This window comes from Neodiprion virginianus, chromosome 3 (assembly GCF_021901495.1).
Source record: "Neodiprion virginianus isolate iyNeoVirg1 chromosome 3, iyNeoVirg1.1, whole genome shotgun sequence".
Taxonomy (NCBI): domain Eukaryota; kingdom Metazoa; phylum Arthropoda; class Insecta; order Hymenoptera; family Diprionidae; genus Neodiprion; species Neodiprion virginianus.
The window spans coordinates 15,107,098-15,171,357 of record NC_060879.1 but is presented as its reverse complement, the minus strand read 5'-3'; the positions used below and the strand labels follow the sequence as shown (position 1 = coordinate 15,171,357).

Below are 64,260 nucleotides of genomic sequence, written 5' to 3'. Positions count from 1 at the left end.
GATGACCTCATACGAACCATCGACGACGACGTATGGGGGAAGCCGTACAGAATCGTTACGGGGAAACTGAGTAACGCCAACGCGGGACCTTCGAGTATGGAGGAAGCGATGGAGGTATACGCCACGCTGTTCCCAGCGGGTCCGACTCTGGCGCCGAGCGGCGAGGACGAAGGACGACACGAAGACCAGCGAGAATCAGACACAGCCGACGGTGGACCTCTAGGGTATGCCGAAATAGACAGGGCAGTAAGGAGAACCAGGACGGGTAAGGCGCCGGGACCCGATGGCATCTACCCCGAAGTGGTAAAAAGGATTTACAGGGTGAACCCGACCCCATTGGGTGAAACGATAAAGAGGTGTCTCGAGCGAAGATACTTTCCGAAGATCTGGAAAGAAGCAGAGCTGATCCTTATACCGAAGGGTACGAGTAAAACCGACGGCGAAGGAGGAGAAAAGAAAAAGCAGGGATACAGGCCGATCAGCCTCCTGAGTGTCCTGGGCAAAACGCTGGAAAGAGTGGTGGATGCTAAAATAAAAGACCACCTGAAAAATAGAGGCTTCCTCAGCAAGAATCAATACGGCTTCCGCGAAGGCCTCTCGACGATTGACGCAGTGGACCGTGTGACGACGGCCATCAAACAAAAAACTGAGAGGAAAGGCTGGGTAGCTGGGGTATGCATAGATATTAAAAATGCGTTTGGATCCATCCCCTGGCCGGAGATAATGGAGGCAGCGGCAACGGCTGAGCTCCCAAATGACCTAACAGGGATCCTCAGATCATACCTACAAGATAGACACATCCAGATTAGGGCTGGGGGGAAGAGCGTCAAGGCGCAATTGACAAGAGGCATCCCCCAAGGCTCGATACTGGGGCCAACCCTCTGGAACCTGGCTTACAATAAAGTGCTATCACAAACGTATAACACGGAAATGGAGATCACCTGTTACGCGGACGATACCTTGATCCTGGTAGAGGGACGGACAGGAGAGGAGACCGCAGAGAGGGCTCCCCGCGCAGCAGCTGAGGTCATTGAACAGATTGAAACGCTAGGACTTCAGATCGCGGTTGAAAAAACAGAGGTGGTCTTCTTTACGAAGAAAAGAGCTCCACCACCAGAAACAGTGCAAATTAGAGGAAAGGAGATCCATGCTGCCAAAAGCATGAAATACCTAGGTATTATCCTAGACCGAAAACTGAACTACTCGGAGCACCTGGACATGGCGTCGGCCAAGGCCATAAGAGTGATGAATAGCATCGGGAGGCTTATGCCCAATATCGGGGGACCGAAACAGGCGAGACGAAAGCTACTCGCACGCGTCGGCGAGTCCATTATAATGTATGGGGCTCAAATCTGGGGCGACGAGGCCAGAAAGGAGACGCGAGCCAGGAAGCTCAGGGTAGTCCAAAGGGCATGCGCACTGAGGGTTGCGTCGGCGTACCGAACGGCACCCAATGAGGCTCTTACAGTCATCGCAGGTATACAACCTCCGGAGATAACGGCGCAGAAATGGAGGCGGCAGTGGACCAAGGGAGGAGCAAGACGGGAGATGGGAACCTACCAAACCCCGAAGCAGAGGAAAGAGGCGATGAGAAGAGAGGCGGAGGAGGCGACGTCCTGGGCGAGACAGGAGTGGTGCACCAGGTGGAGGGACCACCGCAACACTAGTAACTGGGCCAGGCGACTGATCAAAGACCCGAATAAATGGTTGGACAGGACGCATGGGGAAATAAACTACCATCTGACGCAGATGCTCACCGGACATGGGACGTTCAACGAATACCTGCACAGATTCCGGAAACGGACAGTGGCAGGATGCGGCTACTGTACTGCGACCTCAGACAGCGTCGAGCACACAATATTTAGGTGCCAAAAATGGAACGCAGTGAGAGGTCAATCCTGGAAGAGGAGGACTGGAGAACCACTAAGCCCGGACAACATCGTCGAGGAGTTGCTCTCCAGCGAGAAAAGGTGGAAGGAGATCGCGGCAATAGTCTACGAAATCATTTCAACGAAAGATAAGGACGACAGAAACAATGGCTTCTGACAAAAGAAGACCATCTGGTAAGCCTCGAGAGATTCATACTCGCTTATATCAGGCATCGTAGTTATTGGACGCGTGTTATCATCGTCACTTACTTCCATCCCTATTTCAAACTACTGACTATTTATCTATCTATTTACTCTACTTATCTGTCCTATTTATTCTATCTATCTATTCTGACTATCTATTTATTTATCTACACTTACACCTTGTCTACTGACAAGTTTTAAACATAGTAACGTCCTTCCATGTTTATTTTAAACTATATACTAATTTACCTATTTTACTTTTTACACACTGACTATCCTTCTACTCTATTTATTTACTTATCTATTTATTTATCTACATCCACACCTTGTCTATTGACAAGTTTTAAACATCGTAACGTCCTTTCATGTCTATTTTAAACTATATACTAATTTACCTATCTTACTTTTTACCCTTTTACTTTATTTATCTATTTATTTATCTACTTTTACACCTTGTCTATTGACAAGTTTTAAACATCGTAACGGCCTTCCATGTCTATTTTAAACTATATACTAATTTTCCTATCTTACTTTTTACACACTGACTACCCTTTTACTTTATTTATCTATTTATTTATCTACATTTATTTTAAACTATATACTAATTTACCTATTTTACTTTTTACACACTGACTATCCTTCTACTCTATTTATCTATTTATTTATCTACTTTTACACCTTGTCTATTGACAAGTTTTAAACATCGTAACGGCCTTCCATGTCTATTTTAAAACTATATATTAATTTACCTATTCTACTTTTTACACACTAACTATCTATTTACTCTATTTATTTATTCTATTCTTTCTATCCAAGCTACTTCTTCCATTTACTCTATTTATTTATCCTTGTACATGGAAGTAATGACGGTTTCCTATCTGAAAACCGCAGAGAGTTAAGATAAGAGGGTGCTCAAATAGTGGGACCTTCGCCCACACAGAAGTTGTATAAGAACCAAGAGTGCCTAACATCCCTTGGAAGGGGGCTACCCCGCGTCCCCACGGGGAGGGGCTCGCGACCAGGGGCGACTGCCATAGCCGGTCCGAAGCCCGGTTGAGAAAAGTAGACGGGCCTAACTGAGCCTAACTTTGTCCCCAGCTGGCTACCCCCGGTGGGCGAGATGAGGGCACCTGGGCTGGCCTCCTCAGGGGGGCACGCTACGGTGCCACACCACGCCGCCTGGATCGGGTGTAAGATGTAATGCCGTAAGGCGGTTCCTTGCCCCCGAGCTGAGGAACTCCAACTCGGCGGTAGATCTTCGGCAAAAAAAAAAAAAAAAAAAAAAAAAAGGTTACATTAGGTTGGGTTGTAGTGTCTTGGGTCAAGTTAGGTTACGTTTGGTCAAGTCCTACGGTCTTAGGTCAGGTTAGCTTTGACTCTGCTGGGTTAGGTCGGGTTAGAGCTACGGATGATATAGGCAGGGAAGACTATCTTCGCGTACAGAAAGTGTCCGTGAAGCCGAGGCAAAGAAACTAAGATCGCGTTGCTGCGTGAAAAATCGTATCCATTTTTCAAGCTTCACTGAGTTGACGAGTTATAAAAGTACATAGTTAGAAAAGAAGAAGAAAATGTTTCTCGAATTAGAGAAGATTTCCGTAAGTCCCAAGTTTCATCATCTTGCTCATTATGAATGTTTTTTCGTAACATGTTTAGGAGTTCTCAAATCGTTTAATTATTTGTGTTCATATGTGCAATGAAAAAGTATTCAAGTTTTAGGAATTCTTCATTTTGATTTACTGTTCATTGTTTATGATAGAGTTCTGCGGCGCATGGTTTTTGCTCTTTTTATTCGAAGTGATTGTGTAGCATTTTGATTCAAATTTTGTTGTTTATTCTTGTTTACAGTATCTGCTGAGGACTCTAGAGTCCCCAGGGTGGGTCAGTATGAAGGATTTCAAGAAACGCCGCCAAGGTGGGGCGGAAATTCGAAGCGAAATTATATATTTTCGAGGGCTAGTTGACGACTTCTGATGGCAGGGTGACGATTTCATAGACTTCTTCGGCATCAGATGGTTGATCGATGGGTGGTAGGGCAACGCTGCCCTTTCGAGGATTGGGATCACCCGGTGTGGCACGTGCCGGAGGCATTGTGGGCGGTTTACCACCCGAATTACTAAACATCTCCTCCAATGCCTCTTTTTTGAAATGTCTCAAAATAAAAACAAAGGGTTACATATCGACCCGTTATGTATCATTTTTGCTTGTGTCTACGAATCAAAACTCATTTCCTCTCCAAATAACTTGTAAGTTAGTTATAGATTATTTTCAGGTTCAGCTGTGAATTTTTCCAAGTATAGCGTCGTATATCTTGGTTACATAACGTTGGTAAAACTTGGTTCGATGTTGTGTCGTGATCTTCTTGTTTGGGGATTCTTCTGAGGAATTTTCAATGGTGTTTTGATTTTCTAAAACGTTTGTGCTATCCGTAATACCGTTTGTTGTTCGCATTTCCACGTCTTGATTTTTATTTTGTGCTCGTCTTGTATTATTCGATTGACTCGGTATTTTTGCCAGATCGTTATCTATGCGTGTACGGAGATTTAATTATTACTATTGTTGTTGTTGTTGTTGTTGTTGTTGTCGTTGTTGTTATTATTATTATCACTGTTATTATTATTATTTATGATGATATGTTACACCTGTATGCATAAGGGAATAGAATGTGGAGATATTTTGTATAATCGACTATCTTATTGTAATTCTTACACGATTCACAGTTTCCGTGTAAAAAATGTGCATGCATCGGGTTGCAAGCCGGTGTGTTTACCGATCCAGGATTGTGAGTGGGAAGAGGTTGTGAAATTGATCAATATGGCTGTTCATGTGGCCAAGCAAAAATCAAAAACTTGCACACCCCCAATCACCGTTGGGTCATGTGATGGGGAAAAAAATCGGTCAACGAAAAAGCAAGTAGTGGGGGCAGCGCGCAGTGGTGACTGGGTGGAGGTCTGCAGTGGTGGACCACCGCAGCCATCAAAGAATGAAAAAATTTCACGACGAACAAGTCTGAGCGTGCACACCCCAACCCTAATAAGCGTGGGGCATGTGATGGGAAAAATCGGTCAACGAAAAGCAGGTAGCGAGCAGTGTTTGGCGTAAGAAAAATCTTGTCTTGTCGACTCTTGACCGGATGCTTTGTGCACATACAGTTTTGGGGTTTATGACTCTTCATAGCGAACAAGTACGAGCTTGCACACCGCCAACCATATGAGCGTGGAGCATCTGATGGGAAAAAATTGATCATCAAAAAAGCAGGTAGCGATCTCTTGAGAAAATAGCTGTTTGAAACTTCTCCATCATTTTGAAAAATCTCTCGTGCAGCAACAAGTGTTTGACAAAGTGAGTGGTGAAAAAAGGTGTTCATTCGCAAACCCGAAGACTTCAACGAGTTTCTGCCTTTGTGTGTTTTATAGATCATATATAGTACTACACCAATCCTCTTAGGATACTGCGAATGCCGATTTAATTTCCGTAATGATTATCACATTTGATTAGTATGATAATGAAGTTTTCCGATTTGTCCCAATTTTTCAGTATTCAGCATCATTGCCTTCCTTTCCCTCTCTCCCTCTTTCTGTCTATTCATGTATTTGTTTCATTCCTTTCATTCATTTCATTCATCATATTTATTTTATTTATTTTGCTTATTTCAATCATATTATTTATCTTATTTATTTTATTCATTTCATGCATTCTAATAATTTCACTTTTCAATTTTATCCATTTCATTCTTTTTACTAATTTTATTCATTTTATTTATTTCATTCATTCGACTCATTCTATTTATTCTATTTATTTTGTTTATTTATTTTATATATTTTGTTTATCTGATTTATTAAATTCATTTGATTTATTTCATCTATTTTATTTATTCAATTCATTTTATTTATTTTATTTATTCCATTTATTTTTTTTTCTTTCGTATTTGTGTGTGTGTGTGTGTGTGTGTGTGGGCCGATGGTCGAGGGGTGAGCTAGGGGGGATCTAGGGTGGAGCGCGCCATTGTATGATCCAGAACTGTCATATAGCAACTACTCTCATTATACACTTTCACGTAACTCTCATGCGTAATCATTTTGTTATTTTTCGTAATTTTTGACATGCTTAGTAAATTTTCTTTTATATCTCTTACATAGAATACGTTCTTTAATTCATTATTACCACTCTCTTGTACAGTTTAAACATTAATTTCATATTACCAAATTTCGTTGCTTTGAGCATTTTACTATCTGGGAGACCAACATCAATAGGGTTTTTTAAATTTACTCAGTTTACAAACAAATTTGGATCGTTAACAACATGATCCGTGCAACCACTATCGAGTAACCACTGAACTTCATCACTCTCATTTTCTCCACTATTTTCATTCTCACTCGCGTTATTTACTTTCACTTTCACAGAACAGGAACTGTGCGCTGAATCCTGCTGCTCGTTGCTCGAAGATTGTTGTCCTTGTCGACCTCCTCGATACTGACCTCTGCCACGACCTCGTTGTCCTCTCCTGGGATTGCGTCCTTTCGATGATCCTTGGCGCTCCTTTGGATAATCTCGTTGATTTTGGTGTTGATCACTCCAACACTTCTTCGAAAAATGGCCGGGCTTTTCACATTTATAGCATTTTGCATTAGTTTTCGCACTAAAAGCGTTTGTGCTGCTCCTCTCCTCGCTTTTGTGTGTGGTCATACTTTTTTCCATAATCTTTGACTTGACAAGTTCAACAGTTTTTTGTGCTTGTGGAACTAAGTCAATAAAATCGCCAATATACGCATAACTGGTTGGCAGTGCTTTTAAGATATATCTAATTTTTCTATATCTGATAGAGTACCACCCGCCTTTTTAAATTCATTGCAAGCTTTCTCGAACTCGATAAAAAACTCTTCCACATTGTTGTAATTCTTTAGACGCATGTCGTCTAATGCGTTTCTTCTTAATATCTGTAACTGTGTTGATTGACTAGAGTACAGGCTATCTAACCTATTCATCATCTCTAGTGCTGTAGTGCATTCACTTAGATATTCCAACTGCTTGTTCGAAACGGAACTAACTAAAATTGTTCTACTTTTCAAATCAAGCTTTTTCCAGTCATCTTCTTTCTCTTTCGTGTTGTCTCTCTCACGTATTGCTGGATTCTTGCATTCTTTGTACTCTAGTAAAAGTAACAGCCTAAATTTCCATGCACTATAGTCGCAACCGTTAAAAATCGGAATCCGAAAATCGTCTAACTTCATGTTTTCAGACATTACTTTTGTCTCGTTTAGTTCACTTTTTACTTTAACACTAGTGTTACTGTCCGTACTCGTGCTTGCTTTAACTTGTTCTTTGTTTTCTATATTTCCGCTTGTGTTTTGTTATTTTACATCACTGTGTATATTTTCACTTTTAGTATCAACTTTTCTAGTATCTGTACTCATCGAATATTCTTCTTCGTCGTTTATATCACTTTTATTGGCCCATTTTAGTGTATTTATAATTCTGGCCATTTATACCGTACATGCTATCTGTGTTTAACCTCAAAGTTTTTCACCACGTGCTCTCTATGCACTTTACTCCGAAAGCATGTGACTTTTTTTCAAAATCCGTATGCATCACGTTAATTTCAACCTAATTTCAATCAATTTTTCGTTAACTGACTCTTTTTAGTAACTTATTTTCTGTTATTCATCGATTTTTTCTACTTTTACTTAATTTAGCGATGATACTCTACAACGTGCTCTAGCACCAACAAACATGGGACTCACTTAATCCACTCGCATCGAGCACAAAAACACATTGATTCTTCACTTTTCTTTATTTTTCCGCATTGTCACTATTTACTTTTTCAGATTTTTCCAGTATTTTTACCTTACTTTCAACTTTGAACTTTTTGCGCTCTAAAGTTTTTCCCATACCCTCACTTACCTACCCACGTGTTTTCTTCGACGAAAACTTTCTTTCGGATAAAAACCGAAACGCTCTGCTACCATGTTGATGTAAAGGGTAGTAAGTGGGTGAAGATTTGTTTTATTGTTCAATAAACTTTATTTAATGAAAAGCATGCCTTACATGCCTCTTATGTTCTTGTTAGAGAGCGTGGTTTAACAAGTAACCGCGCTATACACGAGAACACAGACAACTGATAGAGAGACATGCGCACTCGTTACACATGACCTATACACAGCATGGCAGCAGCTCACGACTCACACACATGCACTCATACATACCTACTTATATGTATAAGTGCGTTCTCTATGGATGTGGAATGAAGGTATATTCTCAACTTATACAAAACTATTCAATGTTAGCGAAACCATTAATAAGGTTGACAAGGAAGGACACCCCATGGGATTGGTCAGCAGCCTGCCAAGAAGCCTCCAAAACCCTGAAAGAAAAGTTGATTACGCCACCGATACTTGTAAGATTAGACCCAGCTAAACAATACGTCGTAACCATCGACGCGTCGAACGATGGAATTGGAGCTGTACTATCTCAAGACGGCCACCCTAAATATTTCTTATCTCGATCCTTAAATGATGCGGAAAAGAATTACAGCACGACAGAGAAGGAGATGCTTGCTGTTGTATGGGCCGTCAAGAGACTAAGAGTATGTTTGCTCAATATACCGGATAAACCTTTCATCATCCGCACTGATCATCGTGCACTCTTATGGCTGAAAAATTGCGTAGACCCCAGTCAACGCCTGTTGCGTTGGAGATTAAGATTGTAGGAATACTTATTCCTGAAAGAACATGTTTCGGGAAAAAGTAACGTAGTAGCGGATGAGTTATCTAGAGTCTTTTACACAAAGGAAGAGATGTTTGGAAAACTCACCGATTTGGAAAAGGGACTATACGAAATTACACCCATTGATAGGAATCCCAAGTGGGTCCACCATATTGCCGCACGCCACATTGACATCGAGAGATTGTCACTCACAACAGGCAGAACAAAATCTCACATCAAACTCGTTCCCAACCGAAATCGAAAAGGGGAGGACGGCAAATGGGTAAAGATTACCTTTGAAGAAAAGGATGCCTCTGACAACACCCTGATTATACCAAAGAATCAGACTGTTAGACATTAGAAGATCAGAAACTACATTCACCTGAAAAGGTACGAAAAGATATACTTCTGGATTGACCCTAAGAAAATCATCAGAGAAGAAACTAATTCTATCATCGAAGATCTCAAGAGGATACGTCAGGACTCAGGTGCAGACACATCATTTTGCTTGACAGGAAAAGATGTGCCTAACAAACAGCAACAGAGAGAAATCATAGCCAGCGCTCACAACGACATCAATGGACACTTCGGCCAAGAAAAAACGATTGACCGAGTAAAAGAAATGGCTGTATGGTCACGTCTGGAGAATGATATCAATACCTTTATCTAGGCATGCCTCACGTGGCAGATGTATAAGAAAGAAAGGATCCAAATGAAATCACCCGCTATTCTTTATGAAACTTTTACTGAAAAACCTAATGATCAAATTTCAATAGATATCGTTGGACCTCTGGTCGAATCTTGGAATAAACACCGATATAGCCATATCAAGCTAGAACCGCCACATTCGAAAATCGGAAAATCTCCTCTGGAATAATTGAAGGCTAATTAAAGGCTAATTAAATGCTCTATTTTCGAATTAAATGCTCCGCGTTTTTGAAAATAAACCTGTGGCGGTGCCAGCTCGACATAAACCTGGAACCGCCATACCGAAAAAACGGAAAACAGGTGAAATTTCGGAAAAGTGTTAGGGTCATAATTAAAGGCTAATTGAAGACTCTTGGAATTCCTCATCTTTAAATTAATTGCTCGGCGTTTTTTAAAAAAAATCTGTGGCCGTGCCAGCTCGAGATAAACCAGACTTTAAAAAAAAACGGGAACAAGGTCAAATTTCAAAAAAGTGTAAAGGTCATAATTAAAGGCTAATTAAAGGCTCCCGGAATATGATCCGCTCGAATTAACTGCTCCACCCCCGAAGGGTGGAAACCACCACAAAACTCAAAAACTCGGTGTAACTCTCAGACGTAACAACTTACAGAGTTCTTACTGGCACCGAAATTACTCTAAAATTGAAGGCTCCTGAGAAACCACCCCCTCGAATCAACTGCTCCACCCCCGAGGGGTGGAAACCACCATAAATCTCGAAAAATCGGAGTAACTCTTGGACGCAACAACTCACAGAGTTCGTACTGGCCTCAAAATGACTATAGAATCAAAGGCTCCTGGAAACCACCCGCTCGAATCAACGGCTCCACCCCTGAGGGGTGGAAACCACCCCAAAGCTCTAAAAATCGGTGTAACTCTTGGACGCAACAACTTACAGAGTTCGTACTGGCGCCAAAATTACTCTAGAGTTAAAGGCTCCCGGAAAAGCATCCGCTCGAATCAACTGCTCCACCCGCGAAGGGTTGAAATCACCACAAAACTCGGTGTAACTCTTGAACGCAATAACTTACAGAGTTCTCACTGGCACCGAAATTACTCAAGAATTGAAGGCTCCTGCAAAACCACCCGCTCGAATCAACTGCTCCACCCCCGAGGGGTGGAAACCACCCCAAAACTCTAAAAATCAGTGTAACTCTTGGACGCAATAACTTACAGAGTTCCTACTGGCGCCCAGATCACTCTAGAATCAAAGCTCTCGGAAAATCACCCGCTTGAATTAACTGCTCCACCCCCGAGAGGTGGAAACCACCTCAAAACTCGAAAAATCGGTGTAACTCTTTGACGCAACAACTTACAGAGTTTGTACGGGCGCTAAAATTACTCTAGAATCAAAGGCTTCCGGAATATCACCCGCTTGAATTGACTGCTCCACCCCCGAGGGGTGGAAACCACCCCAAAACTCGAAAAATCGGTGTAACTCTTCGACGCAACAACTTACAGAGTTCGTACGGGCGCCAAAATTACTCTAGAATCAAAGGCTCCCCGAATATCATCCGCTCAAATCAACTGCTACACCCCGGAGGGGTGGAAACCACCTCAAAACTAGAAAAATCGGTGTAACTCTTGGACGCAACAACTTGCAGGGTCTCCAGAGGCACCAAAGTCACTCCAGAGTCAACGGCTTTCGATACACTGTTCTTACGAATCGAATTCTTTACAGTCCACCCACAAAGGCGTGATTGACACACGAATTTCACGAATCAACGGAGCAGTTTTATGGAACAGGAACCAGAAATTTCAATGCGAAAAAATGTTCGTGTCGCGTGAATTCGTTACGCAATTTTTGTGTCTTGTACTTTGATTTCAGCATCGTCACGAACGAACGTCATCCTAACGCAAATGAAGCATTGTTCTTGCAGTTATTGATTTCACTTTTCGGAATTGCAGGTGAGTGATGAAAATTATTTACTGTGTACCTTTGTTCACACTATAAAAAGTATTCGTCACCGCCACCGTCGTCACCATAACAGGAACTCAGCCCTTCCTTCTCTTTTTAGACACTATGTAGGAATATAGACACAATGGTCTAAATTGTGCTTCAAGCTTGAGAAAGTGATTGTGTGATATAAAGAAAATTTCTACTCCAAATTTCAAATTTTCAGAAGCTGCCAATTTTTTTTATGGCTTGGAAGTCAACGACAGCCGGGTCGTCTTGGCACAATCGATTTATTTAATGAATCACCCGTGCAACACATAATAGGAATATGAACATCCTTCAATGCACCGCCATAATGAGGGCTTACGGAAGAGCTTCATTCACGATAAAAAATTAACAAAAAAAATTCATAGACACATATGCGAAAGTTTTTGTGCACATTGATTGGAACATAAGAATTTCACAAAATATCCTCTTCTGCCAGAATTTCACGATAGAACTCGGCCCCCACACATATAAGCAGCCGTAAAAAATCTAAAAAAATTTGTAGTTTCAAGGATGAAATTAATTGCGATGCTTTTTTTAGAATAACAAACGCGAAAAGAATAGTGTTTCACCTATAAAATACAACGACGGTCATCCAGAACTGTGAAACTGCGCTGGGCATGTGGCACGAGAGCGACGAGGCTACAACGCTGCATCTCTACCTGCCTTAAAGACGATCGTTGTTGTTCTGAATTATTGGAAGACTATCATGAAGTTGTTTTTTTTCATGTTACTAGGGGCTTCGCCCCTGCGCGCTTCGCGCGCCAACCCCATCTCGGCGCTACGCGCCTCGGGCACTCGGCGCTGCGCGCCTCGTTGTTCGGCGCTTCGCGCCTCACTATTTCCTTACGTATTGTCTAGTCGGTTGTTTCCGATCAACCCGACATTGCTATTGGCTCCCTATGTAGGTCTGCTCAGATTATTTTCGTAAACGAATCCACTCACATGTACAAAACTCCCGATGCCATGCAACCCCAATTGCATCCGGTGACTTATTTTGCTATAGTTATTATTTTCAGATTTTTTTACGTATATCTACGTATAGAGATATAGAGTCTACTGCGTCTGGTTTATAAGTACAAATAATTGATATCAATTCTTTGTTTTTTTAAATAAATTTATTTAACATTTTTCACTTTAAATTTTTTGCTTCTTTTTATTAGCTACGGTGTTTCATTTCAACTGTCAAATGTCGGAATATAATTATTTGTAATTAATTTTGTTGTTGCATGTATAGGTATAATAGATATGTACTTATATATTTCTTTTATTTATCTAGAAATTTAATATGGTATGAATATCGTAGAAATATTTGCAATTTTACATCAACAAATTTGTACTTTTATCATTTTTTTATTTCTGATAATTTACATTTTTTTCTCACCTTCAACTCAGTCAATACATCTTTATATCTTTTTTCTAATCTTACTATTTGTTTCCTAATTTCATAGGCTAACTTTTATTTTTTCACAAGTTTCTATTTCATTGTATGCGTTTCGGCTTTTCACCAAATGACCGACACGTGTGAATTTACATCTGAATAATCACAAAATAAGAAAATACTCAGTGGAAATGATTTATGTATTTGAACATCCAATTACAAATCGCGATTGTTTAAATTTCCATACGTTGTGCTTTATTTCCTCTTTATCGTTTTATGCTGCTACCTATTTTTGCATCTTCTTGCTCCTCTTGGCTTTTCTTTCTCTTTTCTCTGTTGTCCATTTTTTCAGTGATTTTTATATTCTTGTTGGTTTTCCTTTCGTTGCTGATTCTGTATTCCTTTCATTTGTATTCTCTTCTCCTTTTTCTTTCACTTTCGCTTCTTTTCTCCTCTATACAGTACTTTTTTTTCCTTCTTCGTATGAGGTCCCGGTGGAGTTAGTAGAGGGGGTCAACCCCTCGGCCTCTCGAACTCCTATCACCTCCTGTGCATTTCTCTTTTAAGTTCATCCATGTTTATTTGTTCGTTTGTGGCCTTGATGAATATACATTATGCAGTATTTATTCAATAATTTCCTTGTACACAATGTTCTTTATTGCATTTTCATTTTTTTTCAGTTGAATTTTTATACCTTTCTTCGACCTGCATCGTGACAATGCAACGTAGAGTTGACCATGTCCAAAGATTGGTCGGTCAATGAATATTCCCACGTGGTCAAAACTTTGTCCTTGTGATTTATTTATAGTTATTGCAAATGCCAACCTGACTGGAAACTGTCGCCTATGGAGGATAAATGGCATATCTGTGTCTCCCCGCGTATCTAATTTAATTCTTGGTATTTCTACTATTTGCCCTTTTCGCTCTCCGATTAGAAGTTCACCAATCAAAATTCTAGAGTGAATTTCTCTTACAACTAACCGTGTTCCATTGCATAAACCATCTGATATTGATAAATTTCGCAATGACATCACAATTGCTCCGACTTTCAGCTGTAGATTGTGTGGTGGTAAACCTGATGGCGTTAATCCATTTAAATACTCTATCGGATATCGCAGAGTAGCTTCTTCGTCAAGTGCTGCATCTGCAGTATCAATTCCTTGTAATATTGCGTAATCTATGCTTTTTGATTCGAATATATTGCCATCCATTCTGCGTAGTATCTCTGTATTTAACTGATTAACTTCGACATTCAATGGAGCTAAGATGGCTCTGTTTGTTAATTCATCAAGTGGCAAATTTCTTGGATATAAATCGTCTATTAAATTGTTGCTTTGTATTTCTTTCTCTGGTACAAACAACTCCACTTCTCCATTACCTATATTAAGTAACCACTCTGAAAACTTTGCGGCATCCTCCTTTGCTCGCATATTTTTTTTCAAGCTTAATTTTTCAAATATACTCCAAAGTGTAGAGTATTTAATTGTTTCCTCTATTATTTGTTGTTTACCTCCTCGTTTCACAATGGGTAAAACTTGTCTGAAGTCTCCACCTAGTATTATAGTCTTCCCACCAAACGGTGATGCGTCTTCCATTATATCTTTTAACGTTCTGTCGATCAATTCTAAAGCAATTTTCGGTATCATCGAACATTCATCCCATATAAATACATCTATACTTTGTATTTTTTTCTTCATCGTTGCATTTGTGAAAATTGTTCCTTCCTTTTGCAGTGTCAATGGTAATCCAAATGTTTTGTGCGCGGTTGTGCCATATGGTAGTAAGATGGCTGCTATACCTGTCCAAGCAACACATGCAACATTTTTTTTTCAGATTTCAACATGTAGTACAACGCGTTGTATAAAAAATTTTTTCCTGTTCCTCCTGATCCATCGATGTAAAAGCATTTTTCTTGTTTTCTATCAGTACTTTTGTCTTACATAATATTATCAAAAATTTGTGTATAAATTATTTTCTGATCGTTGTTTAATTGCTCCACCAGTTCATTGCCTTTCTTTGCGAAGGTTTCTATATTTTCCACTGTTATTTCTTCCGCTTCATTTTCGAAAATTATCTCCGGTATTGGTAAGTAAAAATCTGCACATGATCTTGCCTCAGCTCTGAGAAGATGCTCAATTGCACATAGTGCTCTATTTTCATGCTGATCCACGAAGTCTTCAGATAGTGCTTTCTTGTAAGTATTCCATAAATCTATCGCGTTCGATGGCATTTCACCGATTAAATACCACACAAAAAAATGACGTAACCGTTTCGGCATAAGTATTGAAACAGCTTCGTCGAATATTTTGAAAGCTTCGTCATTTGTCGCAGTTAAACCCATATCCACTGCAGCCTCTCTAAATGTATTCCATTCCTTCCCGTTTACAGTGCGTAAATCTATAAAACTCCTTGCATTTGTCGCATGTCCAAGGATTAGTTTGAGGTGAAATCTTTCGGAATCCCTTGGTGAAACATTTGTCATTATCTACTAACTACTTGACATGCATATTTTCTTTTTTTCCACGTTTTTGTTGCTTCTTGAAACGAATAGTAATCTGGCGTGTTCGCGTAAGTTATATTTCTTGCCATTTCATCTATGCTGTTCAATTCAAACCATGCAATAAGATGGGTTCTCCACTTTTTTTCATTTGTAGCGGCTTCGACTTCTCTACCTTCCTCAAACGTTGCGTATTGCTGCCCCGGTAGGTGTACAGGTAAGCGTGTGACGGCATGACTTCGTCCATGCATTGGCAGTTCTAGTATACGCCAAGATGCTTCCATCGGTCCTACGTAACGCGAATCTACATAATCCTGTATTTCGTTGATTATTGGCTGACCATCACTCTCGCTGTTTGAATCAGTTATCTGTACTCTTGCACGATCATGTCCCTTGTGGATGTACTTGAAGACATATTTAATAGCCATTATTGACGCACAATATTCTACGTTCATGTGGCAGTCGTACTTTGCAAGTAGGTATGGATTGTGAGGCACAACCATGCTGTTGTCTACTTGGATATTTCTTCCTTCCACGCGGTTGCGGTAATAATTTATGTCTGTATTTTTTCGTCTGCGATACTTTGGAAAACCGCCACCGCTTATATCAGTATTTTCCACTAAGTCTTTCGGAAATTTCTTTGAGCATGACTTCGTTACCGAATTCCAGCATGGTATTTTGGATGTGTGGGGGCCGTGTAGCATGTGTGATGTGACAGATTGATATAGTTGTGATGTATTCGTTTGTCTGGTATTTCTGCAGATATAAAACTGTCAATTGCTTCTGGAGTCAAAAGTTTGTCATTGTTATTTAAGATAAATAGTATGTGAGCATGCGGTAAGCCTCTTTTCTGAAATTCAACTGTGTATACGTATCCTTCAATCTTTCCAAACACTGAACCGCTTTCGATTTCCTTTAGTGCCAGTTGTAGCCGCATGTTGAATATTCGACAAGCTATTGTTGGAATGTCATTTACAGTGGTACCTGTAGGAAAATCTTTCAATACCGTACATATTTCCGGCCACTTAGGATTACATGTCATTGTAATAAATAAATCCGATCGTCCAACTTTCCTTGTTATTGCCATTGCATCTTGGTAATGCTGTTGCATATGTCGCATGCTGCCGGAAAATGATGATGGTAAAATCATTTGGTTCCCAAGTCTTGTTCGATCCGACGTATTCGCTTCACTATTTGATATGTGATCAGTCATTTCTTTGTAACATTCTACACGCAATTGCTTCTGATTATTTCTTAAAAACAATAAACGCTGCGATTCAATTGTGAGATATGCGTGAATCACATAGTGTTGTGTCAATCGTCCGCTCCGCAACAACTCATTCTGTGCTTCGCCTCGACGTAAGGCCAATCGATGTCCATAATATTGAACAGGAGAGATTTTCTTGTTTGTTCCTACGTGTTTCATATTATAGCTCCATCATGAATCACCGCTCGGAAATAGTAATGGAAAAGTCATTGGATCAACGTGATGCGAATATCTCGGCACATATCCAATTGCACGGTCTTGTTTTGGAAATACTTGTACTTCTATATTTTCAGATACTGCCCCGTCATCTGAAACGATCAGAGCTGCTAGCTCACCACAAGTTGGCGCATTGTACCGCCGTCTATCGTCTTCCTTGAGTGCTATAAAGTTTAATCTCACCAGGCTTTCTCCCTTAACAAATCGCTCGTACGTTGTTTTAAAATTTGCTGCATAAGGATTGATATCTATTATCAGTCTACCAATAATTTCTAACAGATTTGCTCTTCTTGCATCATTTTCTCTCAGCGCTAGCTGAGTTTGTACGTCGTAGATGTAAATTTGTCCATATCTCGGTCGGTTATTGTTTGCGGTCTCTAAACTTGTAGATATTTTGTAACTCACATCCCCGATTATTTTCATCACATATGGTCCTGAATTCCCCATATCTGCCACAGTACAATTAAATGATGCAAACGCAAACGCGTCATTATATGATCGTATATGTTGTCTGAAGTGTCTTGATGCTTCGTCATTCCCTTCTCGCAGACGTTGAAGTACATCAGGATATTCCGTTAATGGTGGTAATGTTATTTTTCCTCCATGACAGCAATTATTTGCCACCATTCCTGTTTCATATTTGAACCTTTCTGCATTGCAATGTTTACATTTTACGTTCATTTCACCCATGTGTAGTTGTTCTACAGTTTTAAAAGTGCCTTTTTCAATATCCCCGTTGTAACGATGCTCAGCAATGATTGATTCACTGTTCATTGCTTCCACTCGTTCTCTGTTTCTGTCTAATTCCAACCTGTCTCTGTTATCTTCTATTGTTTGGCTGAATACACACAGTTCCTTCTCCATCGATTTCAACGTATCACTGTCACTTAATATTTCATCACAAACATGAATTTCCGACACGTTATTCTTGCTTATAAGTCGTCGACACACGTTTCCGTCTGTCGTTTTATCTCGTTGTCTCTTGCTATCCACTTCAATTCCTTCTATGCTTGCTTTTCTTTTTTTCATCAATCTAAGCTTCCATTCGTTGGTTGAAAATTGGTGTTCCTTCTCTATTGGTATCGATCTATCTCCTTGACTTGCTGAATTATTTTTGCTACCGCTCTGCCCGTTATTCTCCAAAATCACCTTCTTTATATTATTTTTTTCTCTATATTTGCGTTGCTGTTCACTCCGCAAAACACGTCTTTCTTTTGTGGTTAACATAGATCCTGGTCGTCCTCTTGCCTGGTTATAGAAATATTTGTTCATTATTCTTCTCTGGCTTATTTGGTTATTCGCACTTACAATTTTATTTTCCTTTTTCTTTTGTGATACGTCCGACCATCCACCGTCTCCATCGCCTTGTCTGCTGGTTGAAACTCCTTCTTTCTGTTCGTTGGTTGAAAAGCCAGTATGATATTTATTGTTCGCTTCCCTATATTTTCGCTGCTGTTCTCGTCGTCTAATTTTTCGCTCTTCTATGTCCATCACATTGGTTGGTCGTCCTCTTGATTTATTTTCCAAATCAATCATCACAATCGATTCTTCCAATTCTTCTACACCCTTCGTTGAATTATTTTTACTACCGCTCTGCCGGTTATTCTCCAAAATCACCTTCTTTGTATTATTTTTTTCTCTATATTTGCGTTGCTGTTCATTCCGCAAAACACCTCCTTCTCTTGTGGTCAATATCGATCCTGGTTGTCCTCTTACCTAGTTATACGAATATTTGATGGATATTATTCTATGGCTTATTTGGTTCTTCGCACTTACAATTTTATTTTCCTCTTTCTTTTGTGATACTTCCGACCATCCACCATCTTCATCGCCTTGTCTGCTGCTTGAAACTCCTTCTTTCTCCATTGTCATCGTAAATCCGGGCTGTCCTTTTGACTGTTTGGTGATATATTTAGATTTACTATTATTTGATTGTTACTTTTCATACTTATTACTTACTATCTGAATTTTATTTTGGTTCTGCAAGACATCAAAGTGTCCACTGTCTCCGTCGCCGGTAAAGAGTAGTGAGAATTGTATTTCATTTTGTGATCCGATCCGGTGCGGATGAATTTGTTCTTCGCGATACACGATTAAACATATTTTAAAAATGTCCGCAGCTGCAGCTAATTCTGCTTCTCCCCCATATATTCCATTTTTCTTCATGTGTGATTTGTAATCACCAGGTGACCTAATCACAGCACCGTTTGACTCATTACCTGTAATAAAACCCGCAAATGTAGACCAATTATCCACTATATTTGAAACGATACTCAGTCTCACCTCTGCGTGTCGATCTTGAGTCCCGTATACACAATACGCCAACGCGCGAAAAAGACAATTCCCGTCGGGAATCATCTTGATAATTTTCATTTGCATTGTCATTTTTTGCGCGTCAGAAACAGATACCTATGAAGATATTTGTCATAAACAGCCGATGACAGCTGTCAAAGGGTTTCCTAGATGCTTTTTGTTTTGTTTTCGGGATCTCGGCCCACCGCCAACTTCATGCGTATACTATTGTTATTATAATCTTTTTTTTTACTATTGTTATTATAATCTTTTTTTTACTATTGTTATTATAATCTTTTTCTACGTTCATTTGTTCGAAACTTTTTTATTAGATAGAGAGATACATTTATTCAGTCAATAAATTCAAATTCTGGCGGATAGTTGTAATAGATCTTTTACTGTAAGAATCGAGACTCAAATATACGGGTGAAATTCGCAAAATTCCATCACGTATGTGGGTGGAAGACGAGTATTGTCGTGGAATTCAGGCGGAAGATATTTTCTAAGTTTCTTATGTTCGAATTAATGCGTACAATAAGTTTCGCGTATACGGCCATAAATATTGTTCGTCAATTATTTTGCTGTAATCGCAACCCTCCCGTAACTCCCCGTCGTGGGGGTGCGTTGGAGGTTGTTCATATTAGTATCAGGGTAGAGCCCTTACGCGGATCTCGGGGTGTGCATGAGGCATTTATCCAGCTCTAAAAAAACAAAATAAAATAAAAAGAGGTAGCGACAGACCGAGAAAACCGGAAATAGTCAAGGAATATCATCTATCAGGAAAAGTCAGATAATTATGATAAACCATAGAGAAAAACGTACTTTTTTCGTGAATCCTTTTGCAAACTTTTGCAGCAAGGCTTCGTAATTTCAGTTCAGCTAACTTTTGGAAATGGTATCGTTAAATTTATAATCAGCTGTGTGAAGCAGAGAATTACTTTTTGTTTTTAGATCCAAATTTATATATTCAAGGTACACAACTTAGAGAGCTTTTGGTGGTAAAAACTGCTCACCATTATCTAAGTTTTGTGTTAAAAAGTTTGGAAATTCTGCATCTTTTGACGGGAAAAGTCAAGGATTTTCATCTGAGCAAAATTGTCGCCACCCTAGCTGTTATATGTCACACGGATAACTCATACAAAAAAAAAATTAAGCTTGCGAAAATGGTGTAATGAAATCCATTGTCAACTCCCGGGCTTCTAGTGCGCTACTATGCAGCGAGAAAAGTACGTAGAGTAGATATCGAGCCTGCGTACTCTTGAAAAAAACGGGCCTGCGAGTAGGTTTGCCAGGCGTCCGGCTTTAGCCGGATATATTTGGCTTTTCACGATCATATCCGGCCAAATATTCACGTGTCCGGCCTGTCCGGCTTCTGTTAGACTTTTTGTCAGTTTTACTTATCGCATGCATCTGCAACGGCTCACCTTTTTGTTTGTAGTACTCGCAGTAGGTTTTGTTTTTAGTGGGCGGTAAGAACGCGTGGTGTGCTCAGCCTATGCATTTCGAACATCAATCAGCGGTAACCGTATTTTTAGTGAGTTAGTTTTAAATAAATACCAAATGATGATGGGACTAATTATTGATTGTTGCTAGTTAAACTGGTTAATTTTGGAACAGAACTGTGACTCAAACCGCACATCATCCACGAACTTAACTACAGCAGTCTGCGTACTCATGCCTTGCCGGAAGCCGGTTTGACGCGAATCTAGGACATTGTAATCGTTCAAAAAGCGAAGAACTTGATCTAGCAAAACACGATCACACACCTTAGAAATTGCACAAAGTATTGAGATCGGACGCATTTCTACGACAGACTGTGGACTACGAGTTATAGGTATCGGTGTGATAAGCTACGAACGCCATAGCGTCGGATAGTACCCGCTGTTTAAAGATAAATTCACTAAATCGGAAATTGATGGCCCGAACAGATCTTTAAAGGTCTTCGGGACATGATTTGAAAGACCATCAATTCCCTCTGCACGCTAAGTACCAACAGAGACACACTTGATAACGTCACTAACACGGACATGAGCAAAGTCGAACAGCACACCTGCTCTTTGTCTCGACAAACCAGCCACTACTTCATCAAGCGACGGAAGTTTCCTACCATCAACCACAGTAGCATAATGGTCACTTAGTTCTTCAATGCCAAACCTTAACACATCTCGCGATTTTCTAGCTTTCACTGTTAGTCCAAGCCTGTCCATTTCACTCCAAAAATTGCTTCGTGTTTCCCACGCGATTAAAAACTGTTTGCAAATAACTCGCTTGGCTTTTTTGCCAAAGCGACTGGGCTTCACGACGAAATAAAACATATTCTTCCCAAGCAAGGCGATGACCATTCCTTTTGAACCGACGATAGCACCTATCACGCTGTCTGCGGACCTCACGCAGCTCCCGCGTAATCCAAGGAACTGGGCTTTGCGTAGGAATAAATTCACGAACGGGGACACATTGATCTACAACGTCCTTGAACAAGTTATTCAGCTTGCTTAGACGCGAGTCAACAGATTGCAGCAAACTGGTTGATCCTCATCGAATTCATGCAATCTTGCAGCAACCAACTCAGCTACTGCAGCAAAATCAGGTTCCCTCCACGATAAGCACTTTATCAACCGCCTCTCAGATTTAGGATGCTTATACTTGAGGCAAATGTAAATCAGATCATGAGATGACAGGAAAGGCTGACCTGACTGCCCCCACGAGTCAAGAGCTGCCAGATGACTGACAGCACAGACGTCAATCCAATTATCTGCATCCATAGTGTGATTAGTGGGCTGAAGAGGAAGAATACTCATGCCAGTTCTGACGAAAAAGTCACGTAACCTAAGCGCCTTGTCGTTATTGACTAGAAGGTCTGCATTAAAGTCACCAAGAACACACACAAATCTGTATCTAACCATCCTAGGCGCAAAGTCATCCTCAAACACGGACATTATAGCCTGCTTTTGGCGGCCGATGAACAGTAGCAATCAGGATTTTATGTTGCGACGAACCCCATACCTCTGCGATGAGATACTCTGGCAATATAACTTCTCCAGCTCTAGCTGACGAACTAAGTAGGCGAGCATTAAGCTCCTTTCTCATATAAAGAGCCACTCCGCCTCCACGCTTGATATGACGGTCAACGCGCAGCATTGTGTATCCCGGTAAGTCAGCTGAACAGTCTAATATCGCATCACAAAGCCATGTCTCGACAACTCCTATCACATGGTATGGGTTTACCCTGAAGAACTCTTGAAACTCGCAGAAATGCGCTATCAATGATTGAGCATTTAGTGAGCAGATGTTCAGCACAGTAAGGTCAGCATTGTTATCGTTATTAGTAGCAATTAACGTTGGAAGAGACCCAAAAAGTCAAATAGCAAGCTGTTGCAAATCCGTGGAAGGTAAAATTTTTACCGGCCGATCATCTCTTGATTTTCTCAGAAAAACAGCCCCATCAGAAATCCAAATGTGTTTACGATCCACATTAGGAAACGCTCTTAACACACGATCTTTGAGCTGATGTAGCTGAGCTGGCTGACGAAAATTAACATAGACCTTGGTTTCTGGCAGAGATTGGTCCAACTGCTTCGCATTTAAATCCGGCTTACCCTTTTTAGCTTCAATTAATTTCTTGCAAGTATCCTTGCTCTTAAAAGATATGATGACCGAGCGAGGCCCAACGAGGCCGCTACGACGCGATCCTGTAACACGGCGCCTTTTTCCGATCCTGAAGGCGTCTACAAGCTCATCTTCATCCAGCGCAGCATCAAGAACTCCAATCAATGACTTGGACAGCTTCCTAACATCTTCACCATGCACCTGAGGTACCCCACTGACAACGAGTTGATGAGCCACCTGATTACAAGCAGCACGAAGAAGGAGAGCCTCATCAGCTGCTGATAGCTTGTACTCAGCTACATTTGATTCAACGGCATCGAGGCGATTCTCCAAGACATTAGTCCGCGCAGAAATAGTTTCAACTTTGGTATCAGTAGCAGTTTGATTAACAGTAAGCTTAGTGAAGTCCTTGCGAAGCGACTTAACTTCGTCGGCAACTTTGGTAAGCTGGTTTCCAAAGCTATCCATCTTCTTGTGGATTGACTCTAATAATGTGACGACTCTATTGTCAGTAACGTTACAAACTGGACACATTGTTTGTAGCTCGATTTGAGCAGCGCGCATATTTTCAACACTAAGTCTAAAAACAACACAGTCTGCATGATAGCTATGCTTTCATGATGCCCCTGAGGTAAGTCTTTTTGTGGAACGGTCGATGAACTCATAACAAGGTGCGCAAGTTACCTTAGCCATATTGATAATAACTTCTAAGCAGAACCAATAGATATCACTTCTTGATAATGATAGATAACCACACGGCTACATAACCTTGTTGCAAAAGTCGTGAAAAAACTGAGTTTATTCCGATGAGCAAAAGTTTAAAGTCAATATTCTAATAACCTACGTAAACCAGAACTTTCCACGATCACGATGATATCAGTTTTATTTGCATTCACAACAAACCACTTACACACCTTAAGAAAAACTACGACCTCAAAAAAAGAAGCGTACACTCTGTAAGAATCAGCCCGATGATAATGATGATGATGATGATGATGATGATGATGATGATGATGATGATGATGATGGCGATGACGATGACGATGACGATGACGATGACGATGACGATGACGATGACGATGACGATGACGATGACGATGACGATGACGATGACGATGACGATGACGATGACGATGACGATGACGATGACGATGATAATAATAATAATAATTACCGCAGGTGGCGGGGGGGTTAAATCCCCCGTTCGGGAAGTGACGACCCCGCGTACATCGAGTAAGCCAAGGGGGCTGAAGTTGGCACAGGCCCAACGGATGGCCCCCGAGGCGGCCTCAGGAGGCGGATTGGGCGTAAAAACCTGGTCTGCTCGGGAAGTGACAACCCCGGGGTTTTCTAGTAAGTCGGAGGGGACGGAAGTCGGCACAAGTCCGACGGAAGGCCCCCGAGGCGACCTCAGGGGCCGTGCTATGTTCCGGCGCGGTACGGGGAGTCGCGCCCCCGAGAGACCCGTAGCACTTAGGAACTTTTATGGAGATGCACAAGGTAAACAACGACATACCTCAGGTGGTAGCCCCAGCACAGGGGAAATCCACCCTGGGTTCCGATCGGATGAAAGCCCCGGTGGCCCATGGCAGCGGCACGGATTCTGAGGGCCGCAAATTGTGCAAGGACCAGGTGACAAAGACGGCAACAAAGACAGCGGACACGAAAACTGGAACAGCGGACAGGACGATACTGGGACACCAACGACGAGACAGGACGGACAGCGTGTCGAGTACGGGCAGCGGAGCGAGTTGCGCTTCCGCTGTATCCACGATCGGCACGAAGACACGAATCACGGACGATATGGACCTGACGGACCTATTGTCACTGATCCACAGTACGGCGACAAGGATGGCCGAGGCAGCGGCCATCCAAAAAAACATGAGTATGTCCGTCAAACTGGGCATAAAGACCATTCTCGAGGCTGCCGACGTTGCGCTCAACAGGGGCGCTAAAGCAGCCCCGAAAGACCACAAGACGGACAACGAGACGACGGAGACGGACGTTGAGACTGACCAACGGACACAAAACACTCCGCGGACGAAACGGAAACGGGAGGCGACTGGAACCACTCCGGAATCCTCTCAGAAGAGGGCAACGGTTGTGGAACCGGTCGCTGACTGGCAGACAGTCACAAGGACAAGAAAGGAAAAGAAGAAACGGAAGACGCGGACGGACGAGACGAACGCGACGATGGACACGACGGCCGGGGCTGAGGGGCGCAGAGCGGCTCCCAAACATTGGGGGACGGCGGTGCTCGTCAAACCCGGGAACGACACGACGTACTCCGACATCGTCAGGAAGATACGGACCACGGTCGACCCTGCGAAGAGTCACGTTAAAGTGACGACTCTCAGGAAGACGAAGAATGGTCTGTTTCTTCTGAAGATAAAGACAGACGCCAACGGACGAGACGACTTCCGACGCGTCCTGCAGGACGCGGTCGGCGACGCAGGCAACGTCAGGACCGGGATCTCCAGGGTTCAACTGGAGATCATGGATCTTGACTGTGTCACGACCAGACACGACGTGATACAGGCACTGCGACGAGAGACGGGACGAGACGCGGACTTTGGGGTCCACATCTTCGGCCCGAACCGGGCGGAGCAGTTTATGGCCGTATGCGACCTGGAGTCGCAGGAAGCCAGAGCGCTGCTCGGCCGGGGACGGATCGGGATTGGATGGGTAGCTTGCCGCGTCCGACCACGACTGACGGTGACGAAATGCCACAAGTGCTTGGGATACGGGCACACTAAGGCAAAATGTAAAAATACAGACCGGACGAAGTGCTGCAGGAAATGTGGCGAGACAGGACACTACGCCACGGACTGTAAGAACAGACCGGCCTGCCCACTGTGCGCCGAGGCGGGACACGGCGATGCGGCGCATCTCGCGGGCTCCGTGAGGTGCGCGGTGTACCGGGTTGCGCTGGAGGAGTGCAAGAAGCAGGCCGGAAGACGGACAGGATAGTTCAGGGCAACCTGAACCGCAGTAGGACAGTAGACATGCTACTACCACAGATAGCAGACGAACAAGACGCCGACATTCTGATCCTGTGCGAGCCGTACAGAGTGCGACAAACGCAGGATTGGATTACGAACGAGACCAAGACAGCGGCTATCTGGGTGAGGGGCGCTGCCCGAGCCCGGATAACCGCTCGTGGCGTCGGGGACGACTACGTCTGTGCTAGGGTGGGCGCTGTCACTTACGTCAGCATCTACCTGACCCCAAACTGCGCTGCGGCGGAGTTCCGGGCGAAGGTTGCGCTCCTCGAGGACGGACTCAGGGACCTGCCCGGGGACCTCGTGGTCGCGGGGGACCTCAACGCGAGGGCGGTCGAGTGGGGCATGACGGCAACGAACAGACGCGGACGGCTGCTGCTGGAGATGGCCGCAAGGCTGGACCTAGTAGTGGCAAACACGGGAGACGTACCAACGTACAGACGGCCGGGATTTGGAGACTCCATCCCGGACGTAACGATGACGACGGACAGAACTCTTCCACGGATAGGGCGGTGGCGGGTGCTCGAGGGCTACACGGCCAGCGATCATCAGTACATCGCCTTCGAAGTGGCAGGAGAGACAAGGACGACACGGACGAGGACACGGCACCCCCCGCGGTGGAACGTAGGCAAACTCGACGTACTGAAGTTCTCGGCGGAGCTGGCGGCAGCGCCGGCCCCAACTACCGACGTCCCCCCAGAGCTGACTGGCCGGTAAAGGGCGGAAAGTCTAGCGGACGAGACGGCCAAACTGACGACGCGGCTGTGCGACAGCACAATGCCAAAACGACGGTACGGACGTAACAGACCACCACAATACTGGTGGACGGACGAGATAGCCGAGCTGCGGAAGAGTTGCCTGGCAAAACGACGACGGGTTACGAGGGCTGGAGGGAGACCCGAGAGGGAAACCCTTCAGGCCGAGTACAAGACTGAACGGAAACGACTGACGTACGCCATCAGAGACAGCAAGACGCGATGCTGGAAGAAGCTCTGCGAGGAGGTGGACCGCGACCCCTGGGGTGCCGGTTACAAGATTGTGACCGGTAGGCTGTGAGCCCGGATCCCGCCAGAACTCAAGAATGCTGAAACCGCACGACGGATCGTCGACGGACTGTTCCCGACGCACCCGACGCGTACGGACGCGACAGACGACGACGAGACGGCGGCGCCCCCCGTCTTCACCGCCGAGGAGCTCGTCGGAGCGACCAAAGCAATGAAGAGGGGTAAGGCGCCAGGACCGGACGGGGTACCGGCGGAGGTTCTTCGGCTGATGGCGAGCCTGAGGCCGGAGATACTCCTTGACCTCTACAACACGTGCCTTACGACAGGGACATTCAGCGACCGGTGGAAGGTGGCGAGGCTGGTCCTTATCCCAGAGGGTAAGGGTGACCCCAGCACGCCGTCGGCCTACCGGCCGCTGAGCTTACTGGACACGACAGGGAAACTGTACGAACAGCTTCTGCGACCACGACTTACGGACGCGATACGGGACGGCGGAGGCCTCTCTGACCAGCGGTTCGGCTTCCGGAGGGGTCGATCAACGATTGGAGCGATCCAAGAGGTGGTTGACTCCTTCCGGTCGACAGACAGACATTGCCACGTTGTGCGACCCGTCGCGCTGCTGGTGACACTTGACGTTAAGAACGCCTTTAACTCGGCCAGGTGGGTGGATATCCTAGGGTCGCTGAGAGGCGACTTCGGGGTCCCGCCTTACTTGCTCCGAGTTGTTGAAGACTCCCTTCGGAACAGACGACTGACGTACGAAACGACCGAAGGCCAAGTGACGCGACAGATCACCGCGGGGGTCGCTCAAGGTTCCATACTAGGACTTGACTTTTGGAAAGGGATGTACGACAACCTGCTCAGACTGGAGCTCCCACTCGGCGTTCGCCTGGTCGCTTACGCTGACGACGTGGCGGCAGTGATAGTCGAGCGAACTCCAGATCTGGCACAATACGCACTGAACCAGACAACGAGATGAGTCGGACGGTGAATGACTGACCACGGACTGTAACTCGCGACGGAAAAGACAGAACTGGTGCTTCTCACCAGGAGACGAATACCGACAACATTACGCATGACGGTCGGGACGAACGAGATCGAGACCAGAGGGGAAGTCAAGTACCTGGGGGTGACCCTGGATAAGAAGATGACCTTCTGGCCTCACATACGACGAACGGCTCAGAAGGCGGCTGAAAGGATAGCATCCCTAAGCCGCTTGATGGCATACACAAACGGACCGAGACCAGGGAAACGGAGACTTTTGATGTCGACGGTGAACTCGATCCTCCTCTACGGTGCGGAGATCTGGGCAGACTCCCTGAAGACTGAGAAGTACTGTCACGCAATGACGACGGTACAGAGACGAAGCGCGTTGAGGATCGCTTGTTCCTATCGGACGGTCTCAGCACAGGCCGTTCTGGTGGTGGCAGGCGTGATTCCCATAGACCTTCTCGCGTTCGAGCGCAAGAGGGTCTACGGAAGAGACGCGGACGTGACCCGACGGGACGCGGCAACGACGGAAAGAGACGCGACGATACAGACGTGGCAGGAACGGTGGACGGAAGAAACAACGGGAAACTGGACGAGACGACTTATTAAGGACCTGAGACCGTGGATCCAGAGGGGGTTTGGGGATGTGAATTTTTACGTCACCCAGCTTCTGACGGGCCACGGCTATTTTAGACGGTACCTACACAACCTGAACCGAGTACGGACGCCCAACTGTACGTACTTCGGACACGAACGAGACGACGCGGAACAACGTTCTTCGAATGTGACCGCTGGACAGATCTGAGACAGAGACTGGAGACGGTTGTGGGAGGCATCACTCCCGAAAACATTGTCGGGGTGATGCTCCACAGTACAGAAAGGTGGCAAAACAAGTTGCCACCTACACAGAGACAATCCTACGACGTAAGAACGCGGACGGCTGCCTGACGTGACGTAACTGACGGACTGCCTGCACGGGACGGACGGACGGACAGACAGACGAGACACACACCGACAGAGCTCCCAGCTAGAAGTAATATCACCATGGTCCCTGGCTGTGGGCGTTGCACAGGAGGTGGCGGTTTAGTGGGTAGGCCACCCTGGAGTCCCACATCCGCACTAGCCCGTATGTCTGGCGTGAATCCGTAACTTGGATTCCGCAAATCCTCAGAAAAAAAAAGATAATCATAATAATAATAGTAATAGTGATCATAATCATAATGATAATGGTCATAGTTATAATAATCTATGATTTTTCGATACGATTAATGCTCATTGTATTTTTTAGTAAACTTTTTTTTATTTTCGGACATTTTTTTTCGTTTTCTGGAAACTTTTTTTCGTTTTCTGGAAACTTTTTTTCATTTTCTGAAAACTTTTTTTCGTTTTCTGGAACTTTTTTGCATTTTCTGAAAACTTTTTTCACGTGTTAATCGAATGAGAAAAAAGTTTTCGGAGAACTTTTTGTCGTTTTCTGGAACCTTTTTTTCATTTTTCGAAAACTTTTTTCCGTTTTCTGGAAACTTTTTTCGATTTTCTGAAAACTTCTCTCGTGGTGAACAAATAAACATGAATAACTGTTTAATATATTATTGATAAATGAATGAACAATTGGTGAATACATGAATTTACATAGTATTCGAATTTTGAAACTTCTATCTGCTCAATATCGTATTGCTGGCGAAACGTCTCTGCTTCATAAAGTATCGCCCTGGGTGTCAAACACATATACTTACAACGGTTCTATGCCCTCAGTTCCAGCCTACGGCTAGTTTATTGCGGGGTTGCAGCACACCCCCCCAAGTTCAGGTGCCTGTTTGCCCAGGTATCGGTTGCATATTACCGTCTTGTAAACTCATGATCAATTTTTCAGTACATTGGGGCTAACCTCGCGTGTTTTACTACGTATTAAACACTGTCGGGTGGATTAACTCCAGGTCAGCCCCTCAGACGGTTCTTATGATCATTACACGTAATGATATTTATCGTTGCAGCTTTCGCATCCCATGACACGTCTGCTCACTTTGATAATGTTGATATGTATCGTTTCGTATTCAACCGTGGTGGTAAATGTGTATAGTTTCGCACAGATCTATCGTATTGTTGAAGAACTATCTCTGTTTAATGATGGGGTTGTCCTGACAGCAGTTCTATGCCCTCAGTTCTATCCTACGGTCAGTTCATTGTAGGAGTGGTGTTCAACCCCTCGAGGTATTGCCCCTGTTCGTCCAGGTACCAGTTGCATATTACAGTCTTGCCAACTCAACGTCAATTTTTCAGTACAATGGGACTAACTTCATGTTTTTTACTACGTATTAGGCATTGTGGTATGGACCAACTCTCTGTAAGCCTCCCCATGCGATGCTTATAATCGTTAAGCGTGACGGTTTTTAACGTTGCACTTTCGGCATCCTTGACACGTTTGCTCACTTTGATGGTAAATGTGCTCAGTTTTACGTGAATCCCCGATGAATTCGGTCATGATTTTTCCATTGTTCCCATCCTTCATCAGAACCCGAGGTGCGAAATGCTCGAGGCAAAAAAATTATAACCTTTATGATTCTTGTGAAGCTCTATGGGATATCCGGATATCCATCGGTTCAGGATGTAACCGATCAGTGGGTCGTCCGAGTGAGTTGATATATCGATAAGATTATGCCACCACTCGAAAAAACCGTATGGCTTGTTTACGTCAAAATACAAGAGATACGATTCCACGTTACAAGGATCAAAATCTTTCCCCATAAACCTGTTATTGGCCCGAGCATGTAAATCAGAATTTTGAAAATTTACCCCCGTGTATTTGAGCATAGCGTCGAAAGCAAGTCCCGGCACTGTGTAGTAGTGCAACGGATCTAAATCATATGTTCTTAGACATCTGGTCAAATCACCGTTTTGCATTTATCAATCTCTATAGTTCTTCTTTAGCCCTAAATGGAATTCTCCCCAAACATTTTTAGCATGCTTGTAATCGTCGTTTGAAATATTTTCATGACGTAAGTGTGAGTAGATATGCTTAGTTGCAGGTAGCCCAGTTTCATCGAGCTTCTCCCAGCAATCAACGTAATCATGGGGAAAACGTCGTTACCAGTCATCAAACTGAACTGAGTCTGGTTATTGCAGAATTCACGAGTTGTATGTTTATCTGCATTATTCAAATATGTAGAAAGTTTATGGAAAGGATGCTGCTAGCCATAAAAATCAAAACAAATCGATGAATCTCAAGCACATTATTGTTCTAGCAACCGATTCGTTAATGAGATTTATTTTTCCTTATTTATTGGCAGCAGCGTAATTTTATAGGGAGAAGTTGATGCTAGGGATTTCAGTAAAAATTGTGTATTGAATAGGGTTGATGAATCGTGTGAAACTGATGGAATTGTGAATTGTGTTAATGTTTATAACGGCCAGGAATATGAATATTTTTACGTACGTTGATTCTGAATAAATCTGTCCTGAAAGACATATCTCAAATCAAATTATTGCTTTACATAATGTCATCGTACTACAACAATGCGGATTGGAAAATGTTATGATGCATACCGCACTCTCGACAGCTCCGCTAGGATCTACTTAATTCGTATTTTCGAACATGAATAAGCCCAGTTACATTACCTATATTGCATGAGAAGTAGTACGTGTAACAAAATGAGAACCAGTAGATGACAGAACAAGTAAAAGGAGCGAATGTGACCAAGAGCTTCCCCGTCTATAGAGAAAACGGAAGTCCTTTCATGTTACCGGGAAACCTGCAAAAGATTGAGTTATATCAGGTTGGCTACGTTGTACAGTCTTGATTTGGGATAGGTCATATCAAGTTGGGTTGTAGTGTCTTTAGTCAAGTTGGGTTATGTTAAGTTGGAGTACCCTTGACGTGGGTCAGGTTGTAGAAACAACAAGACCGTCGCGCCGACCGCGAATTGCTTAAGAATCATTGAACTATCGAAGCTAGCTATCAAGCTTGATCGAAAAAATCGTCTTAGAAAGTATTTTATCACTTTAGGTCAGGTTGGGCAGTCTTGGATTAGAATAGGTTATATTAGGTTCGGTTGTAGTGTCTTGAGTGAAGTTAGGTTACGTGAGGTCAAGTCCTACCGTCTTAGGTCAGGTAAGCTTTTACTCCGCTGGGTTAGGTCGGGTCAGAGCTATTAATGATATAGGCAGGGGGGACTATCCCCGCGTACGGTAAGTGTCCGTAAAGCCGAGGCAAAGAAATTAAGATTGCGTCGCTGCGTGAAAAATTGTATCCATTTTTCAAATTTCACTGGGTTGACGAGTTACAAAAGTACATAGTTAGAAAAGGAAAAAAAACGTTTCTTGAATTACAGAAGAATTCTGTGAGTACCAAGTTTCATCATCTTGCTTGTTATAAATGTTTTTATCGTAACATATTCAAGAGTTTTTGAATCATTCAATTATTTGTGTTTTTATGTGCAAAGAAAAAGTATTCAAGTTTTGGGAGTTCTTCATTTTGATTTATTGTTCATTGTTCATGATAGTGTTGTGCGGCGCTTGGTTTTCGCTCTTTCTATTCAAAGTGTTTGTGTAGCAATTTAATTCAAATCCTGTTGTTTATCCTTGATTACAGTATCTGCTGAGGACTCTAGAGTCCCTAGGGTGGGTCAGTATAAAGGATTTCAAGAAACGCCGCCAAGGTGGGGCGGAATCTCGAAGCGAAATTGCATATTTTCGAGGGCTAGCTGACGACTGCCGATGGCAGGGTGACGATTTCATAGACTTCTTCGGCATCAGATGGTTGATCGATGGGTGTTGGGGGAAACGCTGCCCCTTCGAGGATTAGGATCACCTGGTGAAGCACGCGCCGGAGGCATTGTGGGCGGTTCACCTCCCGAATTACTAAACATCTCCCCCAATGTCTCTTTTTTAAAATGCTTTCAAATAAAAACAAAGGGTTACATATCGGCCTGTTATATATCATATTTGCTTGTGTCCACGAATTAAAACTCATTTTCTCTCCAAATAACTTGTAAGTTAGTTATAGATTATTTTCAGGTTCAGCTGTGAAATTTTTCAAGTACAGCGTCGTTTATCTTGGTTACATAACGTTGGTAAAATTTGGTTCGGTGTTGTGTCGTAATTTCTTTGTTAGGGGACTCTTCTGAAAAATTTTTAATGGTATTTTGATTTACTTAAACGTTTGTGCTATTCGTAATACCGTTCATTGTTTGCATTTCGACGTATTGATTTTGATCTGGTGCTCGTCTAGTATCGCCTGATTAACTTGGTATTTTTGCCAGATCGTTATCTATACATGTACGGAGATTCAATTATTGCTGTTGTTGTTTTTGTGATTATTGTTATTATGATTGTTGTTATTATTATTATTATTATTGATGATGATATGTTTCACCTGTATGCATAAGGGAAGAGAATGTGGAGATATTTTGTACAGTTAAATATTTTATTGTAATTCTTAGACGATTCACAGTTTCCGTGTAAAAAATGTGCATGCATCGGGTTGCAAGCCAGTGTGTTCACCGATCCAGGATTGTGAGTGGGGAGCGGTTGTGAAATTGATCATTGTGGCTGTTCATATGGCTAACCAAAAATCAAAAACCTGCACACCCCCAACCACCGTTGGGTCATGTGATGGGGAAAAAAATCAGTCAACGAAAAAGCAGGTAGTGGGCGGCGCGCAGTGATGACTGGGTAAAGGGCTGCAGTGGTGGACCACCGCAGCCATCAAAGAATGAAAAAATTCTATGACAAACAAGTCTGAGTCTGCACACGCAAACCCTAATCAGCGTGGGGCATGTGATGGGAAAAATCGGTCAACAAAAGGCAGGTAGCGAGCAGTGTTTGGCGTGAGAAAAATCTTGTCTTGTCGACTCTTGACCGGATGCTTTGTGCACATACAGTTTCGGGGTTTATGACTCTTTATAGCGAACAAGTCCGAGCCTGCACACCCCCAACCATACGAGCGTGGAGCATGTGATGGGAAAAAATTGATTATCAAAAAAGCAGGTAGCGATCTCTTGAGAAAATTTTCCCAGCTTATACTGTTGTCGCGTTACATTTTTGCCTGTATGTCACGAGGCGTACACACCATGAATGATGGGTGATTGGTATTTGCTCGGTAAATGGTGAGCGTGTCTCCTTTCATACAAATCCGAATAGCTGTTCGAACTTTCTCTAGCATTTTGAAAAATCTCTCGTGCAGAAACAGGGTTTTGACGAAGTGAGTTGAGAAAAAAGGTGTTCATTCGAAAACCCGACGACTTCAACGAGTTTCTACTTTTGCGTGTACTCTATAGAATATATATAGTGCTACGTCAATCCTCTTACGAAACTGCGGATGCCGATTCAATTTCCTTAATGATCATCACATTTGATTAGTATGTTAACGAAGTTTTTCGATTTCTTTCAAATTTTCAGTATTCAGCATCATTCCCTTCCTTCCTCTCTCTCTCTCTCTCTCTCTCTGTCTCTCTCTCACTCTTCCTCTCTCTCTCTCTCTCACTCTTTTTATCTATTCATCTATTCATTTTATTTATTCTATTCGTTTCATTTATCATGTTTATCATATTTATTGTATTTATTTTATATATTTCATTCATTCCATTTGTTGCATCAATTTCGTTCATTTGATTTATTTCATTTATTTCATTTATTCCATCTATTTATTTGATTTGTTTTATTTTATTTATTTTATTCATTTCATTCATTTTATTTATTAGATTTATTTCATTTATTTTATTCATCTGATTTGTATCATTCATTCCATTCGTTTCATTTCTTTCATTCATTTTACTTATTTTATCTATTATATTCATTTTATTCATTTCATTTATTTTATTTGTTTTATTTGTTTTATTTATTTCATTTTTTATATTCATTTTATTCATTTTATTCATTTTATTAATTTCATACATTTTATTCAATTTATTTATTTTTTTAATTTTATTTATTTTATTTATTTTACTTATTCCATTTTTTTTATTTTTTTTATTCATTCCATTCATTTTATTTATTCTATTCATTCTATTCATTCCATTTATTTTATTCATTTTATTTATTTTATCCATTCCATTTATTTTATTTTTGTTTTGTATTATTTAATTAATTTATTTAGTTTCGTATTAGTGTGTGTGTGTGTGTGCGTGTGTGTGTGTGTGTGTGTGTATGAACCGTGGGTCGAGGGGTGAGCTAAGGGGGAGCTAGGGGGGAGCGCGCCATTGTTTGGTCGAGAACCGTCCGGCATCGCGCTGAGGGGGGGGGGGGGCTGGGGGGAGCTAGGGGGGAGCTAGGCGGGAGCGCCGCCATCTTTGGATCAGAATTCTCATATATACACTACTGCCACTTCGACGTCATTTTGCCAGAATAATCGATTCAGCGCAGTCACAATACGCTGCTTCTAACGCATCAAGAGTTAAAACCGAAAAACGAAGAATTTTGCTCGCTTTTTCATTCCTGTCCATTCCACGCTCATTTTGCTACGTTTTCTCAGTTCCTGGGGGTCCAATTAGTCAGAAAAAGGTCATTCCAATCAAATCTGGAAGCAGCAATTTTCGGCTCCAAAACTGAAGAAATGGTAATGCATTTTAGACGAAATTTTCGCCATGTTGAGAAGTGCTGAAATAGGTTTTCCCATGCGTAATTCTGACGCAATTTTGCGCGAGTTATCGATTGGGTGCAGTCACAATGCGCTGCGATTCACGCATCAAGAGTTACAACCAAAAAACGAAAAATTTTGCTCGCTTTCTCTCTTCTGTTGATCACACGCTAATTTCGCTGCGATTTCTGTGTTCCTGGGGGTCCACTCAGTCAGAAAAGGGTCATTAAAACCGAATACGAGACCAATCATTTTCGACTCCAAAACTGACGAAATATGAGGCATTTTCGGCGAAATTTTCGTGATTTTGACGAGTGCTAGAACAGGGTTTTTAATGCACTATTCCGACGTCATTTTGCCAGAGTAATCGATTGGGCGCATTCACCATACGGTGCGATTAACGCATCAAAAGTGACAACCAAAAAACGGAGAAATTTGCTCCTCATTACTTTCTTGTTGATCCCGCGCTCATTCAGCTGCGATTTCTGAGTTACTGAGGGTCCACTTTGTCAGAAAAGGGTCATTCATATTGAATAAGAGATCAGACCTGCTGAATAAGAGATTTCCTGCTTCAAAACTGAAGAATAGTAAGTAAGGCATTTTGGGCGAAATCTTCGCGATTTTGACAAGTGCTGGAATAGGTTTTTCCGTGCACTATTCCGACGTATTTTGCTAGAGAAATCGATTGAGCACAGTCTTCATACGCTGCGATCAACGCATCTTAAGTCACAGCCAATAAACGACGAGTTTTGCTTATCATATCTCTCCTGATGATCCGTCGCTTTTTTCGCTGCGTTTTCTGAGTTCCTGAGGGTTCCATTGTTCAGGAAGGGATCATTCGAATCGAATCTGAGACTAAACGTTTTTGGCTTTGAAACTGAAGAAATATAAGGCAGTTTTGGCGAAATTTTCGCGATTTTGACAAGTGCTGGAATAGGTTTATTTCATGCACTTCTCCACAGTAATTCTTCGCGAGAGATCGATTGTGCGCAGTCACAATACGCTGCGTCTAACGCATCATGAGTTACAACCGAAAAACGAAGAATTTTTCTCCACATTTCTTTCCTGTTGACTCCACGCTTATTTCGCTTTGTTTTCTGAGTTCCCAGGGGTTCAATTGGTCAGAAAAGGGTCATTTCAATCAAATCTGGAACTATGAATTTTTGGCTCCGAAACTGAAGGAAAAGTAAGGTATTTCAAGCGAAGTTTTCGCGATCCAGACAAGTGCTGGAATAGGTTTTCTCATGCACTGTTCTGACGTAATTTTGCGACAGAAATTGATTGTGGGCAGTCATGATACGCTGCGATTATCGCATCAAGAGTTACTTCCAGAAAACAAAGAATTTTGCTCGCTATTTCATTCCTGTTGATTTGACGCTCATTTCGCTGCGTTTTCTGAGTTCCTAGGGGTCCGATTAGTCAGAGAAGGGTCATCTCAATCGAATATGAGACCAATCATTTCCGGCTCCAAAACTGACGAAATATAAGGCATTAGTAGTGTATATACGCCGGTTCTAATCCACACAATGGCGCGCTCCCTCCTAGCTTCCCCCTAGCTCCCCCCTAGCTCCCCCCTAGCCCCGTCCCTTGACCCCCCCCCCGCCCCGCCCACACACACACACACACACACACAAATGCAAAAATGAATTAATTAATTGATTGATACAAAATAAAAATGAAATGAATAAAATAAATGTAATAAATAAAATAAATAAAATGAGTAAAATAAATGAAATAAATAGAATAAATAAAATAAATGAAATAAATAAAATAAATAGAATAAATGAAATAAATAAAGTGAATAAAATAAATGAAATAGATGGAATAAATGGAATGAATAAGATAGATAAAATGAATAAAGTAAATAAAATTAACAAAATAGATAAAATAGATTATATAAATGAAATAGATGAAATAAATAAAATGAATAAAATAAATGGAATAAATGAAATAAATTTAATGAATAAAACGAATAAAAAAAATGAAATAAATAATAGAAAAGATAAGGAGAGAGAGAGAAAAAGGAAGAGGGAGGGTGAGGGAGAGGGAGAGGAAGAGGGAGAGGGAGAGGGAGAGTGAGAGGAAGAGGGAGATGAAGAGGGAAAGGAAGAGGAAGAGGGAGAGGAAGAGGGAGAGGGTGAGGGAGAGGGAGAGGGAGGGGGGCGAGGAAGAGGGGGAGGGAGAGGCAGAGGGAGAAGGAAAGGGAGAGGGAGAGAGAGAGAGAGAGAGAGAGAGAACATTTATTTGACTCTGGAGCAATGCTCCCTAAGGGCCACAGGCAAATTGCAAAGAATACATGTATATCATAAAATAAAATAAAATAAAATGCAATCATATAGATAGTATAAATATAAAAATAAAAATAAAAAATATAAAAATAATAAATGTACATAAAAATATAAAAAATTGTAAAATATAAATACATAAAAATATTAAAATATTAAAATATAAAAAATGAATTGAACTTCAAACTAAGGTTACAATAGAGATTAAAAGTAGATTACACTCCGGTCAATCACCCGGACATCCCAGCCTCGTGCTCCTCCTCGGATAGCAGATAGTTAAAAACAAGATGGCGAAAAGTTAAAAGTGTGGAAGCACAAGTGATTTTTGGCGGCAAGGAGTTCCAGAATTAGATTCCAATAACCAGAAAAGATTTCTGGAATGTAACCGTCCGGGCAGAGGGGACATAAAGCGTGTCCGTCCGGGTCAAATCACGGCGTCTCACCAGGTCAGACCTAAGTTGAAGCTGGTCACCGAGGAGTCCCGGCTCACCCAGACACAGCGTTCTAAAAAATATACAGCCAATAAGAAGCCTTCGACGGTTAAATGGTCTGAGCCAGCCGAGACCTCGCCGGTAAGCTGAAATGTGCTCGTGACGAGGCACCCTTAGTAGGAATCGAACACAGTTGTTGAGTGAGACCTGAAGTTTGAGTTCCAGCCCTTCTGACAGATTGGTGAGCGCAGCCACGCAGTAGTCGAAATGGGGGAGGACCAGGGCAACAACCAGGCGACGCCTAAACTCTAGAGTAAGATGATTGTCGTTCATTCGAACGCGATAGAGGGCACATGCAGCCTTGCTGCACACCTGTGCCACATGCTGAGTCCACGACAGGGTACTGTCAAGCATGACCCCGAGGTAGCGAAACACTGGCACAAAGTCAATAGACTCCCCACGCAGTGAAGGTGTCGGTAGTGATGAAAAGTCAAAGTCGTTGATAAACTTAGAGCTACCAAAAGTCATTGCCCTGGTCTTACCCGCGTTCAAGCGCGGATGGTTTTTGAGACACCAAGATACGATAGACTCAACATCCTCATTTAACAAATGCATACCTTCGGCGAACTGTGCAGGCAGACAACGAAGGTAGATCACCAGGTCGTGAGCATAAAGTAGGTGCGAGCAGTGACGAAGACATGAGGGTAGGTCGTTTAGAAAGAGCGAGAACAGGAGAGGACCCAGAATGCTGCCCTGCGGAACGCCTGACCAAATAAAGAGCCAATCAGAGAGACCATCTTCACCGTCGCGAACCGCTTGGAGGCGGCCGCTTAGATACGAACAGAACCATGAGATCGAAGTCTCCGAGAATTGCAGGCCTCGAAGCTTTTGGAGCAGTGATAAGTGGTCAACCATATCAAAGGCCTTGCTAAGGTCGAAAAACACAGCGATAGTGACCATACGGTCGTCTATACCTTGCCGGATGTCATCCACTAGTCGCAGAAGAGGGAGAGATAGAAGGAGAGAGAGAGGAAGACGGAGAGGTGGAGGGATAGGGATAGGGAGAGGGAAAGGGAGAGGGAGAGGGGGAGGGAGAGAGAGGGAGAGAGAGAAAGGGAGAGAGAGTGAGAGAGAGAGAGAAAGGGAGGGAATAATGCTGTGTACTGGAAAATTGAAACAAATCGAAAAACTTCGTTAACATACTGATCAAATGTGATAATCATTACGGAAATCACATCGGCATTCGCAGTATCGTAGGAGGATTGGTGTAGCACTATATATATTCTATAAAGTATACACAAAAGTAGTAACTCGTTGAAGTCTTCGGGTTTGCGAATGAACACCTTTTTTCACCACTCACTTTGTCAAACACCTGTTTCTGCACCAGAAATTTTTCAAAATGCTAGAGAACTTTCAAACGGCTATTCGGATTTGTATAAAAGGAGACCCGCTCACCCTCCACCGAGCAAAAACCCATCAGCCAATCGTTCATGGGGTGTATGCCTCGTGACAAACAGGCGGAAATGTAACGCGACGACAGTATAAGCTTGGAAAATTTTCTCAAGAGATCGCTACCTACTTTTTTGATGATCAATTATTTCCCATCACATGCACCACGCTCGTATGGTTGGGGGTGTGCAGGCTCGGACTTGTTCGCTATAAAAAGTCATAAACCCCAAAACTGTATGTGCACGAAGCATCCGGTCAAGAGTCGACAAGACAAGATTTTTCTCACGCCCAACACTAACCGCTACCTGCTTTTCGGTGAGCGATTTTTCCCATCACGTGCCCCACGCTGATAAGTGTTTCGGTGTGCAGGCTCAGACTTGTTTGTCATGAAATTTTTTTATTCTTTGATGGCTGCGGTGGTCCACCACTGCAACCCTTTACCCAGCCACTACTGCGCGCTGCCCACTACTTGCTTTTTCGTTGACCGATTTTTTCCCCACCGCATAACCCAACGGTGGTTGGTGGTGTGCAGGTTCTTGATTTTTGCTTAGCCACATAAACAGTCATATTGATCAATTTAACACGCTCTCCCCACTCACAATCCTGGATCGGTGAACACACCGGCTTGCAACCCGATGCATGCATATTTTTTACACGGAAACTGTGAATCGTCTCAGAACTACAATAAAATATTCAATTATACAATATATCTCCACATTCTCTTCCCTTATGCAGACAGGTGTAACATATCATTATCTATGATGATAATAATGACAATAATAATGGTAAAAATAACAATGACAACAACAACAACAACAACAACAGCAACAACTACAACAACAGCAATAATTGAATCTCCGTACATGCATAGATAACGATCTGGCAAGAATACCGAGTCAATCAAACGATACCAGACGAGCACAAGATCAAAATCAAGACGTGGAAATGCAAACAATAAACGGTATTACGAATAGCACAAACGTTTTAGTAAATCAAAATACTATCAAAAATTTCTCAGAAGAATCCGCAAACAAAACGATCACGGCACGACATCGAACCAAATTTTACCACCGTTATATAACCAAGATAAACGACGCTTTACTTAAGAAGATTCACAGCTAAACCTGAAAATAATCCATAACTAAATTACAAGTTATTTGGAGAGGAAATGAGTTTTAATTCATAGACACAATCAAATATGATATATAACGGGTCGATATATAACCCTTTGTTTTTATTTTGAAACATTCAAAAAAAGAGACATTGACGGAGATGTTTAGTAATTCGGATGGCAAAACCACCCGCAATGCCTCCGGCGCGTGCCACACCGGGGAATCCCAATACTCGACGGGGCAGCGTTGCCCTCACCACCCATCGATCAACCATCTGATGCCGAAGAAGTCTATGAAATCGACACCCCACGATCGACAGTCGTCAGCTAGCCCTCGAAAACATGCAGTTTTGCTTCGGATTTCCGCCCGACCTTGTCGGCGTATCTTAAAGTTCCTTATACTGACCCACCCTTGGGACTCTAGAGTCCTCAGCAGATACGGTACACAAGGATAAACGACCAAATTTGAATTAAAATGCTACACAAACACTTTGAATAAAAAGAGCGAAAACCATGTGCCGCAGAACACTATCATGAACAATGAACAATAAATCAAAATGAAGAATTCCCTAAACTTGAATACTTTTTCTTTGCACATATTAACACAAATAATTGAACGATTGAGAAACTCTCAAACGCGTTACGATGAAAATATTTGTAGTGAGCAAAAAGATGAAACTTAGTACTTACGGAAATCTTCTCTAATTCAAGAACCATTTTTTTTCTGTTCCAACTATGTACTTTTATAACTCGTGAACTCAGTGAAGTTTGAAAAATGGATACAATTTTTCACGCAACGACGCGATCTCAATTTCTTTGCCTCGGCTTTACGGACACTTTCTGTACGCGGAGAGAGTCCTTCCTGCCCATATCATTCGTAGCTGTAACCCGACCTAACCCAGCGGAGTGAAAGCTAACCTGACCTAAGAAGGTAGGACTTGACCTAACGTAACCTAACTTGATCCGAGACACTACAACCCAACCTAATATAACCTATCCTCGACCAAGACTGCCCAACCTAACGTAAATTGATGAAATACTTTCTGAAATGATTTATTCAATCAAGCATGATCGCTAGCTTCGATAGTTCAATGATTCTTGAGCAATTCGCGGTCAGCGCGACTGCCTCGAGGTTTCCACAACCTGACCTACGTCAAGGCTACTCCAACTTGACATAACCTAACTTGACCCAAGACACTACAACCCAACCTAATATAACCTATCCCAACTCGAGACTGTACAACCTAGCCAACCTAATATCACTTAATCTTTTGCAGGTTTCCCGGTAACATGAAAAGACTTCGGTTTCCTCTATAGACGAGGAAGCTCTTGGGAACATTCGCTCATTTTACTTATTCTGTCGTCTACTGGTTCTTATTTTGTCACACGTACTACTTCTTATGCAATATAGGTAATGTGACCGGGCTTATTCATGTTTGGAAATACAAATTCAGTAGATTCTAGCAGAGCTGTCGAGAGTGCAGTATGCATCACAACATTTTCCAACCCGCATTGTTGTAGTACGATGACATTATGTAGAGCAATAATTTAATTTTTGACATGTCTTTCAAGACAGATTAATTTAGAAGTAACGTTTGTAAAAATATTCATATTCCCGGCCGTTATAAATATTAACACTATTCACTATTCCATCAGTTTTACACAATTCATCAACCCTATTGGATACGCAATTTTTATTAAAATCCCTAGCATCAACTTTTCCCCATAAAATTACGCTGCTGCCAGTAAATAAGGAAAAATATATCTCATTCACGAATGCGTTGACGGAACAATAATGTGCTTGAGATTCATCGATTCGTTTTGATTTTTATGTCTAGCAGCATCGTTTCCATAAACTTTTCACATATTTGAATGATGCAGATGAACATACAACGCGTAAATTCTGCAATAACCAGACTCATTTCAGTTTGATGACTGGCAACGACGTTTTCCCCATGAATACGTTGATTGCTGAGAGAAGCTCAATGAAACTCCGCTACCTGCAAAAAAGCATTCCTACTTACACCTATGTAATGCAAATATTCCAAACGACGATCACAAGCATGCTAAAAACTTTTGGGGACAATTCCATTTAGAGCTAATGGAGAACTATAGAGATTGATAAATGTAAAACAGTGATCTGACCAGATGTCTCAGAACATATGATTTAGATCCGTTGCACTACCACACAGTGCTGGAACTTGCTTTCGATGCTATGCTCAAATACACGGAAGTAATTTGACAATATTCTGATCGACACGCTCGGGCCAATAACAGGTTCATGGGGAAAGATTTTGATCCTAGTAACGTGGAATCGTATCTCATGTATTTTGACGTAACCAATCTATACGGTTCGTTCGAGTAGTGGCATAATCTTATCGATATATCAACTCACTCGGACGATCCACTGATCGGTTACATCCTGAACCGATGGATATCCGAATATCCTATAGAGCTTCACAAGAATCATGAAGATTTTAATTTTTCCGTCTCGAGCATTTCGCACCTCGGGTTCTGATGAAGGATGGGAACAATGGAAAAATCATGACCGAATTCATCGGGGATTCACGTAAAAATGAGCACATGTACCATCAATGTGAGCGAACGTGTCAAGGATGCCGAAAGTGCAACGTTGAAAACCGTCACGCTTAACGATTATAAGCATCGCATGGGGAGGCTTACAAAGCGTTGGTCCGTACCACAATGCCTAATACGTAGTAAAAAACATGAAGTTAGTCCGATTGTACTGAGAAATTGACATTGAGTTGGCAAGACTGTAATATGCAACTGGTACCTGGACAAACAGACGCAATACCTTGAGGGGCTTACCACCACCCCCACAATAAACTAACCATAGGATAGAACTGAGGGCATAAAACTGCTGTAAGGACAACCCCATCATCAAACAGAGATAGTTCTTCAACAATACGATAGATCCGTGCGAAACTATACACATTTACCACCACGGTTGGAGACGAAATGATACATATCAACATTATCAATGTGAGCAAACGTGTCAAGGGATGCGAAAACTGCGACGATAAATAACATCACGTTTAATGATCATAAGAACCGTCTGAGGGGCTTACCAACAGTAGATCAACCCCATAGTGTTCAATACGTAGTAAAAAACGCGAGGTGAGCCCCAATGTACTGAAAAATTTATCATGAGTTGACAAGACGGTAATATGCAACCGATACCTGGGCAAACAGGCACCAAAACTTGGAGGGTGTGCTGCAACCCCGCAACAAACTAGCCGTAGGCTGAAACTGAGGGCATAGAACCGTTGTAAATATATGCGTTTGACACCCAGGGCGATACTTCCTGAAGCAGAGACGTTTCGCCAGCAAGACGATATTGAGCAGATCGAAGTTTCAAAATTCGAAAACCATGTAAATTCATTTATCCATCAATTACTTATATATTTATTACTGATACATTGAACAATTATTCATATTTATTCGTTTACCACGAGAAAAGTTTTCAGAAAATGGAAAAAAGTTTTTCGGAAACTTTTTTCCCGTTTGATCAACACGTGAAAAAAGTTTTCAGAAAATGAAAAAAAGTTTCCAGAAGACGAAAAAAATTTTCAGAAAATGAAAAAAAGTTTTCAGAAGACGGAAAAAAGTTTTCCGAAAATATTTTTCCCATTTAATCAGCACGTAAAAAAAGTTTCCAGAGAACATTTTTCCCATTTAATTAACACGTAGAAAAAGTTTCCAGAAAACGAAGAAAAATTTCCGAAAATGAAAAAAAGTTCACCGAAAAATAAAATGATTATTAATCGTATCGAAAAATTATATATCATTAGGACTATGACTATCATCATTATTATTATTATTATTTTCATTATTATTATTATTATTATTATTATTATCATTATTTGAAGGCCTTTGGTCACGGCAGGCGATGGTGGCGGTGCCCCTTGCTACCAGGGTCCGGCACCATCGACGTCAAGGCCGCCTGCAGCCCCTCTCTGCCGCAGTCGAGGAGGATCTCTAACCTCGCCCCTTCCTAGGATGTCGCAGGAGCTGTCCTTGCTCGGGCAGTAATGACCTTTGGAATTAGAGTCCACATGATTGTGGTACGCATTTGACGTCCTGGCGCGGAGCTTCGGTCGGCTCTACGGGCGGCTGTGCCCCCCCCGAAGCTGCACGCGGAAGCCGTCGAATGCGTGCCACAATCATGTGGACTCTAAATCCAAGGGTCAAAACTTTTTTTCATTTTCTGAAAACTTTTCTCGTGGTAAACAAATAAATATGAATAAATGTTCAATATGTTAATAATAAATATTCAAGTAATTGATGAATAAATGGATTTACGTGGTATTCGAATTTTAAAACTTCGATCTGCTCAATATCGTCTTGCTGGCGAAACGTCTCTGCTTCATGAAGTATCGCCCTGGGTGTGAAACGCATATATTGACAACGGTTCTATGCCCTCAGTTTCGGCCTACGGCTAGTTTATTGCGGGGTTGCAGCACACCCTCCAAGTTCTCGTGCCTGTTTGCCCAGGTATCGGTTGCATATTACCGTCTTGTCAACTCATGATCAATTTTTCAGTACATTGGGGCTAACCTCGCGTTTTTTACTACGTATTGAACACTGTGGGGTTGATCTACTGTTGGTTAGCCCCTCAGACGGTTATTATGATCATTGAACGTGATGTTATTTATCGTTGCAGTTTTCGCATCCCTTGACACGTTCGCTCACTTTGATAATGTTGATATGTATCGTTTCGTCCTCAACCGTGGTGGTAAATGTGTATAGTTTCGCACGGATCTATCGTATTGTTGAAGAACTATCTCTGTTTGATGATGGGGTTGTCCTTACAGCAGTTCTATGCCCTCAGTTCTATCCTATGGTCAGTTTATTGTGGGGGTGGTGGTAAACCCCACAAGGTATTGCGTCTGTTTGTCCAGGTACCAGTTGCATATTACAGTCTTGCCAACTCAACGTCAATTTCTCAGCACAATCGGACTAACTTTATGTTTTTTACTACGTATTAGGCATTGTGGTACGGACCAACGCTTTGTAAGCCTTCCCATGCGATGCTTATAATTGTTAAGCGTGACGGTTTTCAACGTTGCACTTTCGGCATCCTTGACACGTTTGCTCACATTGATGGTAAATGTGCTCATTTTTACGTGAATCCCCGATGAATTCGGTCATGATTTTTCCATTGTTCCCATCCTTCATCAGAACCCGAGGTGCGAAATGCTCGAGACAGAAAAATTAAAATCTTCATGATTCTTGTAAAGCTCTATAGGATATTCGGATATACATCGGTTCAGGATGTAACCGATCAGTGGATCGTCCGAGTGAGTTGATATATCGATAAGATTATGCCACTACTCGAACGAACCGTATAGATTGTTTACGTCAAAATACATGAGATACGATTCCACGTTACTAGGATCAAAATCTTTCCCCATAAACCTGTTATTGGCCCGAGCGTGTCGATCAGAGTATTGTCAATTTACTCCCGTTTATTTGAGCATAGCATCGAAAGCAAGTTCCAGCACTGTGTGGTAGTGCAACGGATCTAAATTATATGTTCTGAGATATCTGGTCAAATCACCGTTTTGCATTTATCAATCTCTATAGTTCTCCATTGGCTCCGAATGGAATTGTCCCCAAACATTTTTAGCATGCTTGTGATCGTCGTTTGGAATATTTGCATTACATAGGTGTAAGTAGGAATGCTTTTTTGCAGGTAGCGGAGTTTCATTGAGCTTCTCTCAGCAATCAACGTATTCATGGGGAAAACGTCGTTGCCAGTCACCAAACTGAAATGAGTCTGGTTATTGCAGAATTTACGCGTTGTATGTTTATCTGCATCATTCAAATATGTGGAAAGTTTATGGAAAGGATGCTGCTAGACATAAAAATCAAAACGAATCGATGAATCTCAAGCACATTATTGTTCCGTCAACGCATTCGTGAATGAGATATATTTTTTCTTATTCACTGGCAGCAGTGTAATTTTATGGGGAAAAGTTGATGCTGGGATTTTAATAAAAATTGCGTATCCAATAGGGTTGATGAATTGTATAATACTGATAGAATTGTGAATAGTGTTAATATTTATAACGGCCGGAAATATGAATATTTTTACATACGTTAATTCTAAATTAATCTGTCTTAAAAGAAATGTCAAAAATTAAATTATTGCTCTGCATAATGTCATCGTACTACAACAATGCGGGTTGGAAAATGTTGTGATGCATACCGCACTCTCGACAGCTCTGCTAGAATCTACTGAATTTGTATTTCCAAACATGAATAAGCCCGGTTACATTACCTATATTGCATGAGAAGTAGTACGTGTAACAAAATGAGAACCAGTAGACGACAGAATAAGTAAAATGAGCGAATGTTCCCAAGAGCTTCCTTGTCTATAGAGGAAACCGAAGTCTTTTTATGTTACCGGGAAACCTGCAAAAGATTAAGTTGTATTAGGTTGGCTAGGTGGTACAGTCTCGAGTTGGGATAGGTTATATTGGGTTGGGTTATAGTGTCTTGGGTCAAGTTAGGTTATGTCAAGTTGGAGTAGCCTTGACGTAGGTCAGGTTGTGGAAACCTCGAGGCAGTCGCGCTGACCGCGAATTGCTTAAGAATCATTGAACTATCGAAGCTAGCGATCACGCTTGATCGAATAAATCATTTCAGAAAGTATTTCATCAATTTACGTTAGGTTGGTCAGTCTTGGTCGAGGATAGGTTATATTAGGTTGGGTTGTAGTGTCTCGGATCAAGTTAGGTTACGTTAGGTCAAGTCCTACCTTCTTAGGTCAGGTTAGCTTTCACTCCGCTGGGTTAGGTCGGGTTACAGCTACGGATGATATAGGCAGGGAGGACTCTCTCCGCGTACAGAAAGTGTCCGTAAAGCCGAGGCAAAGAAATTGAGATCGCGTCGTTGCGTGAAAAATTCTATCCATTTTTCAAACTTCACTGAGTTCACGAGTTATAAAAGTACATAGTTAGAACAAAAAAAAAAATGGTTCTTGAATTAGAGAAGATTTCTGTAAGTACCAAGTTTCATCATTTTGCTCACTATAAATATTTTCATCGTCACGCGTTTGAGAATTTTTCAATCGTTCAATTATTTGTGTTTATATGTGCAAAGAAAAAGTATTCAAGTTTAAGAAATTCTTCATTTTGATTTATTGTTCATTGTTCATGATAGTGTTCTGCGGCACATGGTTCTCGCTCTTTTTATTCAAAGTGTTTGTGTAGCATTTTAATTCAAATTTGGTCGTTTATCCTTGTGTACCGTATCTGCTGAGGACTCTAGAGTCCCAAAGGTGGGTCAGTATGAGGGATTTTAAGAAACGCCGCCAGGGTCGGGCGGAGATCCGAAGCAAAATTGCATATTTTCGAGGGCTAGCTGACGAACGCCGATGGTAGGGTGACGATTTCATAGACTTCTTCGGCATCAGGTGGTTGATCGATGGGAGGTGAGGGCAACGTTGCCCCTTCGAGGATTGGGATCGCCCGGTTTGGCACGTGCCGGAGGCATTGCGGGTGGTCTTGCCACCCGAATTACTCAACATCTCCCCCAATGTCTTTTATTTTAAACGTTTCAAAATAAAACCAAAGGGTTATATATAGACCCGTTGTATATCGTTTTTGATTGTGTCTATGAATTAAAACTCATTTCCTCTCCAAATAACTTGTAATATAGTTATGGATTATTTTCAGGTTTAGCTGAGAATTTTTTTGAGTATGGCGTCGTTTATCTTGGTTACATAACATTGGTAAAATTTGGTTCGATGTTGTGTCGTGATCTTTTGTGTAGGGATTTTTCTGAGAAATTTTTAATTGTATTTTGCCTTACTAAAACGTTTGTGCTATTCGTAATACCGTTTATTGTTTGCATTTCCACGTCTTGATTTTGATCTTGTGCTTGTCTTGTATCGTTTGATCGACTCGGTACTTTTGCCAGATCGTTATCTATGCATGTACGGAGATTGAATTATTGCTGTTGTTGTTGTTGTTGTTGTTGTTGTTATTTTTATTGTTATTATTGTTGTTATTATTATTGTTGTTGTTATTATTATTATTTTTGATGATGATATGTTACACCTGTATGCATAAGGGAAGAGAATGTGGAGATATTTTGTATAATTGAATATCTTATTGTAATTCTTAGACGATTCACAGTTTTTGTGTAAAAAATGTGCATGCATCGGGTTGCAAGCCGGTGTGTTTACCGATCCAGGATTGTGAGTGGGGAGAGGTTGTGAAATTGATTAATATGACTGTTCATGTAGCTAAGCAAAAACCAAAAACCTGCACACCCCCAACCATCGTTGGGTCGTGTGGTGGGGAAAAAAATCGGTCAACGAAAAAGCAGGTAGTCGGCAGCGCGCAGTGGTGACTGGGTGGAGGGTTGCAGTGGTGGACCACCGCAGCCATCAAAGAATAAAAAAATTTCATGACAAACAAGTCTGAGCCTGCACACCTCCAACCATATCAGCGTGGAGCATGTGATGGGAAAAATTTGATTATCAAAAAAGCAGGTAGCGATCTCTTGAGAAAATTTTCTTAGCTTATACTGTTGTCGCGTTACATTTTTGCCTGTATGTCACGAGGCGTACACCCCATGAACGATTGGCTGATGGGTTTTTGCTCGGTAGAGGGTGAGCGTGTCTCCCTTTATACAAATCCGAATGGCTGTTTGAAACTTCTCTAGGATTTTGAAAAATCTCTCGTGCAGAAACAGGTGTTTGAAAAAGTGAGTGGTGAAAAAGGTGTTCATTCGCAAACCCGAAGACTTCAACGAGTTTCTACTTTTGTGTGTACTTTATAGAATATATATAGTGCTACACTAATCCTCTTACGATACTGCGAATGCCGATATGATTTGCGTAATGATTATCACATTCGATTAGTATGTTAACAAAGTTTTTCGATTTGTTTCAATTTTTCAGTTTTTACCATCATTCCCTCCCTTTTTCTCTCTCTCTTTCCCTCTCTTTCATCCTATTCATTTGTTCATTCATTTCATTCATTTTATTCGTTTCATTTATTATATTTATTCCATTTATTTTTTTTATTTCATTCACATTATTTATTTTATTTATTTTGTTCATATTATTCATTCCATTTATTTAATTTTTTTATCAATATTATTTATTTTATTTATTTTATTTCTTTTATTCAGTTTAATCATCTTATTCATCTTGTTTATTTCATTTATTTGATTCATTTCACCCATCTCATCAATATCATTCATTCCATTTATTTTATTCATTTTATTAATTTTGTCGATTACATTTATTCTAGCTATTCTTTTTATTGTGCGAGATAGCGGGCTAGATTTGGTCACGTGAGGCTGGCCAAGATTGCCAGTAAACGAAAATTCAAATCCGCATGTACGGAGCTGCTCAGAACAAGCGAGCCAAAAGACGATTAGTCGGTCACCAACCACCTATCCGAAAGGACCGCACCATTTCTTAAATATTCCACGTAAACTGATCATTCCGTTGCCGAGTAGTCTGGAGGACAGGAGATATTCGTGAACAAGAAGAAGGAACCTGGCCCACAAAGAAGACCCCGGGGTTCCCAGTAGCTCTGTGTTGTTTTGTTTTGTCCCTCTTATTATTTATACATATTTATTTCGTTCTTTTTTTGGTTCCGCTCTTTTTAATTCTCTTTTGTGACGCCTATTGGCTCATTTTATCTTTTATAACCTTAAGCCCGGCCGTTTTTTTTTTGTCTTTAGATTTTAGTTATACATGGATCGGCCATTGTAAATTTATTTATTAATTTATTCTGTCCTTCTATTTTTGTGCCTGGTATATCTTTTGTTACGACTATTGGCGTTCTTTTTCGATTTTACAATCGGACACGCCCATGTTAGAAAGGTAAGTTTACCTTTTTCTTGTTTTGTAGTGTATGTAGTTCAATAATAAATAAAACGAGGTGGCTGTTTTAACTTTAGGTACGACCCGCTTACAATATTATAATTACTGATAGAAAATCATAAAGAATCATTACATTATTTTATATATTATATTCATTTTCTTCATTATATTTATTTTATTTATTTCGTTTATTTCATTTATTTCATTCATTCTGATCATCTCATTCATCTTTCTCATCCTATTTATTTCATTCATTCTATTCATTCCATTTATTCCATCTATTTCATTTATTTTATTAATTTTGTTGATTTTATTTATTCTATTTTCTTATTTCATTCATTCTATTTATTTCATTTATTTTATTCATCTTATTTATCTTATTCATCTTATTTATGCTATTTATTATATTTATCTCATGTATTTTATTTATTTTATTTATTTCATTTATTTTATTCATCTTATTCATTCTATTCATGTTATTTATTCTATTCATTCTATTCATTTTATGTATCACATTTATTTCATTTATTTCATCTTTTTTTATTTATTTTATTTATTTTATTCATTCTATTCATTTTATTTATTTTATTTATTATATTTGTTCTATTCATCTTATTCATTCTATTCATGTTGTTCATTCTATTCATTCCATTCATTTTATGTATTTTATTTATTTCATTTATTTTATTTATCATATTTATTTCATTTATCTCATTTATTTTGTTTATTTCATTTTTATTTTGTATCAATTAATTAATTAATTTATTTTCGCATTTGTGAGTTTTTGTGTGTGTGTTGGGGGGGGGTCGAGTGATGGGGCTAGAAGGGAGCTAGGGGGGAGCTAGGGGGGAGCGCGCCATTGTGTGGATTAGAACCGGCGTATATACACTACTGGCATTTTTGGCGAACTTTTCGTGATTTTGTCGAGTGCTGAAACAAGGTTTTCAATGCACTATTCTGACGTCATTTTGCCTGAGTAATTGATTGGGCGCAGCTTCATACGCTGCGATCAACGCATCCTAAGTTACAGCCAAAACACAATAAATTTCGCCCGCTGTATCGCTCCTCTTGATCCATCACTATTTTGGCTGCGTTTTCTGAGTTTTTGAGGGTCCTATTAGTCAGGAAAGGATGATTTAAATCGAACCTGAGACCAAACATTTCCGGCTCTAAAACCGACGAAATATAAGGTATTTTTGGCGAAATTTTCGCGATTCTGACAAGCGCTGAAATGGATTGTCTCATGCACTATTCCGACATAATTTTGCCAGAGTAATCGATTGGGCGCAGTCACAATGCGCTGCGTCTAAGGCATCAAGAGTTACAACCGAAAAACGAAGAATTTTGCTCGGTATTTCATTCCTGTTGATTCCACGCTCGTTTCGCTGAGTTTTCTGAGTTCTTGTGGGTCCAATTAGTCAGAAAAGGGTCATCTATATCGAATCCAAGATCGAACATTTTTGGCTTGAAACTGAAGATGAGTAAGGAAGGCATTTTTGGCGAAATCTTCGCAATTTTGACAATTGGTGGAATAGGTTCTTCCGTCCAACATTCCGACGTATTTTGCCAAAGGAATAGATTGGGCGCAGTCTTGATACGCTGCGATCAACGCATCTCAAGTTACAGCCGATAAACGAAAAATTTTTCTCGCAATTTCTTTCCTGTTGATTTCACGCTCATTTCGCTGCGTTTTCTGAGTTCCTGGCTATCCAATTGGTCAAAAAATGGTCCTTTGAATTGAATCTGAGACCAGAAATTTTTGGCTCCGAAACTGAACAAATAGTAAGATATTTCAGGCGAAATTTTCGCAATTTAGACAAGTGCTGAAATAGGTTTTCTCATGCACTATTTCGACGTAATTTTGCGAAAGACATTGATTGGGCGCAGTCACAATACGCTGCGAATAACGCAACAAGTTGTGACGATGTATACATTTGGATAGACGATAGTAAGAACCGAAGTTCGGACGGCTCAGCGGATCAGCGGATCAGCAGATCAGCAACTTAGTAGGCCTACGACTTCAGAAGGAGAGAGTTGTGTATGGATGTGTCAGTAAATAATAAAGTGTGTGAAATTAACCCAAATCCTGATCAGGTAACAAATTAAATAAACAACCACGAATTGAAACAATAAAGAACGTCATACCATTTACAAATTATAAATACGATATATCAAATACTCTCCCTCCAAATTCTTTGAATAGTTGTTCCGCTCGATCTCATTTAGATACACTTTTACCGTCCGCTTTTATGTTATTGTTGCTATTTTGTTTGATTCTTACTCGACTATTATCTCTCATATCTTTCAGCTTATGCACCTGTGCCATCCACTTATATTTCTAAACTATCAAACCAAGTTTGTTGGGTTGCGACGTACAGGGACTATAAATTTGGAATTATGTACTATTAAATTATAATTGACTCATTGAACAAAATGACCCAAATGAATGCATAATTTTCTCTTTTATCATCAACAATTTTTTTTCGCAACTGTTAATTTATTCACCTTACTTTTATATTTGACTTATAATCAATAAAATTCATCACATTTGGCGCCCGAACAGGGACTTGATATTTGTTAGAAATTTTAATTATCACGTTTAATATTCAAATTATTTTCACTTATTGTTTTTATTCATTTATTTGTATACGTGTTAATTTATATTGTATTTTCTTGTGAAGTCATGTTTACATTACAAATGGGAAAGACACCACGTACTCCTATAAATAGAAGGTCGCATACTGCACATAGTCCATACCAACTTACGCCTGAAGAAAAAAGAAACACATCAGTTAATAAGGCTGGTGTTATTTCAAGATGTAAAGAGATTAGTCACTTAAATAAACAAAACATTGAACAAAGGTTAGGCATGGAAGAAGAAATTGAAACATTGCGAAGGGAAAATGAGAGACTGTTAGCTCAAAATAAGGAAATTATACAAAACAATCAAGCTAATGCCGATGTAGTTAATGAATTACAAAGAATGAGACTAGAGTTGGAACAGCAAAAGGCAGAAATGAATAGATTTAGAACTGATATTGTACCTGTAGTAGCTAATGACAATAGAGCAGGAGGGGCAGATATAGCAGTTGATCGATTAGTATAAGATTTTCGGTTGGTCAACATTGAATCGAATTTGCCACGTTTTGACGATTACTTAACATCAAATCCCATGGAGTTCATAAGTAGACTAGAGAAGTATTTTGTCATCCAGAGAATTCCTGAACAACATAAACTAATGGTTTTAGAAAGTGGTTTAGAGGGTAGAGCAAAAATCTGGTTCGGTGTGAATCATTTTCATAATTATGAGAAGTTTAAAACGAATTTTCTCAAAGAATTTTATTCAATTCCAATTAGAGTAAATTTCAAAACAAAGTGGTCGTCTCGTAGGTTTGGTTTCCAAGATCGAAATTTACAAGTATATTTTTTAAAATAATCGACAGAAGTCGAATATTTTGAGCCGAAGTTGAGTCAATTCGAAATTAACTATAGTATAGTTCAACAATTTTGTTATCGAATAAAAGAAGCATTAGCAACGGTAAATTATGATGACTCAAACTCAATCACACAAGCTCTAGCACAATTAGACCTAGTTCACGAAGAGAAAAAAAGAACTCAGAATGTCAATAATCACACTGGCAGTTCTAACAACCAATACAAGGCGCGAAGTATTCAAACTAAAAGGAATACCAAACAATATCACCGAAATAGTCTAGAGCAACAAAGTTTCAATCAAAACAGTATTAATCATAATCCATCGAATTCACCTTTTTATAGAAATTATAATGTACAAACAAATCAACAACAAAATTCACCACAATTCTCGACAGTACAACCGGTCAACTGTTTTTATCCATCTAATAGCTTCAATAACATGCAAACGAGTAAACAATCATACGGTAATCCGATTGTTAATACCAGTATTCCTCTGCCTTCAATTATGGGAATGATTAGTTATAACGCCGGAGATCATAATTTAAACAAGTAAGCAGCGTCTTGAAAAAAGGTCCAACAAAACGCTGCAATAATCAATATGATTTTGGGGAGGACCTAACTGGTTTAGATCTTCTAAATGACGCAAAAAATGAAAACACCAGCACAGATGAAAATAGTGATAGATGTCTTCACATTATAGTGGAAATTTTTAAGATGCCTATTTCAGTTCTAGTTGATTCCGGTAGCCAAATTACATGTATTTCAGAAACATTTCATGATTACTTGAAAAAGCAATTTGAACTCACAGAATTACCCGTCACAAATGTGGTTGTTCTAGCAGAGATAGGAAAAAAGCATACTCCAATAAAAGAACAAGTTTTATTAGATTTTAGAATTGGTAATTGTAGCTTGACGTATCCTTTTTTGGTAATTCCTCGATTGACGTCCAATATGATTTTTGGTAACGACTGGTTGATAAAAAATAAATTAGTCTTGGATTTTGACAACTTTCATATGTTGATCGATGGTTATCGGGTTCCACAGGGTTTGATCCTGTGCGATCGGATGACGTCGAGAAGGTTGTCATCAAACAAACAGGGTGAGACAACATTTATCCAAATTCTTGAATACGTCACAAATAATGGAACAAGTATACATAACCGAGAGTTGGATGTATCTTGTAATAGGTTAGAAGCAGATAAAATAGAGAAAAAAAATAAAAAACGAAACGAATTGGTTGAACATGAAGAAGTTGATAATGTTGATTACGATTCTATGAATTTATTGTTTAATGAAAATTTTATTGATGTGGATTCTTTTCATATATGTACCGATATGTTAAATTTGTCATGTAATATTTCTGCAAATTCTCATGATGATTGTGTTATTGAAGATGACGATGAAACCCACGTACATTTATTTCAATTGTATACACAAGGGGAAGATGACAATTTTTTCGACGATGTTCGATCGATCGTGTGTAAACTAACGGGTTTGAACTCTGTGGAGCAAGAAGCCCTAATCACTATGTTAGGCAAATAGAAAAAACTTTTTTCAAAAAAGACGTGTGCAGCAGGCACATATGAGCATAAATTAACTTTAAAAGACAAAAGAGCTTTCGTAAAAAGATCTTATCCTGTTCCGCTTTCTATACGCAAACAGGTAGACAACGAAATAGAGGATATGTTGAGAAATGGAATAATCGAACCGTCCACCAGTCCATTTTGTAATCCGCTTAGAATAGTTAAGAAAGGTGACGGTCGAATTCGTGTTTGCTTGGATGCGAGGAAGCTAAACGAGATAATAGAAGCTGACAATGAATCCCCACCGTTGATTGCCGAGATCATGCAAAGATTTCATGGTGTGCAACATTTAACTACAACAGACTTAGCTAACGGTTATTGGCAGATTTCGCTAGATAAAGACTCTCGCGCGTATACCGCTTTTTTGCATGGTACGAAATTATATCAATTCCGACGGATACCTTTCGGAATCAAAACAGCGGGCAGAGGATTTATTAGAGCGCTTTCAATTGCTTTAGGTAATGAATACGACACCTTCTTGACTCGGTATATAGATGACTTATTAGTGGCATCCAGCAATTTCGAACAACACATTAATCATCTAGATCGTATTTTTTAAAGATTACAAAGTCAAAATTTTACGTTGAGATTAGACAAATCACATTTTTGCTGTAGTTCTGTCAAGTTTTTGGGATACGAATTATCAATCAAAGGAATCAGACCGGATCGTGATACATTAGAGGCAATAAGAAATTTCCAAACACCAAATGACCAACAGCAATTACAAAAATTTTTAGGAATCTGTACTTTTCATCGTCAATTTAGCGTACGTCATGCGAATTTTATTGAGCCATTTAAAAATTTGTTGAGAGCCAAATCTGAATGGAAGTGGACGAATGAGCATGACAAAGCATTTAAAAATTTAAAAGATAATTTCGTGAATAGCATCATGCTACATCATATAGATCTAAACAAGACTTTTAAACTTCAAACCGATGCGTCAAATAAGGGTATTAATGGTATACTATGTCAAACCGATGAAGACGAGAATCATTATATCATTTCTCTAGTTAGCAAATGTTTATCCACGGCTGAGGTGAATTACACCACGACCGAGAAGGAATTATTGGCAATTGTGTATTCTGTAACTAAGTTGAGGACTTATTTGATGGGAGTACCATTTAAGGTCATTACTGACAATAAAAGCTTGACTTTTTTGAGAAGTATACGATTTCAAAGTTCACGCTTGATTCGTTGGAGCATTCTGTTACAACAATATTCGATTGCATTCGAACATTGTACAGGCAAGGATAATCTAATCGCTGATTTTTTTAGTCGAAATCCGGTTGGAAAATTTGAATTAGAGGATGAACCTGATAAAGTTTCAATAGCAACGCTTACCTCTGGTATACCTATATCTATGAATTATCAATATAACTATTTAGAAGCAATAAAGAAGGATTCCTTTCGTTCGCAAATAAAAAATTTCAGTAAATTACAACGTGAAGATGATCAAATCGAATCATTCATAGATCAAGTTGAAAAAAAAGAATCAACTGATAAATTTTCTCTGCATGATAATATTTTATTTAGGAATAACGAAGAAACAAGTAGTTGGCAGCTGGTAGTGCCGAGATTTTTAGTGAATTTAATAACCGAAACAGTTCATGTAAAACTAGGACATCCTGGAGTATTTAAAACACTCTCTTATATAAAACAATTATATTGGTGGAAAAAAATGCATGCAGACGTGAAAAAATATGTGATTTCTTGTGATTCGTGCCAAAGGGTTAAGCATTTAACTTATAATATGGAACGGAAATATTTCAGGGTGAAATCTGATGCCCCAAATGAGTTGGTCACAGTTGATAGTAGTGTATATACGCCGGTTCTGGATCATACAATGGCGCGCTCCCCCCTAGCTCCCTCTAGCTCCCCCCAAGCTCCCCCTCGACCCACGGCGTTCGCTCCCGCTCTCTTGCTCCCTCTCTCTCTCTCTCTCTCTCTCTTAACGGTTTGACGTATGTCACGATGACCTCTGTAAACCCGTTCAATTCACCCGAGAAGGAGAGATCAGTTTTTTATTTTCTATGGCTCATCAGATGCCTAATTCAAGAATTTATCAGTAGCCGTAATTTCTGACTCGCGAGTGCATTTTTCAGTCTGTTATCAAGTTTTTCCACTTGCCTGTTTCAATCTCGCGATAAACGGTTTCGACAATACCGTGCGCCGATTTACTGCGCACACGTCTTTATTGTGTAATGATCAATATGATACATCCAAAGGGTTTGAATGTGCATAACTCTGAGTAACCATATTGTGTACATAGACTTATAATAAACAATCGTGTTGCTGGCGCCCGTCGCAGCTAGGTCGTGACCAGCTCGACGTTTAAACCGTGAAACCAGTATTATGAGTGTGAGTTATCGAAATTTTTGCGCTTGAGATTACGCGGGCTTATTTTCGTGTGTCGGCGTGTACGTGTGTCGATCTCTTGTTGCTGACAAACATTTGCTCACACTAACAGCATTCAGTGCGTGTTGTGTATAGTGACTTGGACCTTTTAACTCTTTCGCTGTTCAATGTTTGCTTATACGGAGCACATTACAGTGTGTGTGACGATGTTCTCTTCGTACCTTTAACTCTTCGTGCCATGAAAAACTAACTCGTAAATATAGAACCACCATCAGAGACTTAATTTTACGATTCTCGCGCGATTATAATATCAACGCACATTATATTGCATTACAACAATAATTTATAATGTCGCGCTGCTCGGTCTGCAACAAAACGACGAGAGGACTGAATACTGTCGATTGCATGAGGGATTGTGGTGCCATAATCCATGCCGAGTGTGCCACAAACAGACTAGGGTACGACCCTGATGGCGTGAATTCATTAGACAGTGTCTACTGCGAACCTTGCGTCATGCAACGTTCCACAACCATTCCACGGTCACCTATAAAGAGCCATACATCGATCGATCCTCCAACGCACAAGGAGGTGGTAGATGACACAGGATCGCACAACAAAATCACTCTAGAGGATCTTATGCGTCAATTAAAATCGATGAGCACAGTCAACACCGGCCAATTCAAATGTCTTCAAACGTCAATCTCGAGTGTAGAGCAAAATATTGTGGAACTCCGTGTTGACGTTTCAGTTCTTTCATCGTCGTACGAAACGCTCAACAATCGTATCGGGACACTATAACTCAATTCCGAAGCTACAAAGGTGGTTATTCAAACGATCAGGGAAGAAAACTCTGCCCTTAAGTCGCAAGTCAACTTACTGTCGAATCGTCTTACCAATAACGATTCCAACAACACGAGTGCGGAGATCACGATATCTGGACTGCCGATTGATATCACGGATGCACCGAATATAATAGTCGACAAGATTTTTAAGGCACCCGGAATTCTTAGATTAACTAGCGACGTTCTTGAAATACGATAAATACCTTCGAAACAGCCTCTGGCCGATGGGGAACGTCCGCATACATCCACTACGACTCAAGCTGCTTTGGGGTCTCTGATTGTTTTACTAAAGTCATCAAGAGTTCGCGATTTTATTATCCAAAAAAGACGTGAGAAAAAGGAGTTATCCATCAACGAAGTTTTCGCACTTAATAGAAAAGGAAACATCTTTATCAACGAATTCCTGCCGTCAGCGACCTATAACTTGCTTCGCCGCACAAAATCTACAGCTAAAGAACTGGGCTACAAGTTCGTATGGCCGAAGGCCGGGAATATTTACGTTCGAAGGGGTGAAGAGACCGAAATTATCCAAATCAATGCCGAGAGTGACTTGGACTCACTCACATGACTGAAACCGAAGTCTTCCAACGACAACGTTACGTCAACGCCGCCAAAAATTAACTCGTCTTACTTTAATCTCAACATTGCGCATTTTAACGCGAACTCCCTATTGGGTCACATCGATCTTGTCCGAGCTCACTTATCTAACCATAACTATCATATCATCTCAATATCTGAGACTTGGCTGCATCCTCTAATACACGATGATCTGGTTCAACTAGATAATTATTTACTCATGAAGAACGACAGGCACGGAAAACGGGGAGGTGGAGTGGCATGCTATATTCATAAATCTCTTACTGTGAAGATCTTAACCGCTTCACCGAACCAATTTTCAAATTCACCAGAATACATTATCCTGGAATTACGCTGTCAAAACAACGAATCTCTTATGTATAGAAGACCTAAAGGGTTCTTATTTGCGATTTTTTCTCTGTTTTCGATCAGTTTGCGTTTGCGTACAAAAATATAATTATCAGTGGTGATCTAAACTGCAATCTTTTAAGTTCGGGTTACGAGGCTGAGTTTCTAAGAGAATGTTCTTCATCTAAATCATTGCACATAATAGAATCTAGTGCCACTTTTCACACGAACACATCCCACTCTTGGCTTGATGTTTTTATTATCGATTCTTCTTCTAAGAAAGTGTCATTCTCCGAGTCTGACGCTCCATTTATTGCCGGGCATGACTTGATCGAATTAGTCTATCAGTTCGAATCACCACCTATTTTAAATCGCACGATCTCTCGGCGTAATTTCAAGAGATTCGATGACTTGGCGTTTCGTAGTATGTTTTCAGTCGAGCTCCGGACTAGCCAGGCGTTATCTTTAAATCCACTTTTGTCCAGTTTTAATATTGACTCTTATACGAATTCTCTTTCTATTATGATCTCCTCAATCTTGGATATCCAGGCCCTGAGGCAAACGTACAATATTAATAAACGTCATGCGCCTTGGCTAACCGAAGATCTGAAATCACGTATTAAGAAACACAACTCTCTTTACAAACAAGCGAAAAGGTCAGGTAGTCTCCTCGGGTTAGCGATATTCAGAAAATTCAGAGATGAACTTAGCAACAACATAAAGGCAGCTAAGAATAATTTCTATTTGCTAAGAATTTCGTCAATCACTGACACTGCTAAATTATGGAGAGAACTAGCCATTATGGGGCTTGTAAAATCGACTACGTCTTCTCCGCTCAATTTTTTCTCTCTAGAAAAATTGAATAAACACTTCGCGAGTATTTCCTGCTCTTCCCCAGCGTGTGAACTACATGACCTTGACGACATTATCGCCGATGAATCGCATGATCATCCGCAATTTGAGTTTGTACCGACCACTCCTGATGCCGTTCAACTAATTATCAATTCGTTTTCCTCGTCTCATTCTGCTGGCCCAGATGACGTTTCGGTTTTTTTGATTCAAAAAGCACCACCTCTTTTGTCAGAAATCCTAGCGTCCTTGTCCAACCATTGTTTTCGATTATCGTGTTTTCCGACTTCATGGAAGCGTGCATTCATTCGGCCATTATTGAAGGTGAATCCTCCCCTGTCTCCGTCTGACTGCAGGCCAATAGCCAACTTATGTGAACTCTCTAAGATAAACGAGAAAATAGTTCGCAAGCAAATCAATGATTTCCTCTCAGCGAATAATATCCTTGATTCGTGTCAATCGGGCTACAGGCGAGGCTTTAGCACACACACTGCTTTGTTGCGCATATGCCATGATGTTCGACGAGCTGTTGATGAGAGACAGCTAACAATCCTAGTGTTGTTTGATTTTAGTAAAGTATTTGATACAGTCTCACATTTCAAACTTCTCACAAAATTGCAAAAAATTGGCTTTTCGTCCAACGTGCTACACTGGATATTTTCCTATCTAACGGGCAGGCAGCAAGCTGTAGTGGATAACCAAGGTGGATGCTCCGTCTGGTTGAAAACAACCGCTGGAGTTTCCCAGGGGTCTGTGTTGGGTCCGCTTCTGTTCTCACTTTTCATCAATGATATCAGCCTGAAATTGAAATTTACAAAACACATGATTTTTGCAGATGACACACAGATTTACCTGAGCTGTCTGCCCTCACAACTCGATGATGGTATCGCTCGTATCACACACGATGTCAACGTGATTGCTCATTATGCGAAAGATAATGGGCTTAAGCTCAATCTATCCAAGTCCAAGGTCCTAATACAGGGAAGTAATAACTACATTAGCCGAATCGATGTCACCTCTCTTCTTCCAATTCTCGTTAACAACGTCATTCTTCCCAACGTTAACGAAGTACGAAATCTCGGTGTGATAATGTCGTCAAACCTCTCATGGCGGAAACACGTAGTTTCAATCTCCAAGAAAATAAATTTCTCTCTTTATAAGTTAAAATATCATAGGAACGTTTTATCACGGGAACTAAGAACTACACTAATCGTCTCACACTTATTCCCACTAATTGATTACTGTTGCCTAGTATACAATGATGTAACTTCAGAGCTCAACAACAAGCTCGAAATACTCGTAAACAATGGAATAAGATTCATATTTAATTTAAGACGCGACGCCCACATTACACCGTATCGACGAGTACTTGGCTGGCTCACTGTGAAGTCAAGACGACTGTATTTTCTTGGTATATTAGTATACAATGTATTGCACGGAAACTCTCCTTCATATCTCATAGAGCTATTCACCGAACGAAATCAGCCAAATCACCCATCACTACAACGAACAACGGACTATTTTTTCATACCCCAACACCGCACAACTACCTACAGGGACTCTTTTTTCCTTGCAGCTATTTATTTCTGGCATTCCCTCCCTGAGGAAGTAGTAACGTCATCTTCACTTTTGATCCTAAAAGTCCGGCTACGAAGCCACCTTTTTTCCTTAGACGGAATCATGGCTCAGACATTTTTGACATGTTGACTTAGACATGTTGGATAAATCAGTATTCTGTTATTCTCATAATATCAGTATCATTTAAGTATTTTGTATTATTAGTACTAATTACTCACTATTTTTCATTAATATCTTCAGATCTTTATTTCAAATGCATTTTTATTTTTATTATTATGTTACTTATTTTATATTATTTTTTCTTATTCTCATTTATTTCTTTTCTACTTATTATTCTAAACCTAATTACCGACTTATTTTCAGTTATTCCATAGCTTTGTAATTTTCCTCAGGGTGCTACCAAGGCATAATGAACTGAACAATCAATCTCTGTCTCTCTCTCTCTCTCTCTCTATCTCTACCTCTATATCCATATCTCACGCTCACCCCCCCCCCCCCCGCCTTGTTCCCCCCTCGCCCTTTGATCATTTTCGCGATTGGCCGCAAGATCGCTATTTTCATAGGATTTGACACATACACACACACACACACACACACACACACACACGCACGCGCGCGCGCGCGCACGCACACACACGCACGCACACACAAGATAATTCCTGTCGAGACTTGTTTTCCGCCGAACGTCATAAACGTAGGTATTCGGGGCAAGGGCTCTGGGCCGATTTTTTATACCTACACCGCTCACTACCTGCACTTCGTTGACCGATTTCCATTGCATGCTAGGGAAACTATACATTGCTACTCTACTCACAGCATTTGCGCAGATTTTTATACTCAGGTGGACATCCATCGTAGGCGGCGGTGGGTTCGCGGAAAGGGGGAGGGGGAGAGGATGCAAACCTGCTCCAATACGCTTTCAGGCAAGATGCAGCTGTGGAACCGGGTGACTTCAAACGAGCAATAAACCGCAAAAATTGAGGGATGGTGGGACGGGGACTGCGGACCCCGCCGTCTTTGACGTCATTTGTTACATGAATTGCATCATCTCTGCAGAGCCGGGAGAGCAATGAAACCCAAAAATTTAGGGATGGCGAGTCGGGTGAAGGGTGGACCCAGTCGTCTCTGACGTCATTTTTCCCTCCTAGATGCGCAGAACGCAATGCGCATCGCATCTCTGACGTCATTTTTCCGTCCGAGATGCGCAGAACGCAGTGCGCACCGGCCCCAAATTCTTGGGATCTATCGGCCTATATACTATAAGCTCAACGCATCCGATGCAGACTCATCAGTCTTACACAATACGTGCAAGTCAAAAGCCTATAATTTTCATTCCTTGACATACAGTTGTTATCTATAACCGTTAAAGTCCTGGCCGTCGGAGCGTATATGGGACTTGCAGAGCAAATGGAGGGGACGTACAATTTGCTGAGTGAGCAACCACTCTATCACTGAGTGATATTTCTATGCAACGAGGAACGACTGTTGGTGCAGAAATGCGGATCCAACATACTATCGCACTCCTGCAATCTTGGGTGACGAAGATCAGGCAGTTGCAGCAGCGCGCAGTGGTGACGGGTGGAAATATCGGTACTCCTGCGGGTGTACAGTGGGACGACATGGATAATGCTTTTGCCAGTCGAATCAGAACCGGGGTCGTCACAAATCTCCGTCATAAAAATTTGGACGCCTTTCTGGACGATGTGCAGCGCGTCGTCACCCAGAAGTTGGAGCTGGTACTGCGCGAGGAGGGAAATGTGAAGGTCAACCTCATATTATCGTGCAAATTCGAAAATGTCTAGCACAAAGAGATCTCCACCGAAGTTAAGAGCTTCAACACCTCCAACGTGGCGATTCTTCTCCCATCGAGCGATATAAATGGCTGGTTTACACGTGCACGGGGTGATCTGCTATCAAAGGTGGAAGATTTCGAGCAACGCGATTCCGGCTGGAGTATGATTGAGATCCTCAACATCGCTGTAAATATCAACCGCTACCAGCCTCTTGCCGCGGGGGCTTCAACATTCATCGAGCTGCCCCAGGACATTCGACATAAGAAGTCTGTGATCAACGTGAGGAACGAGGACGAAAAATGTCTTCTCTGGTCAGTCACAGCAGCCCTCCACCCGGTCAACATCAACACCGATAGGACTCACAACTATCGTCACTGTATTTCCGAGTTGGACTGTACAGGTATCAAATTCCCTGCTACTCTATATGATGTGAAAAAGCTTAAGAGATTGAATAATTTGCGCATCAATGTATATGGTATAGAATCTCAAACTTTTTCGCATCATGCAA

General features: G+C 41.1%; 3 protein-coding genes across 3 annotated transcripts; 1 reads left to right on the top strand and 2 right to left on the bottom strand.

The window, feature by feature from the left end:
* Positions 1-13,422: 13,422 nt before the first annotated feature.
* Positions 13,423-14,496, bottom strand: LOC124299572 (ATP-dependent DNA helicase PIF1-like). The gene has a single exon (XM_046752835.1). It carries the CDS (start codon positions 14,494-14,496, stop codon positions 13,423-13,425), a length of 1,074 nt encoding a protein of 357 aa, XP_046608791.1.
* A 2,238-nt stretch (positions 14,497-16,734) lies between these two features.
* LOC124299571 (uncharacterized) lies at positions 16,735-17,643 on the bottom strand. Its single transcript, XM_046752834.1, has one exon. The coding sequence runs from the start codon at positions 17,641-17,643 to the stop codon at positions 16,735-16,737; it is 909 nt and encodes a 302-aa protein (XP_046608790.1).
* Positions 17,644-25,682: 8,039 nt separating this feature from the next.
* Positions 25,683-26,396, top strand: LOC124299570 (uncharacterized). Its single transcript, XM_046752833.1, has one exon. The coding sequence runs from the start codon at positions 25,683-25,685 to the stop codon at positions 26,394-26,396; it is 714 nt and encodes a 237-aa protein (XP_046608789.1).
* The last annotated feature ends 37,864 nt before the right edge of the window (positions 26,397-64,260 follow it).

Coding starts and splice junctions, on each gene's coding strand:
- LOC124299572 (XM_046752835.1), bottom strand. CDS start 14,496: ATGAAGAAAAAAATACAAAGTATAGATGTATTTATATGGGATGAATGT.
- LOC124299571 (XM_046752834.1), bottom strand. CDS start 17,643: ATGGAGAAGGAACTGTGTGTATTCAGCCAAACAATAGAAGATAACAGA.
- LOC124299570 (XM_046752833.1), top strand. CDS start 25,683: ATGCTACTACCACAGATAGCAGACGAACAAGACGCCGACATTCTGATC.